This window comes from Cyrtonyx montezumae, unplaced genomic scaffold, assembly GCF_038088225.1.
Source record: "Cyrtonyx montezumae isolate F1298 unplaced genomic scaffold, pur_monq_1.0 scaffold_2, whole genome shotgun sequence".
Taxonomy (NCBI): Eukaryota; Metazoa; Chordata; class Aves; order Galliformes; family Odontophoridae; genus Cyrtonyx; species Cyrtonyx montezumae.
This window is the reverse complement of record NW_027071936.1, coordinates 30,691,121-30,763,209: the sequence shown is the minus strand read 5'-3', so window position 1 is coordinate 30,763,209 and position 72,089 is coordinate 30,691,121.

The window sequence follows — 72,089 nt, the reverse complement described above, 5'->3', positions numbered from 1 at the left end:
CGCTACTCCCCATAAATCCATGTGAGTAATAGCACATGGACTTTTATGAAGTAAAACTCAGCACTACTGAGAATTCAGTTTATTTTTAAAAACTAAGCCATTCTATATCTGATCAAATAAACATTCCAAGACAAGGAATTTCCACAGGAACAGACAGAAGCTTTCTAATCAATAATGGATATGACTGTTGGTGTGAATACTCATGACATTTTTAACATGCTTGCAAAAAATCTTTTTTTACTGTTGGAAAATTGAACAAGTTAAGAGATATCAACATTACAGAACAAATTGGGCAACAAATCTATACCAGAAGACACCATAATGGAACAAAAAGGTGTTAGGATGCCTACATCATTTACATAAAAGCATAACTGAAGGTAACAAGAGGAGTTATTTTACAAATGAGATGTCACTACCAGTACATTGTGCTGGCAACAGTATCTTAGGAAGGGCAGGAACAGAACACAGTTTCTATTCAGTGTACCAAAACTAGCAAAGTTTGTAGCACAGGTTGAGCCTGTGCAACTCACTGGCAAGTTGGGAAGAGCATCTGGTTAAAAGAAGAAAGCAGTTACTCAAAACAAGTAGATAATGATAACAAATGACGACTTTTCATTGATCCCATACTGCTTCAATAATGTAACACCTGAATTTGTGAACATCTCCTATTTACAGAACTGAAAACAGCAGGACTGATGCCTTGGCAGATTTTACCTTATCGACATACACAGGAACGGATCTATTTTCCCAAAGCCTCCCAATAAAACACACACAAACTGCAGAGCAACACACAGCTTTGCCCACCACCTCCTCCCTGTGGGATCTGCAGTGCTTCATCAGCCAGAGCTCACACACCACCACAAAGCCCATTCTGGAAAAGTAGCCCTTAGGCCTTATCTTCTTCAGCCTTTTCTAGTTAGTTTCTTTTTTTTTCTTTCTTTCTTCCTTTTTTCTTCCCTCAAATGAAGAACACTTTTGAGTAACATAAGCCATAAAATGAAAGATGACAGGAAGGGGGCCCTGTTGCTTCTGAAGCATAAAAGTTCATTTCTAAATTAACCTTCAGAACTTCTACTTTCCACAATAACAATTTTTCACCTGATACCACTTGACCAAACCTACATAGATAGGAGTGATGTCTATCGTGTAAATTAAATCTGATTTACTCATCCAAATACCTTTACATCTGCAACTAAAAGGAGAAAAGTGGAACTAAAAGCTCATGTATCTACAGTTATAGCAAGCATTTCGCTTGTGTGCCCAAAGCAGTTCAGACATACTGTGCTGTTAATCCTGCAGTGTTTGTTGTTTTTAACTTAAATAGATAGAAATAAAATGGGAACAGTAATGACAAAACTCTCTGGGTTATTCTTCTTTAGTCCTGAGTAGGTAGTCCTTAGCTATTACCACGATAGGCACTAAACAGGTGCTAAAATCATTCCCTTCCTGTTTCTCCCTGAAACTTCTTTGTTGCTGTCCAATGTAATATGCTACACTTGCATTTATGTGGTTTTATGTCTACAGTTAGCAATGTGATTTTTTTTTCTACAACCTTCTGTAACTGTGCAAGCTACATGGTGAAGAAATATATTTCTGAACACCAATTAAAAAACCCAACAAATTTTAAGTACAAATTCCATTTGCTTGGGAGGAGCAATTATAAAACCAGATGTTGGAGCCAGATGTCAATGAATTATTTTGCATTAAGTCACAGTTTATAGTTACGCAGTCTCCATTTATCATCTCAGATGGGAACACTTAATTTGACAGCAAACCTTTTGGTTAATAGCCAGTTTCAACATTAGCACTTGTACTCAAAATTTAATGTAAAGGGATGTGATAAAACTGTCCAATGAAAATTCTGCTATTTCAGTCCTGTTCCTCCACATTTACAAATCCTTTATATCTGCATGTAAACTGTAAATGCTTTATATACATGCAAACATCTGTATGAATATGTCTCAGACAGACATACATCTTTATATATGCAAGCATATGTAAAATATACATACAGATAGACAGACATGCATCCCTCCTCTTCAAATAAACTTGATTTAGGACAAGTGAAAATAAAAGGTCTGAATTTATTGCACATTCCAAATGTTATTGATTTCAGTTGATACTTCTGGTGAAAGAATCTTGAAGGATCATCTGTGTTATTTTCACTACTCAACCTAAACAGTAACTATCTTAGACCTAGAACTCTCAGGGCAGCTTATATTTAGCAACACAAATCTTTCCCTCACGTACACTTCTTACATTTCTAGGTAAAATCTATTCCAGACCTTCAGCTGCTGTTAAACTGGCACAGATCCAGTGACTTTAACACTGTATTCAAGCTCCTACTACAATTAAGACAGCAAAAATTTAACTGTTTTGCAGCCAGAAATACTGAGGAAGTGGCTGATGCTAGCATACCTTACCAAGTATACTAGTAGATTGTCAACTTTGATTTTAGCCCTGAAGATAAAACACTCCACTGCAAGGCTTCCTTTAAGCAGAACTGGATAATCTTATCATACTATGTGACAAATTTAAGAGAAAATTCATTTTAAGTCTGACTTACATCATTATTTCATTCCCCAAATAGCATTAAGAGGATATTTTGTCTATGATATTAAATGTTGGAATTATTTTATCCAGATAGCAAAACACATTTTTTGGCTGGGGATCACACATTTTCAAATCCAGAGGTCCATTTTAGAATAAAATCCTGAAGATAAAAAAAAAAATCTTGATGCAGCTATATCACAAACACATTTGCACATACTATATTTTGTTTATGTCACTGCTGCATTTGCGAAAAATCTAAATAAGCATTTAGATTACTCCTGTTCTCTAATCAAACTAAACAAGCTACGTATGAAGGAACTGAAATGGAATGTAGTTATCATGTATCAAATAACTCCTACAAATAGGAAATGGAGATGAATCATAACATTCCTGTAATTTTTCTATGGAAGGAATGGACAAATCACAGAGTGCACCTACTAATAAGAAATCTAGAGTCTTTTAACTGCAAATTAAGAAGCAAATAATAGCCAACATCCTTCCTTTCATGCTGACATAGAAGAAATGTATATGCAAGCTGTTTTTTTATTTCTAAAAAGGGGTTCAGAACATTTAAAAAAGAAAAGAGATGCATCACCTGATTTTTATTTTATTTTTTTCCCCAGGATTTAGATCTACAGGTAAGCATGCACAGTTCTTTGTAAGAAAATAAAGAATGTATTGGAGGGACAGATAAAAGTTCTGCTGAGAATGGAAATGAAGTATTTTTTACCCGTGGAGACCAACCCAGATGAAAGAACATGAATACAAGTCTAGTTGCCATGGCAATTTCGTAATTAAAGAAGTTCCTTGTGGAAAAAAAAGAAAAAAATTCTCTTAAAACAAAACAAACAAACAAAAAAGTAATATCCAAAAAAATTAAATGGGGGAACATCAGCTGACTGTCTGGCTTCCTGCTAGTTTGCTTAGAAAGCTCTTAACAGAAATCCCTAGGCTGTTGTCAGGTTCACAGCTCTAAGTCAGCATCACCACCTGTAGGACCCTAGAACCAAAGATCCAAAGGAACGCTTGGGATTCTCAGACTAGGGCAGCTTTGTCATACAGATTGTTCTGATGTTGGTGGCATTGGGTCATGAAAAGACACTGTTCACTGAAGAGAACTTGAAGGCCATAAGGATCCTGACTCACAACAGAGTGATAAATATTTTCATTAATGTTTCCACAGAATTCAAAGGCAGAAACACAGAGGCCCTAGTAATTCAAAGAGCCTTCCAGTTTCTGAGCTAAGGAAGATGAAAATATTGGTGATGACTTCTGATGAAAAATAAATGTTTTCATTGTTTTTATGACAGTTCCAGACTTCTTTTCCATGATTATTTTCCCCTGTCCCAAAGTCTGGAAATTCTACCTTTCAGAAGTGGTGGAATGACAATCTACAAGAATTGGGCAGAAGGCAAGCAAAACAATATCCAGCATACAACTTGAGAGTGTTAGTAGAGCAGAATTTACTTCTGACTTTTCTTTCGAGTTCTGGAATAAAACCAGCACTGAAACATTAGAGTTATTCATACACAGAAAATCCTGATATTTCAATATGCTATACTAATGAGTCAGGGCAAAGCTTTCAGGTGTATCTCAGTTCCTTTTGTGATTTTGATTGCTTATATTAAATGCTAAAAATTGAATTCAGTACTTATTTTTTTATATGTAATGAATGAGGTTCTGACACTGTAAGACATAAGAAAAAGCCTAAAAACACTGGATGTAATTTTTGGCTCCAGCTATTATGGTCTGGCAAAAGGCTTTCAGCACTCTTATATCTGCTAAAGTTATATGAGAAGCACATCAACATTTAATTAACATACTAAAAAATGCATATCAAACATGAGGCAATGAAAAAGTTCTAGTATACCTTTTTGTATACATTTTGCATGTTGAAGAGCTCTAGCATTCAAATCATTAGCCATAAGAAGTTGTTTTTCCAGTTGCCGACATCTATGTTTTTACTTCAGCAGCCATAACAACCCTAATGTCTAAATGAGTTTGCTTTCCCAGAGTGTCTGGGAAATGGTTCTGCTAATCTCAGTCTACAAACTCATTACCAAACTGAATTCCAGCATCTTTTCTAGTGTCTAGCCAGAATATCAAGTTTCAGGCACCTTTCACTGCTTCTTATTTATGTAATTCTTTATTAAACCTGCACTTTACAGCCATTTTTTACAACATGGGTATATTAAGTTACAAGGTTCTGGATAATTGGAAAAGATTCAGCAACAACTCCAGAGGAATCAAAGATCTAGGAGGGAACTGTAAAACAATTTACAGAGCAGTGATATACACAATGCTGGCAGCGGAACAAATTGATGTTGATGCAATTCAAGGGGCTGCTGCTGTGTGCTTTCCATTTTATGCAGGAAGGTATGTTACATTCCTTCCTATCTCATGCTGGTCTAGGAATTTATTTCTAAAGAATAGCTGTTTCAAAAGTAATATCAAATTACTACAGCAAGATGACCTACACAGCAGCTACATAATCTGTATTTATGAAGTACAGCAGATGTTTGAAACACTGTGCAGACATTAAGTAACTAAACCTTCACCATCTTTCCAAAGTAGGCAGAAGGGAATACAGGAGAAACAAAGCGATGTCGTGGCAGCCAACAAGTGTACCAGTACCAGTACAAGAAACAGAGACAGGCTTTTCTCAGAAGCATGTGACAAAAGGACAAGGGGACAGTAGACAAGAGGGAGAAGAGGAAATAACTACTATGCAACCGAAAAATAACCTTAGAGAAAGCCTGGTCATACACTAGAACAAGCTGCCTCACTATGACATCTCCACCCTTGGAGCTGTTCAAGGATAGGCCTGGAAAAGGCCTTAGGCAACCTCAACTGACTTCCAAATTGCATTTAACTACATAATCAGCTCTACTTTAACTGGTCTTGGACCACATGCCTGCCCGTGGTTTCTTCCAGATTAAATTATTCTATGATTCAATCTAATTTTCCATCCCACATTTAGGATTCCACAACAATTTTGAAATTGATAGGGGAAGTCTCAGTTGTGGGAAGTTGAGCCACCTTTTCTATAGCAGACAGCAGGAAGTCTGTCATCAGCCCGAGGAAAGTATAAGTGATTTCCAGCAGTATCCACAAGATTCTCGTTCCTTTTAAATGTTTTCCTTAACTTGTACTAATCTAAAGGAAGACAGCGTACACTAAAATCACAAATATTACTATTCTATTTTGTCCTATCAAACAATGCTTTGCTAGGAAAAACTACAATATGCTAAGGATTTTAATGGACTTCTGAAGGATGATATCTCACTGCAAACACAGAAAGCCAACAGATGGAGACATGCCTGATACAGGAAGCTTTCCATATTCTATGCTAAGTTAATATAAATAGATATACTGTAAAAAAAAAAAAAAAGCACTGCTAATTTTTGAAAATAGATTTTTTGCCAGCTTAATATTTGTCCTATGTTTGAAGCTGTTAAATTCCTTATTTTCTTCTTTGCTTCTTTTGAATCTCATTTTAATCTCAATTTTAACGGCATCAAATTACTTATAGAAAAAGAAAATCTACCTATCTTAAATCATTCCATATACAACAATCCAATTAATTCCAGTTTTACAGTCAAGTTAACAAATCCAATCTAGTATTCTTCTTAGAGCACATAAGAAAGCTAAGTTTACATTTAAACTGAAAAAAACTTTTGAATCTTCTTCACTAATCTTACTGACTATTCCAATAAAGCAGGCAATTAAAGCTTCTGCCATACTAGTATCTACTTAAAGTCTCATGAGGTACTCTCAAACATTTAAAAAATAAACACATATGCTTATCGCAATCTTCCCAGCTTCGGGGGAGGAGGGGGGGTTGCTTTTTTTTTTTTTTTTTTTTTTTTTGTAATTTTTGTAATTTAAATCACTGGGGGATTACAATACTACTTAAACTCTGCTACTTGTAGTTGGTATTCATTAAGTCATTGCTAACAAATTTGCCAAAATAAAAGTTTTATAGTTTCTTGTATGTTTAATTTTTTTATTTTATTTTTTTTTCAGACCTCTACAGATTTGGGAGAAAACCTTCAGCTTTTTCTGTGTTTAACTCCAAAATTCTGTAGGCTCAGTTGGATAAAATCTGCTTTGTGATGTACTTCCAGGTACAATTCATTCCTGCTTTTTGCTGATGTTTTGGAAAAACTATTCCTACCTCTGTCAGCATACTCACATTATAAACCAAATGTGATGGTAAGCTGACATTCACAATGTAAGCCTGATTCAAGATTGGCCTCACAATTTGTCAAAAAACTAGAGAGAAAAGTCTTGTATTTACAGTTGCATTACAATATAAATCTTGATACAGTCTGACAGAGCAGTTTTTACTCTCCATATGTGTATGCGTGAATGTGCGTAAAACCCAACAGGAAAAGTACCAGAAACAAGAGGGGGAGATTTCAGCAAGCCCAGAAGAATAAAAAAACCTTTTTTCTAATTATGTCTTTTATGTTCATAAGTCCTACAAAATTAGAAATTAGCATGTTCAGCTTCTGTATAACATTTATTTCAGATTAATCTTGAAGTTGAGAATCTAGATTAGAATCTAGTCGTTAATCTGGACCACCCAAGAAATAACAAGGCCCCTTCTGACAAACTGCTCTGGCAGATTCCACATCCCTTTGTGGACAAGTAAGGCTGAATATAAAACCTCAAGAGGAACATATCTACACCTGAAGCCAGAAGAGACAGCCAGACCATCTAGCCTAACCTTCTCCATGCCATTGATTCTGAATTTCACACAGGTACATTCAATACTGCATTTAACATCTTGTTATATCAGCAAAATTAATGTGCTGTGTGCAGTGCATGATATTACCAGCAAAATAAGGAAACTGATTAGCTAAACTGGAAATGATAAGCTTCCCATCTTTCAAGAAGGATACAGTCCTGAACAAGTACTTAAAACTGGTTCAGGAGCTTTCATATCGTATCCAAGCAATACAAGTGATTTTTCATGGCATAGATCTTAATTGATTAATTTGTTCTTTAAAAAAAAAAAAAATTAAAAATCAGGTTACCTGGGTCCTTTGGACTACATAAAGACTTTCCAGAATTTCAGAACAACCATAGAAACTCAGACCAATTTCTCTTCCAGCACTGGGTTTTCACCACAGACCTATGCCTCTTTCTTGACTTCTCTACCCATTTCTTTCAGGCCTTTCTCCTTATACCACGAGACACGCACACCTTCTGGCCTGGTTAGAGTTAGAAGAGCAGCCTGGAGAGAGTGCCTGAGCTATCTTGAAAGTAAGCATGGAGACAGCTGTAGGATGAGCTGGGCTCATGCACAACCTATCCATTCATTTTTGTGAAAGTTCTAGGCCAGCTCAGACAATATAGGAACTCTCAAATGAGAAATGATCCATTTTCATTACTGTCACATTTCCATAGCAAACATAAATCATCCTGAGCTTGTTAAAAAGAAAAGCACCTAAAAAATAAACAAGTTGTATAACGATTCAGAATACCTTTTTTTTTTTTTTTTTTTTTTTTTTTTTACAGCTCTATTGTTATTCTCAAAGGAATTAATGTAAAAGGAAGCCAGCATGACATCTATGTTAACATATACATGTAGCACCTCTGGATTTACTTTTTAATTATAGCAAGAACCTTTATGCCATTTGTACAGAATGAGGTAAAGGGCGTTTTTTCCTGCCTGTATAAGCTTTGGTATACCAGTTTCCTCCCTAAAGTGCATATAATAGCTACGTTTAAGTAAATCAGGCCAATGTGTCCTCTTTTATTTTATGTTAAGGTAAACTAGCCTTCCTGTCCCTTTGGAGCCTAATTTTTCTTTATGGCTATTTAAAACCTATTATAGGTTAACATTAACATTCAGGCTGCTTCCTGCACTGTCTGATCCTGCTAGATGATAAACTTAATAGCTTTCAGTGACAGACAGCAACTGAGAAGTTGGGGGAAGGGGGAATTTCATCTCCAGCAGCAGTCTATGACATTTATAGCAGTTTAATAACAACATCAATAAAAACACAGATCTACTGTAAAATGCCTGTGGTGGCAGTTACTCCAGTTTGTTTACTTTGGCTGCAGCCACCAACAAGCAGGATCTATTCTGCTTACTAGGCACCATCTCTTCTTTTTCAGTTATTCATATCCCATGTCTTGACAGGGTCAGGAATATTTTTTTTCAGAAGAGGTGAAGGTGGTGGAAACCAGGAAAGTATAGGGAGCATATACCATACCACACCTGGCAGAGAGCTTATTTCTTCAGCACCCAGACAGTGTGTATTGTGACTGGGTGTACTGGTACTACCATTTAATGATAGGCACACAAAATATAACCTTGAAAAAGACCTTACCCAAAAAGAAAAAAATCTTGCACTGTATTAATTTTATAAGAATGAATTAAGCCTGTTTTCGTTAAATAGGAATAGCAGTAGTTTTGAAACCCAAGTCTGATGCATACGTCACTCTATGTTGCCTCAAAGGTTTAACTGTTGGATGTTCAAAGTCCTCCCAGGAGCTGGTAACAAAAATACCTAAAGAGATTTTAATCAAAAGCTTTCTGTTTTCCAAAAATGGTTGTCCTTGTTGAGAGTAATGTGGCTTCTAGAGATAGCATATCACCACTTGTCTTACTGGGTTGCTTTGGAATATTTTCACTACCCAGAGGCAGTATTTGTATTATAAGGGAACACATAATCTAATTCTACATTTCCAAATACACTCATACTTAAAGGGAAAACTTTCTTGTAACTATGACAACAGAAATAGTGGCTGCCTTCACCTTTGTGGGCTTTCCCCTTTGCATATCTGCTCCTTCAATCTGCACAAAAAGAGTACTGGTGTATGTGGACACAGCCTTGAAGGATCAAGTTGATGCTATGCAATGAATCATTTGTTATTAGGTGCAAAGGAATGTTAAACAATATTTCAGTGAACATCAGCCCAGCCAAAAATCCCATTTAGATGGGTTTGATCTATAGCCAGGCCTCCCATGGTTTCAAGCTTTGGGCCTTAATAATAGCAACAACAAAGTCTTAGTTTGCAAAAACTTGTCACGTATGTGATCATGTTTCATTACTATGCAAGCCCAACTAGCTATGCCAGCAATTTTTTTCATGACATATGCCTACTACATGTGTAAACCCAGTGTCCATGTTTCAGCCTGATGGCATGTTCATGTATAACATATGATGCTTTTTTTATTTCAATAGCTCTGTACAGAACAGATGGTACATTTAAGAAAAAATCATGAAGTTATGTGAAGATAAGTTTTAACTTTTTAATGTGATTTTCTCCTTATTAAAAATATTTTTGGTAACCACGGCCAGAATATTTTACATTCATTAAGTTTTGCTAAAAAAGCAACAAGCCTTCTACATTAGAGATTCACAGCTGGTTAGTTGTTTCTCTTGGAAGGCTAGAAGAAGTTTGAGGATTACTTGTTGGTGACAGACAGTAAGTGAGTAAAATCTAATTATTTTTAAAGAAAAATGGATTTTATTTTATGCTACTTCAAGTTAGAAAGAGCTTTTGGAACATGTGATATAACATGATATAACTGAAAAACATAAATGGTGCTAAGATTATCCTAAGATTGGTGTGGGTGTTCCTGTCTTCAGGTCCATTTAGTAAATGCTAAAATGTTTGGAATAAAGTGAAGATGCTTCAACACTGTAAGAAATTATAGACTCAAGGATTTGCTAAGGCTGATAGCTTCCACATGGACAAGGAAAAAAACATCAGTGTGCCCTTGTGGCTAGGTTTAGCTAATTTGCTTGTGCACATAGGGAAGTGTCACGGAAGACACTTCTACCTCCTTGCAAAAGAAATATGTCAGGTAGATACTAATCTGTTCTCACTAATGGATCAATACAAAGCAGCCCAGTCTTTTCTTATTTGATCTTCATCCTAATTCAATCAGTTAACAAACAGCCAGGAATACAGATTTTCCTGTATCTCCCTGTGAAACTCAGAAAATATCCTGTGCCTGCTTCAAAGTTTCAAAACCAATCTATAGCAAAATATATGCCCATCACAATTCCAGGAACCCGTTCATGTTCACAGCATATCATGAAGATTTTTCCACCCCAAACAATGAGAAAGATACGAAAGGAGGAAGTTGTGCAGCACTGTGAAGAAAGATGCTAGGCTGTACAAGGAAAGACCACTGTCTAGCAGAGCTCTTCTGAATGCACAGCCAGTCACGGAGCTCATTCAAATGCAATACACCTAGCTCACCTCTGCCACATGGTGCTAAAAGCAAATGTACATGTAACAGCAAAAGAGGAGGCAAAAGTCCTTGCACACTTCATTCTCAGCTCGCGAAACTCCAAAGAAATCAGAGAATATCAACAATCTAAGAGCATGAAAATGTATGTAATCAGAAAAACAGTTGCCACATATGACCTTCCTGCCTTCATCGCATATACCTGTTCCAGAATACAGTGACACCACAGAAGATTATAGGTGCTCTGGAGTTGGGCTTCATCTTCTGTCTCTCTGATGAACATTTTGGAAGAAGATAGAGCTCGGCATAAACTACAGAAAATCTTTGAATCTAGTCTAAATCAGGATCTAGGCAGGTTCCAAGCTGGCCCACAACTATGGAGAGGCACAGAAGTGCTTCAAAAGTACTCTTCCACTTTATCTCCACTGAATTCAGCAGGAAGTTAGGAGGTCCCTAACCTCACAGCTAGAGGAAAGTATCATTAGCTGGGAAAGGAAGACTTAAAGTCACTTTGCAAGCCAACCCTTCAATGCTGAGCCACAGCTGAGAGCAATACCTAACACACACATGCAGATGACATGTACAAAAACTACATAAAATGGCCACCAGGGCAGAAGCACTCTACCTGCCAGCTAACATGAGATGACTGAATGTTGGCTGAACATGCAGTCACAGATGGTTTCACTGTAAAGTGGAGCCAGCATCAGCAGAGATAGTCTGGCAGAGAAAATCTGGATGGCAGACAAGGTAAAAAGGGGACAAGCATTCCACTCCTTCTCAAAGTAAGTTGCTGTTTTCGGAGTTTTAAACTCTTTGGGCCTAATTAAATTTGAAGAGGGAAGTGAGGAGTAAGCAAAATTCTTGGACAAAAGAGCTGTTTTTTTGAGCTCTATGGGGACTGCAAGCAATGCAAGAAAGGTAATGCCGGGTATTAAAGCAAAACTGTGCCCTTCAACAGCAATAAGGAAAGCACAAACAAGACAGAGGATTTGTCTATTTTTGTAATGTAATTGTTTTGTAGAAAACACAGCAACCCAGGCATTCCTCTAATCTTGTTCACCAATTCACAGTGCTTGGCAGCATTTCCTATCAGGGAAAATCAACTGTTACATATGATAACATAAATATTTGTTTCATATTTTTTTGTTTTGTTTTGTTTTTTAATTATTAATGCTTGCATAAATATTGCTTACTCCACTGGTTACATGAGGAATTAAGGAGCTGTGCCCTTAATTACCCTGTGCAGGTCAACAGCAATGCAGGAATCCAGAGGAGCATCTGGGAAGCCAGTAGTCAGCTACTGCCTTCAAACCTCAGCAGTAGCCTTCCAGAACCTGCTGCAGATAGAGATCGAAAGAGATCAACTGTTACTGATCAGGAGAGATCAATGAACCTTGGGTAAAATGAGCAAACCACTTTACATCTACAGAATTCATGCCCATCCATGGCTATACTGCACCAGTTCTTCAGGGCAAACCTCTAAACTGATTGGTAGTCTGCAAGTTATTTAATGAATGAAGGCCAAAACAGATTCTTCAGAAATAAATTCACTGAGATCTACAGTGTACATCTTTCATATTCAATTAAACAGCGACAGAACAATGTTTAACTACAGCTTTGTCATTAATTCTGGCAAGGACTAGTGCAAAATGTTAAAGACTTTTTCAAGCTTGTCCCTCAGAATTTGTCTGGATTTAATCCCATTTATCTATAAATTTATTACACTACTTCCCATTGCATTGAAGCACCTTGCTCAGATTCCACTAACATTTTACTGGCAATAATAACAAAGATGCCATGCTATATTTTTCTGTGAGTGGTTCAAAAGACTTTCATCTACACCACTCCAAGTACAAACTGACAAATCCATGTCCAAATAGATGAATTTGGACCTGGGTGTCTACAGTTTAATAGCTGGAATGGAAAGTGGGAAATGAGGAAAAGAGTTAATGACCTCTTGAAGCAGTGAGAAATGTACTTTGCAGCCCATAACATTTGATGCACCATAACATCCAGGACACAGTAGCACAGAGACCAGAAACTATTTTGAACCTTAGCAGCAGGTATAATGCTGAGACTTGTCTTGTCAGAAACAAGACTCTATGTTTGCGTTTCACCACAAAGACCTCTGAGCATTTTGAGGAACACAGTCCATGAAAGAGTCTATTAAAAGCCAACATAACAGTTTTTCCTGCAACACTATCAAACACTGCTTTGTGTATAACTTGCCCAGGTATAAATGTTGAACCAGAGGAAGCAGATGAGATAGATCATCAGATATAACACATCACCTCATTAATGAATAAAATTACAGACAGTTTGACCAAGTCTTTAAAATAACTGGAGTACACATTTCGTGATTCTGATACAGCAACCTTACGTGCAGAAAATGTAAAGATGCAATCTTTTCTTTGTCTCATACTTACCTTCAAGTCTTTCATGACATTCAAGGAGTTATAATTTGCTCTCTGATGTAGGCTGGTGTGGGCCTCCACTGAAAGTTGCTTTGTACCAACTCTGTAAGAGATCACAGTTATGCATACATTTGAGTATCTCAGGTCTGCTGCAGATTTTCATGTATTGGCTATCTCTTGATAAAGAAAGGTTTCATTATCTTCTGATACAGATGTCACTGGAATTCCTCTAAAATCACAGAACATATTAGATATATTATCCCTCTCATACTTTTGGTTTCAACTCTCTATTGGGAAAAATGCACTCGATCAGTTCTTTTTTATGTCAAATCTTTGGGAATGCAACTCTCATGCAAATACAGCATACAGTCTTGGAAATAACCCATACTAGACTAAATACACTGCCATTACAGACAAACACAACAGAGATTTCTAATCAACACACCCTTAAAGTCCAACTTAAAAATGTGAAAATATCATCTGCTCCATTTTCAAGCAAGAAATTCTTATACCTTCACTTACACCACATTTTTGAATTAGGCAGAATCAGTAATAAGGTGTGTATTTGTGTACTCAATCAGAGAAAAAGAATGCACAAACAAAATGAGTAGATGTCTTTATTTTAAAAATAAAGAAAAAATCAAGCTCACAAATACATAATTATTAATTGCACCTTGATAATATATGCAAATCAACTTGAAGGGAACTACCCACTGGCAGAAAACAGAAATATCTAATAATATTCCCTTTATAAAGAATCAAATTTGTATGTTCATAAGACCTGTCATTGTAAATACTTCCCAATAGCTCAGAAGTAAAACCTGAGTATATGAGTAGCTATATTCTGACATGCAAATAGAATTTGCTTCACCTGCTTCAACTCTCTCACAGTAGCCAAGAACAAACACAGAGAAGAGAAAAGAGGAGAAAGGCAGGGAGCAAAACCTTCTGATATTCATTCAGTCCCAGCAGTCTGTAATCCTCAGACTTCCAGAACTTCATGCAATTATTTTTTAATAGCTGAATGAGTGAGATTTTCTTTTGTGATTGTTTTACTGAAGCCATGTGAAGTTCTAGTATCCATATCATGTTTTTAACTATAAGTTGCAGTTTAACTTTTTCACTGTCAGGAGAAACACCTAATTCACTTTGTTTTAAATCTATAGCCTGTTAAAATCATCTTGATCTTGTAAAAGTCTGCCTGGGGAAATGAACATCATTGCAATTTTTGTGGAAACTCCATAAGTAACAAAAGAGATAAGTGAAATAACTGCTCAGAGGGAATGTTATAGTAGCTCTAGCAGATAAAACACAAATTTCTCAGGTTATTTAATTTGTTCAGAGCTCTTCAAGTTTGATAAATTTATCTTCCAATGACACTTAGTGATCCACATAAAAGGAATTTTTCCTGTTCATTTTCAAAAATAAGATGTCAATCCACAGATTAACGTTAAAAATCAAAGGGTAGTTGTCACTATAATTAACTATCTCAAAATGAGAAAACAAGCACCTTTCTGACTTTAGGGAATTGGTTATACTTTCAATATCTTCAACTTGAATCAATATACGGCTTTGAAAAGTGACCAATAGTAACTTCAGTAGTACCTGATAATTAAAGGAAAAATGTCATGTTTCACAGACAAAATTCAGTCAAATGTTCTTTTTAGATCTTTGATTAAAGCAAGGAAAGCATTCAAGAATCAGAGTTGAGGTAGAACCCTGAAATAAGACAAGATGTAGTATATTAACAAATCCCCTTTTTTAAATACAGCTGATTTTATTCACTACATTTCTGTATCTCCAGCTGTTTATATGATCTCCATTACTGTTGTCACTTACAAATTTTACTGAGTCAGTACTGAGAGGTTTTTCTTTACTCATTTTTAAGGGGGAACTCCTGCTTGTTTGCAAACAAAACAAAATGAAACGTTTACATGTGAGCTAAAATTAATGACTGTAGCATAAGTCTTTATTGAGCAGGGTCCTAATGATGGCCACCTTCTCTGCAAGCACAGTCTGGCATAGAACAGGTCCTTCTGAAGGCTACTGCTGGAGGCTGCCCACTGACCCCTGCAGCCCCAGCTGCCGAGTGAAACCCAGCAGCTAATTGGTGATGTGAATGTGATGACAGTTTCTGTGTTTACTTTAATTAGTAATTTCTTTCTCCCTGTTCAGTTTGTGGAAGATTATGAAGAAGAAAAAAAAGGTAAAAAGAAAGTTTCATTTCAGTTCAACGAAAGGCACACTAAATAAATCCTGAATGTTGGCCAGCTTTAATTTTTATTTAACTTATTCAAGTAACTCCCTCCCCTTTTTTTGTGTGTGTGGAATAAAAGAGGATCAGTATCAGATGGCCTTTCAGACACAAAGAGATTTACCCAGGGGCAAACCAAAATGTATGAACACAGAATGGCCTGGGTTGAGCAAGGACTTCAAAGATTGTCTAGTTTCAGCTCACCTGCCATGGGTAGGGTCACCAGCAACTAGACCAGGCTGCCCAGAGCCACATCCAGCCTTGCCCTGAATGCCTTCAGGGATGGGGAATCCACAACTGCTCTGGACAACCAGTTCCAGTGCATCACCACACTCTGAGTGAAAAACTTCCTCTTAACATCTAACCTCCCTGTCTTCGTTTAAAACCATTCCCCCTATATTGTCCTATCACTATCAACCCAAAAAAACAGTCATTTCCCCTCCTGTTTATATGCTCCTTTCAAGTACTGGAAAATGTTCTCCTAGTTTCCTGAGCAGCTCACAGGACCATTTTTCCTGTCTGAACCATTTAGGAATATTGCAGTCTGATATAATTCTGTATTAGAGTAGAGTAGATTTCTAGAACTAAAATGTTTTCCTACAGCGAGCAGACCTTTAAGAGTAATCCAAATCACCATCACCTTGAAGCTGTAAAAGGTCTCATCAGATTTCATCTTTTATATACTCCCATGTTATTTTGGCTTCATTGTTTCCTAGATCTTGGATAAATGTTTAAAGAACAGAAGGGACATATACACCCTTATTACTTCAATGGAACTTTAGTTTAGAAAAATAAATGAGATCTAGGTATATTCTGCTAATAAGTACCTATACTTCTCACACATACCAACTTAAAAACCTAACATTGCAGTAAAGGTATTTTAGTGCAGTTTTTTATATCCATGTGATGAAACAGGTATAGTTAAATGGTAACGTCAGTTGCCATATTATTAACATCAATACCATATTACTAAGGCATTTAATAGTCAAGTACTTCTTAAATAATTTATTTAAAAATCATTATCCTCTGAATCCTGACATGGAATTAAGCGACAAAAACACAAAATGCTAAGGAACCTCAATAAAAATCAGTTACCACTCCGATGAGAGAACAATGGAAACATCTTCAGTTTTTCCATTGCTGTGACCATTTACAAAGAACACATGTAAAATATGTTTGTTTGTTTTTTTTTTTAATAGATAATTTTAAAGGGGACTATTTTATTTACTGTTTCTGACAGTACTACCATTCCATGGAAGCCTCAGAGTGCTTTCTAAAAGTAGTCTACAATTCATCTTACACATTTGCACAAATCTTGATGCAGTGACCACAACAATTAGCATATAAAATATTATTCAGTTTCCAGTAAGCTCAGGCTCTCAGGAAGCAAATCAGACTAATAGAAATCCCTTTAAAATCAAGGTGGCATCACAGCAACTCTGGTTATTGTACATTTGCTCTCCAGCAATTGTCTCAGATTGTAGATAATAATGGATAACATCTGAAGGCCTGCCTGAAGGTAAAAGAAAACAACATGCAACACCATATGTAGCAGTGCCATCTGGTGACCACTACTCAATAAGTGAACTTCTTCATTTTCCAATTAAAGAGTTCAAAAAACTCTTCCCACATCACTTCTGATTTCTCCAGTCCCAGTTGCCCATGCACATTTTTCATTTAGAAGCTGCAAAACCATCTCGAAGTTACCCGCTAAAGAAACAGGAAAAGAGAAACTGCAGTGATGGATGGATCAGTAACTACATCAAGGGTTTATCTCCTCAGCCTTAGATTTCCAGGAAAGAACAAGGACATTCAAAAGTCTCCAGGGAAGAAGCACTCTGTTGAACTGCAGACCTCAGACTTTGCTCAGAGAGTCATATTTGGAAAGTAGCAAAACATCACCTCAGTTATAATTTACTCTTTTTTTAAGAAGTACTGCAGTGAATTAGAGACTATACTTCAAAGCGCTTCTTAGCTGAATAATTATTCTTTTTTGGAGCGTGCTCTTTATTTTAAAATGATGAATTTCTTACCATAGCATTTACTAGTCAAAACAAGATGTCATTATCAAGATTCCTCCACAATTACCTTAGCTTACAAGACTTAAGATGTTTTATGCTTTCATACACTGACACTGACAGCAGTCAGATAATACAAACCACGCTGCAATCCCCCAGTGACTTTTTCATGTGAACAATGAATAGGGAATATTCAATGAAAAGAAAACAACTAGAGATTTTATAAACCTTCAGAGTAACAGGGGAAATGTCTGTTCTTTTTACAGACTAAACTGCACATGGCGTATAAACTGCAAACATAAAAACAGACATAAAGAAAGGGAGAAAGGTAAGTTAGATGTTGGTTTCCCTTTTCAAAAGAAAGTTTCAATTTCAAAAACTGTGTCAGCATCGTGATTTCTCATCCATTTCATTGGGATAACTTTGAGCTTTTCTATTAATTAAATAATTAATTAATTTGCTTTTTGTATGTTTTCTATAACTTTCTCAACAAAAGAAGAGATATTTCCCCAAAACAATGAATTCAAACAAGTTTGCAGTCTCTTAATATTTTTCCATAGACAGTACAGACATGGTTGCAATGTCCAGAACATCAATTTCTTGTTGGATCAAAGAGACCCTGTCAAAATCTGTTCTGAGTCAAAGCATGACTGAGTAGTCATCAAATAGGTGAGATATATAAAAACCAAGTAAGGTATTTTGCAATTCTGTAAAGTTTTCAAAGACTTCATGTGGAATATTTCTCATATATCGATTTGATCTTATTTCATGCAATTTTAAGGCAATCATTTTACATGCAAGATGTATCAAAATTTCAATCCACAGATTGTATGGTGTAAAGTTTAAGACTGAAGCACTTCTAGAAAAAATCTGAAATACTAAGAATTGTATTTAACTTTGAAATAATTCCACCAAAATGTATATTACATCCAAACTGAACTGCTTAGCTAACACAAAAGTCAAAATTTATAGAGAGACAAATAACTTTAAAATCAGCTATGTTAAAGAAAAAAATGGAGGAATGCATCTGGAACAATGACAATCTGAATCTGGGATATTGGTAAACTCATCATAGAAAGTAAAGAAAGATGAAAACCCTGGAGCTAAAACTAGTTCGAATTCTGAACTTTCCTAAAGTCATAGAGAACTGTTTTAAGTTCAACAATCCATAACTATTTTATATTAAGAAAATCCAAACTTCATGACAAAAATGCAAACATTTCACTGTTCAAATCACAAGCATACATTCTTTAGTTATGGCTTCCACCCCATACCTCTTCTAGTGTTTATCGCCACGGACTTCCCTCCCAGAAACAACAGTATGCACACACACACACAGCCCAGTTGTTCCTAAGTACATTTATAGATATACTCAAATAAAACCAGAAGAAAGACCAGTCCACGTGGTCTACTTCCACAATACTGAGACTCATTTCCTGTTTTCTCACTTCCATGTGAAGTTTAATTTGATGATGGTTTCCATTTTTAGGGAGCGATTTTCTGAACTACTATTCAAATCTGAATCATCTGTAAATAAAGATGCCTTTAGCTTGGCATCAGCTATTATACAGCACTAGACTTTGTTCCTGCTCTAATGACTTTTTAGACATAATTTTCCCCAGATTCTGATAATACTAAATTTAGATCACAACAGATATTTTTTATTATATTCTCTGGCATCTTTGCACCACAACCACAGTTTCATACTAGCTGAATGGAATACCACTTATTTATTCCCATGGCAGTTTTAACAAGAGTGGTGCAACATGTCAAAGCATGAAATAATACGTAGAAAAAAATATTTTTTCAGATGTATATCACATGTTTTTATAATCATATTTATAAATAGATTTCACCTCTTTTCATTCACAATTTTAGTCTGAAAATAAATGAAATACAGGGAGGTTGGACTAGATGATCTCCAGAGGTCCCTTCCAACCCCTATGAATCTGTGATATCTAAACCTTTGTTATCATTTTCATATATGATTGAAGACAAATAAATACAGATCTTTATACAGAACAACTGAAATTTCTACATTTCTAGAAGAAAAATCAATTTCCAAGACCTCAGTCAAAATTCTATAAATGTTAAAAACCTTAATAATGTCAGATTTTTTTTTAATTGATGTAAATAGGCAACAAGAAAACTTAGAACTCACCTAATATTTTATCCCCACAGTGAGAAATTAATTTGCCAGAGGTCGGGATCTTGACTCAGGAGATAGAAGACAGCCCCAGGATTGACCCTAGAGGAGAAATGTATTTGAAATAAGTCAATTTTTTTAAACTCAAGAGAGAGGAGGGAATGTTTCCAAGCTGCCTGGAGTAGCAAATCACCATGAGGCTGGTTAGATAGCCTCAACAAAATAAGGTAAACCCAAAACATTTAAATAATTAGCAAAAGAAAATTAACATATTTTTCAACAGCTGTCCTAGTAAGAGGTTTTTTTTGTTAAGACTTATCAGTATAATACCCGGATACCTTTTGGAATATGTTATGCCTAGATCATGGCAAACAGTCACACTTCTGAGTTCCCAGGACTGCAGAATCACCTCAGATCCATGACACAATTCTTTTTTGGTTTGGTTTATTTTGCACAGAATGAATGTTACACAGATAAAGTTTTGATCATGTCCCAAATTAAATGAATGGAGAATCAGTGCTCATACAAACACTACAGAAAGCACCTGTCTCACACATTACACAAAGCTGAAATTGTATCAGCTGCATCTGGCTCTGTTTGCTTCTCAATGATTTATATGTGTGATATTTTTGCAATGCCATTCCTAGATTTTCCACATGCTCTTTTATTAGCAACATCAAAGTTGATTTCCTATATGTTTCCTATAAATGCTTTGTACAGTTCATGTTCTTGGCTTTTTCTCTATGTTTTTCTTGTGTTGTTCTCCCATAGCAAGGCAAAGCAAAAGTTATTTGAAGGAAGGCATATTTTTCATTTAATTTGAATATCTTGAAATAATATTGAAATATGAAAATCTCAGAAGCTAAAAATACTCCATCTGCAAATTCAGAGATTCTAGAACGATTTTGTTCCATGTTTTTGATTACCTGCATTTGATAACTTTTTAAAATAACAATTTAAAACTTGGCCAAAAATTAATTATTTCTATCTTTTACATTTAAGTCAAATGCAAAGACTACCCAAGTCAAGGTGGTGCCTTAAAAAAAAAAAAAAAGTAGTTCAAAGGGTTCTGCATCAGTTTAAGTAATATTTTGCCTTTACACATTTCACGATCTTTTTTTTTTTTTTGTACTTTCAGGCTACTTAGCAATAACAAGTCTTTCCTGTTTTCCTCTTTTAGCAAAGAACAATTTTTATTCTTCCTTCCTAGCACCTTTGTACTATGCACTTGGCCAGTCCATATTCCTTAACTCCTTACTATCAATAACTTAAATAATTTGACATTAGTGAAATCCCTAACTCAGGTTGATTTTATGGCCCATTGACTAATTTGTTTCAAAAAACAGATACAGAAGTATCTTCAGATTATTCATGGATCAATAACCATATTTTCTTATCCTTTACTTCCCAAGACCTTTCATTTTTACTAAAGGTATCACCTCATTAACTGGACAGCTCTTTCAAAACGATCTGTGGCAAAGCTGAACTCTCAAACATTAACATTCAAATATCTTATATCTTTAGATTAGATGGCTCAAACCTCTGAGGAAGTTGTTTTTTGTAACTTAGTCTTTTTCATTTTTAAAATAGGAAGAACAGAATGAAGTAATATAAATGAACTACCTCCGTGGAAAAAGGAGGGGGGGGGGAGGGAGGAAAGCTCTCCCTTGCTTTTATTTTGCAATAATGAAGTGTTGTGTAGCCAGCAGACAGAATTCAGTTCCACTCAACTGACCAAGCTGTTGGCATCTAGAATAAAAACTATCTGTGTGGGCAGACCCTGAACAGAGTACTGAGAGAACAGCACCTTCAGACAGGGAACTGCTCCAACACAGTGTATACCTATAATGGTCTTACAAGGTTGAATTTAGACAAGGTACATCCTCTTCTGATTTATGCAGTTGGCAGTCAACAATGTCGTGTCTGACAGAGTACAGTTATTCTTTGAAATGCAGCCTAAAATAGTAAAAGAAATCAATAATGTATCTCAGTCCAATAACCCATCCTTGCCTGCAAAACATTTCCTTTCCCTTTTCTCTATGACATATCATAATCAGCATAATGGCTACGTTCACTGTTTCTAAGTAAATGTTATTCCAGTAATTCTCAGACTGTGGAAATATAAGTGTTTCAGAATACAACTCAATGCTTGATAGACACAATAAATCTTTCTGTTTTTTACTTTTGCCAGTATCTCATCAGTGTGGTTTTGATCAGACATAACTCAGAGTATTTTTATGATTTTTTCCTGAACTGGTTTATTTCCGCTATAATTAAGATTTTTTCTTCTCTGAGGTTCTAAGACTCCCACCATTCAGTAAAATTGATGGTATTCACACTACTCGAGTTTGATACTGATCTCAAGGATTTCTATTTATTTTCCAGATGGTTTTTACCAAGTTGCTACCTAATTGAGGTATATTTTTACATCCATCTAAATATTTTCTTTAATGGGAGCAATTTCAACAAGAAGCATTGGCAGGTACTTCACAATTTCTATTTTTGTCTGTAATCTATGCTGTGCTAGTCAAAATAATAAAACAATGACTCCCTTATAATAGTGGATCTGAGGTGTCTACAAAGGCAAATGTTTAGAAACATTCTTTTAGGAATTTTCATTCCTTGGCAAAGTCAATACAAGACTTCAAGAAGCTCAGTGAGTTGAAGGAGAAGGTTATCAATTAGTAAGTATCCAAAAAACACCCTGAGTTTTTGCACATTAAAAGCACGTCTTTTCTTGCATTTCTGCATCCCAGACTCTCTTCAAGGTCTGTGCATCCACACAGCAATAGAGACATGGACTACTAGCAAAGAAAATAAATATTTCAGGATACTGGTAGAAGGACTTGGATGACATCCATAAATCTCATTCTTAAAACTTCCACTATTGCAGAAAAGGTTGATTATTCTAGGTATTGTATGCTTTTAACAGACTGATAAATTTTAAGAAATAAATCAGCTGCTTTGCAGCATAGTTGGAAAGATAAAGGCAGACTCATGAAATCAGCAGGAAGTGTATCTTTCTCTTGCTGACCAGTTCAGCTTCCACCCAGGACCACAATCAGTATTTACATGAAATACAATTTTTCCAAGGCAACATTTTCACAGAATCATAAAACGTCTTGTGTTGAAAGAGTACCTCAAGAAATATCAGCTTCCAACCTCCATGTCACAGACAGGGTTGCTAAATGATAGACCAAGTATTAGAACAGGTTACCCAGGGCCCCATCCAGCTTGGCCTTGAACACCTCCAGGGACAGAGCATCTACAACTTCTTTAAAAAAGAGTCTCTTCCAGCACCTCACCATCCTCTCAGAAAAACTTCCTCCTGACATCTAATCTAAATATTCCATCCTTTAGTTTAAAATCATTTCTCCTTGTCCTTCCTCTATCTACCTGTGTAAAAAGTTGATTTCACTCCTCCTTATAATCTCTCTTAATATTTTGGAAGGCAGCAACGAGGTTTCCTCATGGCCTTTCTTTATTCAAACTAACAAGCCCAGCTCCATTAGCCTTTTTTTCAAAGGAGAGGTGCTCCAGTCCTCTGATCACCTTTGTGGTCCTCCTCTGGAACCTCTCCAAAATCTCCACATCTTACCTGAATTGAAAACTGCCAACCTAGATGCAATACTCTAGGTGGGGCCTCATGAGGGCAGAGTAGAGGGGAGTAATCAACTTCCTTGCCCTACTGGCCCCCCTCTTCTTATACAGCCATTATCCTCTTGGGCTGCAAGCACACACTACTGACATGTTAAGTTTTCCTATCTACCAGCACCCCTAAATCCCTCTTAGCAGGGCTACTCTCAAGGAGTTCTCCCATTTTGTATACATATCTGGGATTACCCTGACTCAAGTGAAAAACCTTGTACTTTGCTTTTTTGAAACTCATTGGGTTCACATGGGCCCACCCTTCAAGATTATCAAGGTCTTTCTGGATGACATCTCCTCCTTCTGCCATATTAACTGCACCACTCATCTTGGTGTCAGCAAACTTGCTGAGGGTGCACTCTATCCCATCATTATATCACTGACAAAGATGCTAAAGAGCACTGCTACCAAGATAGAACCCTAAGGAACACTGCTCTTCACCAGCCTCCATTTGGACATACAGCTATTGACCACAGCCTATGGCTATAGTCCTCTAACCAATTCCTTATCCATGGAAGAGGCAACCCTTCAAATCCATCTCTCATCAGTTTGGATATGGAGATGTGGTTCAATAAACCATTTGCCTATAATAGAGATGAATATATAAGAGATATATTTTCCATCTTTCTAAGTTCCTCCTATTAAAAGACCTCAGACAATCAACATGTTTTAAAGCCTTACAACATGATTTATAAGGGCTTTCTTAGATGTGTTCTGTAGCTAAAGTTCTCAATATGTGGCATTTTAGCCAGAAAAAAACAACATCAAACAGAATAGCCACTCCAGACAACTGGTTAACGTTTATTCTTATAATATGCTCACATTATAATGTTTAAAATATGCTATTATCGTCAGTTCCTAGTTACTGAAATCAGGTAGTCATCAGTTATCAGCACTTTAACTTTACTAATTCTGTGACTGTATTGCTTACTGGAACAAGGGATTTGATCTGATTCCTACAGTTAAACATGCTTCAGTACAAGGAATTATCCTTTCAGCTTGGTCTAACGAGACAGTTAAGATTCAGGCTTCAAACAATTAAGTAACACTGAACCAATGTGCAACAATCATTTAAGCTTTGTTTTCACTACAGAAAGATGAAGGATTACAATTCATCAGCTGTAATTGTGTCACTCTCCAGTTCAGCACAAATCCCCAGGGCCAGGACTTCTGCTTCAGAAGCAGCTTCTTCTCAAATGCCTGCATTGGCTGCCCATCCTAATCCTAAGTCTTCCCATTCTTCAGTGACTAGACATGACTGCTATGCTACTCAAATCCTACTATATCATTCTGCCTTCCATGCTCTCATTCGTCCTTCTACTTCAGTATCTTTTGTCACGTTGCCTATTGTTTTGCCCTTTAGGAAGTCCTTCAGTTTAAGAGTTTTTGTTGTTTTTTTTCTCCCCTTCAGTATTTACCAAGGAAAGACTGACCCTAGAATATTTGAACACAAAGGAATTGCTTCACTGCAAGAGGAGCTTCTCTTCAGACTCCAGTAAAAATCAAGATTCACATTACTGTTATCAAATAAGAAATTTTCCAGAATGCAGTATCTTAACCATAAACACACACACAAAAAATGGCTAAATGCAGTATTACCCCAATTTCTTTTTGTCTATTAATTGCAGATCATCAGCTTTTGAATTTCATCCTTGCCAAAGATATTGACAAGTCATCATCTGAATCTGACTGAGCTGCTGAGCATGAAGCTGGACAGTCAAAAGGACTACTAGTTTAATCATCTGCCAATCTGAGAAAGTAATGCAGTTCTCCAATTCTTTCTGGTAAATGTTATATCAGACATTAGAGAAACTCTACTCAAAAGATTCATGTGCTTTCTCTTTCACTACCTTATAAGTGACACAACTTTTTACTACTCTGGTGTGACATTTAAAAAACTATTTTAACAGTAATCTGTCAACGATGTGTTAAAGAAACATTTCCCTATATATTTTATAACTTACATTATAATTCCATTTTTATTAAGAGCTATTCTCAAAACAAAAAAAACTAATTTATCAATGTTTTAGTTACTTCAGCACTTAAATAGCATATCTGAACTGAAAGACAAATGCAATAGTTATGAAATTGAGTTTTTCACACAGTGAAATGTGATCTATGGTGCACTTGAATTAGAAGCAATATTGGAAAGAGATGTATTTTAAATGAAGACTGTTCTTAACAACTTGTATCCATGCAAAGCCAGTTTTATATTGGAAGCTCCTATCTTGCTTGAACCACCTTCAGAGACCTGTAACAGTTTTCCACTTAGAAAACCAAGCTCCTTCAGGTGTTACATAAAAGCAAAAGTCTGACTTTAGCAAGAGTACTCAAGACAACAATCATGAGAGTAGAGGCAGATCTCCCATCCTCAGTCTTACAAGGTTGCAACAGATAGCCCTAATGACAAGCCTATGTGCTTTTATTCCAATTTCTTCTATGACTGCACTTCCATTTTTACATATATAAATCAGAGACTGTGAACTCAGATGTGTATCTACTGAATTCCAAAATTGGACTGTAGCATCATACTTCAGATTTGACCAGAAATTTTACCCTGCAGGTTTCCAAAACATCACATGGATTTTCCTGCTTTATAAACTGCTAACGGCCCAGCAAAAAGGACTAATGTTAAAAATCAAAAACTTGACTAAAATAGCAGAACATTATAGATGATGCTGACATGACAAAACAATTAAACCCAAAAAAGCTGTGAAGACAGAGTTAAGAAAGACTGCATAAAATCACTAGAGATTTCACAGGGACAAGAAAAAAATGGAAAGACAAATATTTCAAATGAGAGAACACCTGAGAATTTTCTAGGTATGCTAACTCCATATGTCCAAAAACCAACCAAACAAAAAAACTACAAATGCCTATTATACTGCTTTTTACTGTTTTTAGATACTTCAAGTGACAGAGATACTGTGACAAAACTGCAGCCTAAAATAAGTTTTCATGGCCTAAAGGCCACAAATGATGGGCAAATAATACATACAAATTGGTAAGATGAAGGAGCTCATTGGCTTTACATTTTGCAAATTAGAAACTCCTTGATCACTACAAAATACATGATGCATATAAAAATGCCCGTGTTATTCTGTATATGTATGTCTAATAGTAGATTCTTAAAGCAATCTTTAGGGACCTCAATAGGGGTCAGTTTTTAAGGATATTTTATATCTCACATTAGTCACTCTGTGAGGTTGGCGTAAGTTCTCAGCTACGGTAAAGCCTTGTTCACGCTCTTACCTTCTGTACTTCCCAGGATCAAAACTTAATCTATGCAGTCCTCAATACTCTCCCCCTAGTATGTCATCAAGAATGTGTTGTATTTTCCTGTGAAACACCTCAGGAGCCAAATACAACTTAAATGACAGTTTGAGGAAACTATGTCTCAGAGGGGATGTTGAATGTGTGCAAACATATGCTCTGTTTTTGTAAGGGCACCAGCCAGATCCCTGCTGATGCATCAAGTGCAGAAAAATATTTGCCACCAATTCCAAGCCCCTACAATTTATCCCGCTGTAGGTTGTGGAAAAATGTGCCTTTTTAGTTATTTGATTCTGTTGGGTCTACACATAAATGAAGCATTCTGTTTTCCCTGCTGTGCACAGACCAGAAAGTCTATCCACTTGGCTGGGCTTCTAAGTATGGTGGGGTCCAACTCTTTCCTATCTGCATTTTAGCCTCTATTCAAACTGGGAGGTATTTGCCAACAAGAAGGAATCACAGGACAGGTGTGAGTATCTGTGTTTCAAGTACAAGCCCTAGCCTTTGCTCTTTATTGAACCCAGGCTGCTCTTAAAAGTTCACCAGTCTCTCACAGTTCCAATGAGTTTCAACTCTGGAGGACTTTTTAACATGAATTCTGTAACTCAGACTAACTTCTTATTTCACCCCAAAAACTGGGACTTTTCAGAGGCAAATTTCCCAGTAGAAGTTTAGTTGACCATTTTAATGAAAGGGAGGCTTTACTACTATACAAATCATTTCCACACATTCAAGTAACTCTGATTGAGAGGTACTGATTGTCTCAAAGAGAAGCCCAGTGACAAAAACAGGTACTCAAACAGCTTTACCTTGGAGATTAAGATCCAAGTTCCCCCACAGATTTCATTTTTAATGCTCACGGTGATGGCTTTTTTGGCAACGTTGTCAGTTTTTTAGTCATGCTTATCCCCTAAAAACTTTCTGTGCTCCTCAAATGTATTTTAGAAATATGCTTATGGTTTATTTGTATTCTAAAGCTTGAATCTAATTAGACCAAACATAATTTATTTCATTCATTTTCAGTAAAAATAAAATAGATGTGTCTTAATAGGCTTGATTTATTTTCTAAGAATTGAGAGTCTTTTAACATTCAGACATCTATATGATCATCTTTGGTAAAAGATGAAAAGGGTAAATCATAAATGCTTGGAATCAATAAAAGCAAAGAAAAGAATTTATGTTTTAAACAAAGAAGCAAAGTGTAAGGCTTTCCAAGTAACAGAATAATGTTTATGGCCTCCCTTCTTATTGCTTAACATCACAATTGTTACAAGAAGCAAAACTTGAGCTCATCACAAGCACATTTCTCTACAGAAATTACTTCATGATCAAATTACTTCATGATGAAGAGTCACATAAACATAGAGGACTTCTGTCACAAAGGCTGAAACATCTGCTGTATTGGAATGCCACAGATACAGAAGATGCTGTGATATAAACAACAACGTAAACAAGAACTAGGAAGCAAAAGTTGATCCTAGCACAGCTTTCTCCTTTCATGCTGAAGGAAAAAACATGTTTTCACTCTCACAGTATGACCTACTCCTGCCAAACAACCCTCAGCAAGTTTCCGCTGAAAACAATGTCGACATAGCGGATACAAAAAACATTGACAGCAGAAGCTTCTCACCTCTCTTCAGGAATCACTGAGATTTATAGCATATAGTGTAGCTGTCAGAGGTTTATAGCTTGAGAAAGGCAGAATGTTTCAGACTGACCAGGAATCTGAAGGAGGAACCTTTCCTTCATTAACTCACTACAGAGTAAAGAGGATCACATAATCAAAATCTAGCTTTCCTCCATCTTCACGACATAAGGAAATTCAACTGTAGCATTTGAAGAAAAACATATTAATTGTGATAAATGAAATCATATCTTATTAAAGCAGGAGCTGAATATACTCTATTATTAATCTTAAATCTTATTAAAATTGAGACACATTAATGAACAGAACATTACTTTGACAAAATTATTCTAAATTACCATTACATGTTTCCTATGAATAATTCTGAGCATAGTTTAGCAACAGATATTGTTTTAAGGCTTGCAGCTCTAAGGGCGAATAGGCTTTACACATCTATGCTATGAAGATTAGAATAACCTCCCTCTCTAAGCTCCCATACCCATTGTAGCGTACCATCTATTGGTTAAATTAACAGTAATCTGTCAACGATGTGTTAAAGAAACATTTCCCTATATATTTTATACCTTACATTAAAATTCCATTTTTATTAATCTATTGGTTAAATGTCCTTTGATTCATTACTGCTCTATGATTTTCACTCCTACTGCCCCATCAGTGCTACACTTGAGATCTGTAGGTTCATTTTTCACTGGTAGAAATTAAGATTATTGATGAGGAAATGAGGACAATATGAGAACATACTGTCAGGAATAAATGCATGGATATATGGAAAAAAAAGTCTTCCTTCACAGGAAAAATGAGCTGTCATCTATGCTGAAGTTTGGATAATCTTTATCTTACTTCATTTAGTACCTTCTGTTTTTCCAGATTGAATTTTGTTCATTGATGTTGAAAAAGATCAGTTGCCACAACACCTCTTTCATCTCTGTGAACAACGTCTAAATCTCACATTCAAAAAGCGTCATTTAGCAGTAGTCTGAGGAACAAACCACAGTGGTGTTTTCCCATTTTCATCTAGTGTAGCTAGAATATTTATTAAGCAATATCTAATTCACCTAATTGAAATATATATATATATATAGCCAACATGAAGTAATGGAAATATTATATGGATAAGATTTGGCCTCTGTGATGTCTTTTAGACTAAAAATCACCATGCGTATGTCTTTAAATATGACTAGTACTCTTTAGATTGGAAATAAATTTCTCTAGGAATGGCCAATGGGAGAGGGGAAAAAAGGAACCCTGGCCAACAAAAAATTGCCTTCCTTAAGAACTATTAATAAAAGATCTGATGAGAAGGGCATTTGTCTGCAGAACTGGGTAAATATGAGGTATTTCCACCATTCATTTTTTCAAACAGTAAATCGCTAAAACATAAGCCAGTATCAGAAAAATAAGCCAGAGCCAACACATCTACAGTCCAAAAGGAGTTGGTTAAAATAGCTTAATAATTATTCCTCTTACAAATATGTTTATGTTCAAGTTAGGAACTATTTTTAAAATGCTGCAGGAAAGGAAAACAGCCATACAAATAGTTTGCTGCATGAGGTGCCAACTGAAACAAGCATGTAATAACATTGTGAAATTACATTATCTGACACATTTCAAAAGCTTATTCAGGTGCTTATTTAAGCCCATAAAACCTGTAGGGAAATAAAGACAGGATGACATTTCAGTCAGCTTACCATAACATTTTTCTAGTAAAATTGCATAGCAACATATTAGATGCTGAAAAAAATGCCAGCAGTAAAAACAAATGCTAAAGGCTTCCATGGAAGGCTAATGCAGCTATTATTAAGGTAACATCAGCATATTAAAAAGGCATGATAGTCTTAAAAGCAGTTTACAGCATCAAATGCATGCAATGAAAATATCGTAAAACATCTTCACTCTAGAATGAGAAAACAAAGCAGTTTATACCACATGCTGTGTGAAATCTGTGTCTCAGATCATTCTGCCAATACATACAATTTAGAGGAAACCACCGAACTTTTCATTAATCTGTGAACAAGCAGACAAGGATATCTCAGTGTCAGAGCTTTTCATAAATAAAATAAATATTCAGCAAAACATCCTAACAAAGATATCAGTTCATTTACTGGAATGAGACACCATTCTAGCTAGTGTGAATTCTGGTCCAAAAAAACAAACCAGAAACAAGAAATGGATGGCATGAAAGGTCTTGTTCATACCTAATTGAAATACTGTCAGTGACAGACATACCATGACAAAATATTCCTTTCCCCGTGATCCAGTTCATCTGCAAGTTAATTCAGATCAGACTACACAAGGAAAGGTATTCTTAAGGCAAGAAATGGAAAAAAAAGTTGCAATTCAGAATATCACATAGGGAATACAAGAGACAAAGTTATTCAGAATCTATAAAGTACCAAATCACAAAGTTTTAGTCATCTGTTTTCCATAACACAGTCACCAGTATATTCTTTTCACACCCAAATAGCCACTGAAGTTGCACCAAAAGAACTGTCAGATCAAGTTCTAGATGCTAAATGATTCAGTTGGAAAAGTACAAGTAGAATAAGCACTTAACCATCTGAAATTTTATTCTTCCATGCTCTCCCAAACACACAACAATCTTTCAAATCTATTTCCCTTTCTTTATCCATTATACTATTTCCCAGGAGAAACATATGTTGCCTTGACAAAGAAAAAAAATGACATGGAAAAGCAAGCAGAGAGAGATGAAAGTTAACTGTCTTTGATGGTTACATCTCTAGATACATATGAAGGCAATATGATCTCCTTGATGCAGTCCACGTTTTTTGTGCTCTTCGCAGACACTTCTGATTCGTTTTTATATCTCACTTGTATTATGTTTCAGCAGTGTCTGCTTCTCAATCTCAGTTCAAGTGGATTAGCGTAACTGAGCTGGAGCTTATAGCAGTACCAATGCCTTAGGTTGAAAGTTGTCCAGCTGTAAAGGAAACTCCTTACCTAAAAAACATTTCTGAATACATAAATTGTTCTCATCTAAAATCTTCCCTCCAAAGCAATATGTGATACAAAAATACTCAAAAAGCTTTTCATATATTCTTATAAGCACCTGCTTGTTCTTAAGAGATTCAAATAGTTTCCATCTAGAGGAAAAGAGTATTTCATTTGTTAAAGATAACAACGCCTGTAAAAAGAATTATATTTTCATTCTATTAATCTATTATTACAAGCCATAGAAGACTTACAACTTAGAACAAGACTTAGAACAGTCTTGGAGGAAGGAAATAAAAGGAACAATTTTTCCTCATTCTATTATACATATAAAAATACAAATGAATGCACATTCCTGCCCAGAGATATTCATCCCCAAACTCGTACTGCGGTAAGTTATGTCAGCTGTGCCAGTTCACACTGATATAAATCCACCTTTAATCCACAAGTGAAATAAAGGGTAGAAGGAACATTTAACCTGGTTAGCAACACAGGCCTAGAGAACAATAGATTAGACCTCTCCAATGAGGCAGCAAACCCCTAATCTGGAATGATCAAGTAGCTTGAAGCCCAATTGGACAGTTTGAAAACTATCTGAACTGAAAGCTGTTCCCACCTTAAGCAATGGAAAAGACTGAGCTGATACAGTTTTCATATAAAAACACCATCTGTGAGTCCTATTCCAACACTGTCAGCTTGCCTTGGCCACTATGCAATGGAGATCATTTGAGATAAGAACAACGAGAACAGAAAGACATAAACAAAGAGAGAAGAAAACAGCCCTTCCTTCTGGAGGGTTACAGAGAAAATTTTGCCTCTGAATATAAACTGTGCTGATCAAATAGATAAGTAGTTTATTAGACAACAACACTCACAAATGCCTCATACAGAATAGTAAAGCTACACTTCTAAAGGTCTGTTCATAACATTTTTAAGGACTGAAAGGTCTTAATTACAGTACATGCAACTGCTAGAGAAAAAGTCACATCTCCTAACGGAAAAAAAATCTCATTTTTCTGCCAGCCTTCATGACATCAGACCTAAAGGGAACAAGTACCAGCCAGTGCCACCTTTCCTTGGCATTCATCTGTATTCTCACACTCCCATAGACAGAAGTGATGACAAAAACTAAACCTGAGTTATGGGGCAATTCAGAAAGAATATGAAGTTTTTCAAAAGAAGTATGGAGTGTGTCCATTAGATTCCAAGCTGTTATTTTTAAACCCCACCTCATGTTCGCTAGTTTGGGTTGAACTTAATTCCAGTAAAGAAAAACCTCTGAAAACAGAGAAAGCAGTTTCTGGGTAAATAGCTTTAAATCGGGATTGCCATTTAATATTTGATTTTCTACTAAAGTGACTGTTGAACATGTTTTCCAGAGGGAAGACAGAATTTAAAAGTGATACAAAAAAATTCTGAATATTTTAAATGCTCATTGTTACTTACTCTTGTGCCATTAAGGAGACAGCAATAATGAAAACCTGCCCTGACTACTAATAAATCTGTAAATAGCCATTCCAAATTCTCTATTCAAGTTCTACTCTAGTGAAAAAAAATCAGTACTCTATAAAAATTGAAACAGAATACTAATTCTAAATTTAGAAGGATCTTTATTCAGAGAGAACAGATAAATAGCTAAATGGAATTACTGCAAAAATAAACTAACAAAACAAAATAAAAAACACACTTCTCATCAATGCTTCTACCCACAAGGTGTATATAACCTCTGCAGAAAAAAAAAAAAAAGAATTCTAAATATTATTAGAACTTTTTTCCCCTGGAAGGAAGAAGTGCAAGCCTGCATTTATACTGTTGTTTTGACCTGCAGCAATACTGTGGTCTGTAAGTGAATTCTTTTATCGGACACAATTAGGTTCAGTCTCCTGAGCAATTTCGGTAAGCCTGATTTCTGTTCTCTTAGGATTAAACTAAACTGGAAGCACAGCTCTGGAAGCAGGGCTACATACATCCTGAGTGCAACTAGGAACATGAGGGAACAAAAGTTTGTCCTTTGGGAAGTTTCAGATTACATGAGATTTTAAGGAAATGTTTTCTGCCAGGCAAAGGTAAACTCTCAAAATCACAAACCAGATATCCACAGAAGTCCCAGCTCCTGCTGATTTAACATACTTATCTATTCTTCTACCAACTTACTTGTTAATGTAGATATGGCTGGTCCCACCCATATCTGAGGAAAGCCAGCTAAGTTTTCCTGTGTTCCAACAGTAGATCCCACGAGCAATGTTATGAGTTATCACATCTGCTTTCCATTTATCAGTGCTATTAAAGAAAGATAGGCAGGAGCCAGCAAAAGGAGGGAGAATTAAAAACGAAACAAAAACTCACAAAATCAACAAAGTAAATGTAATTTTTAACTGAATGCATCATCAGATGTCACAAATAAACATTCTATTTCAGGAAAGTATGTACAGGATGGTTTCTTTACACCAAAAGTTTTGCACAGCTTCTTTGGAAAATGATTCAGCATTGTTTATAGATTGACTAAATCCCACCTCAGAGCAGGAAGACTGTTTCAAGGTGCAAACAAGGCCTCCTTCACAGCAAAGTGAAAATAAAATATGTACACCTGTATTTGAATATACTATTTGGCTGTCCTACAGTATCAGAATAGTTGCAGACCACATGAACCACATCCAGTGAAGGTTCTTTGTGGGATACATTGTAATGAAAGCTGAATCGTTCTCTTTCCTTCTGATCATATAGCTAACATCTGACTTCTTAAAAAAAGCAAACTTTCTGAATTGCTAAATACCATTTTCAAGAGTCATTTCAATACTTTAGGGTTTATATAATAGCATTAATGAATTCAGTCAGAATTTCCCATGAGTGATTGAAAGACTGCTTACCATCAGGAAACCAAAAGGGGAAAAAGAGTAATTAAATGTCAAGCACCGGAAATAAATATTTGCTGAAGTCAGAGAGAAGCAATTCCTAGTTAACAAAATTACATAAAAAGCCACTGAAAACTTCTGAAACCCCATGTGGAAAAAAAAAAAAGAAATTAACATAAAGCCACCAGATAAAGCTGAATTCTCTTCCCATTACTGAAACTATACCAAGATGAATATCTGATAGAAATGTATCATGGAGAATTACAGTAAGCCTTGGTTTTACACCTTTGGCACACAAAGCAGATGGATAATCAAATAACTTTCTCTGTGAATTCAGTTCTACTTCTTGGTCGCAAGGATGACAACTCCATCCAGAACATGCATCTGAATAAGATTACTAGACAGTAAAAGCTACAAAACTCACTTCAAGTATCTTTCAAAGATTTTCTGAGAGTAGCCATCCAGTATTTTCACTGTAAGAAACAAAGGTAACAACTGATTCTCCACTATCCTCTTATTCCCATAGCCTTGTCAAACCATCTGAGCAGAACATGTTCAGGATTAAGAAAAGCTTTAAGCATTGATAAAACTGCTATTGTTTTGTAAAGTGTGTGAATATCTCCTTCATGGATATCATTTAGTCATTCAACAAATTCATTTCTGTTCCACAGTTATCAAGACTACTGAATTAACTTAGTAGAACTACTTATATTAACTTCCAGAAGAAGAAATATTAAAACCCTCAAACCCCAAAGCAAACAGGCAAAGAAATTTCAAAGGAAAGCATTTACTCCATATCATACTTTGAATAAATTAATACAGTGCACTTTTTCAAGAATGATTTTAGATCACATCTGTGGTAAACTAGAATTTACAGAGATTTGTTCTTTGTGCACATAGGTATACTGTCCTAATTTATTTATTCCAGAACACAGAATTTATAGCAACATCAATTTTTCCAGTTATGTTTCCCATGAGTTTCTCTTGAATATTCTTGCTGCTGGGTATCTTTTTCCTTTTACCTTTTAGAGAGATTCACATTTATAACAACTTAAGGATTATTCTCTCACATCTTTCTTCACCATTCACAACAACCTCACATTAAAATCTTCACTGTTTCACTTGTTTCCCATTGAGCTACAGACTCAGCTCCTTTAAAAATAACTCAACCTTTTGTGCATTCATTTAAAAATATACTTAACCAGGGACAGTTCTCATGCTCTTTGAAATGTATATTCTAAAACTCACTGTTTTTAATAACAAACTCTTATCACTTAAAAAAAAAGAAATAGAAAAGAAAAAGAAAGAAAGAAAGAAAGAAAAAAAAGAAGGAAGGAAAACAAGCAAACTAACAAAAACAACCAACCCAATCTACCATTGACCAGTATCACTTTTAGATTCCAATGTTGCTACATAGGAGAATTTTTCAGTATTTTCTTATTACATTTTCAGTTCTAGAAAGCCTACATTTAAATTCCAAACTCACTTAGGAACCCAAAACAAACTTAGACCGGTAATAAGCCTTTTTCTCTTAGCCAACAATATCTTAACCAAACTTTCCACTTCCTTTGTTTATAAAGTTTCTTCTAATTCCCATGCTGCTTTCAGTACAGACTCTGAGAGCACCATTCATTTAGGAAATTACTGCTAAATGAGGTAGAAAACATTATGATGTGCAACAAAACTGCCACTGATCACAGGTCCCCTTGCTTTCTTGTGTGCTCTGGTTTGACTGTAACCAACAGTAAAAACAGAATCTGAAGAGATACAGATCTGCAAACGCATCTCATTTTCACTTTTAACTCATTGCTTTTCTCTAAAACCTAGCTTTTGTTATTCTCTGGACATACTGGAAAATAAGCTTTAAAGCACAATACAAAAGAAAACAAAACCTGTTTGTGAAAAGTATCAGAACCATTACAATGTCAAAAGAAAAAGATCTTATACCCAGCAAGGGTTCCCCAATCCTCAACTGACAGCAAATCTTAATCCTTATCTGCAGGCACTGCCTTGGAGGCAAAAGTGGATAGTTGTCTCTACGTCCATTTATTACTTGTGAAAGTTGCCAATTTTGCCATTTTGCCTCTTTCTACAAAGAAACACAAATCAAGTATTTTCTAGTTTTTCTAATTCACTTATACAGCTCAGCTATGCAAAGCAGCAGAAAAATTCAATACACATTCCAGCTAAAACCGAAAAAACACAAAACCAAAAACTAAACCCAAAACAGTCCCTTTTCATACAGTGCAAGATATGTATGGATTATTTTTCTTCCTTCTGCTGCAAACAATACACACCTCGAGGTATCTACCAAGCAATGTCAGGCAAGCTGGGGAGCTTTCTGCTGTCCCCCAGCCTGAAGAACTGCTTCCTGGGAAGGGCAATAGCCACTGTTAAAGCCATCTGTACTAAGACTTAAGACAATCACTAAAGCAATTCAAGCAGCCTATATCTGCTAACAGTGGCTTTTACCCAGCTGTCAAATCTGCTCATTTGTAACAGGCACAAGCCATTAAAAAGTGAAGCAAATGACATGGAACCATTTGGTTTCTTGCAAATTATGACAGAACTCACAGGTTTTAAGTAGAAATCTCTTGCTTTTCAGAATTTCTTTTAATTACCAAAATGTTACTGCCATCTGTTTACCAAAAAAAGGCATGATGGGCTGTTACAGACTGGAATACCAGTTTATTTGAGAATTCAGTGGGAAATTTGAATTGTTTATTTGAGACACTTTCCTAATTTTGGTCCCATGTTCCACATGCCTGAAAACGGGTGCCATAGCCAAATTAAATACTTAAAATACTCTGGCCAGCACTATGAAAAACTGAATTGAAACTAATCAACTTAAAGTGACTGAGAAACAGGAAAAGACATGGGTGTCCCAGGGACACAGTGCCTCTTCATGCTTAGAAACACCTCTTTGACACTTGGGTTGCTATATGCTATTTTAGAGCTATGGCAGAACGTACAATCCAACTCTGAGTGGGAGAAGGGTAAATGATGCCATAAAAATCAGGCAGGATGGTACCTAAGAGAGGATTAATTAAGCCACAGCTAAATAACAATGAATTCTTGCACTTTTCTTTGAATAGTTCAGGCTGGTGGCTGTCAAAATGAGATACAGAAGTGGATGGAATTAGTCAGCCACAGAGGAAGTTAGGATTCCCTTATAGTCCTAGAAGGAAAACATGTTGCATTTCCTTCCATAAATCCTTAAAGCTATTTCAAGTATTAGTTCTTTCTCTGTAGATAAGAGTGTGAGTGCTAAAAACTGTAGCTGTCTCTAAATAAAAAGATAAAAATTGACGAAATATCTTTGCCAAAACATAATAGCAACCTCTGAACTCTTTCTTTAATTTCATATCTGGCTTCTGTTTAATCAAAACAATCTCCCCTGCCCCATTAAAAGCCACTTTGGCTAAGCTCTCTAAAAAACACAAAGCACAGTTTCTGACCTGGAGCTGTCACTTGAAAAAAGTGACATTTCATGAATATAGAGGTTGTGTTGTCACCACAGTATGGCATTCGTCATATTGAATTTCATTAATCTGTGAGGTAATAAAACAGTATATGCTGCCTTTTGCTCAGGAATTAAGAGTCTTGAAGCCAAACCATAGAGTTTCTTTCTGTCTTTCAAGAAGTAGTAACCCAGCAGCATGATCACCTCCTTGCTACAGGGAACAAACTAGTATGATTGAAGGCTTTAATTACAGTTGGTTTTCAAAGAACACACAGACTTTTACAATTTTCGGACAATCATCCTTCAGGAAGAAGACAAATCATTCGATTACCACTAGTAGGATGTAAGCTGTTAATTCTTTCCTCATGTGCATGTACTTGCACTCAAAGGAAGACGAAGTTTCTGACAATGGGATCAGTTTCATACTATTTCTAACAAGTTATTTGGGGATTTTGGAGTCCAAGGAGAAATTTTGAAATGATAACAGAAAGAAAGAGGAACGCACATACATACTAGAGGTATAGTCACGGACAAAATCCAGAAAACATTTAAGATTCAATTCACAGTTCACCTGTTTCAGGGCTCAGGAAAGTAGAATGACATAGAGCTTTCCAATTAAAACCTAGAAAAAAAGCCACAGGGAAAAAAACATCTAACACAGTATAAAGACATTTTACCTTCCGATAAACGTCAGATTTCTTGTGTCTTTTCATACCAAATTTTCTTCTATTCAGGATAGTGGCAAATAAAAGAATCTAACTTCAGAGACATTTAACTTAAATCAAAGTTCCCCATATTTTTGAAGGAAATCATTAAGAAATGCATCCTGGGGTATTTTCTGAAGCAGAGAGCTTCAGAGAGTTCTGTGAAGTTCCCTGAAGCAGCTGCAGTACGCTCTGTCTTCATAAGGTGAAGTACCTATAATTTATGCTTGACAAATTTCACTCCTTATGGGCACACTCACTCTAGAATGTCAAAATATATCTTTATAATGAAAATTCCAACTGTGGAGCACTGAGATAAGTTATACTGTGGCTTAAGGCTACACTAATCTTCTGTCTTGGTAGGATCAGAAATCAAAAGTTAATATTAAACACTGCGTGTGAAAAATAAATGTCCATTTCAGGAACAATTTTTGAAGCCCAAGGCATTATTTCAACGTATTTGTATTCTGCTATAGAATTTCTTATTCTGTTTTAGTTTTGTATTTTTATTTTCCCATTACTGGAACAAAATACAATGTGGGCGTACTCTGCTCTTTCCTGAGGAAAACAAATATTTTTATTATTAATGTAGCAAATTATTCACATTGCTGATGAAGAAATAAACTCCATACTAATACCAAGTACAGTAGCCCTGTCATGGCAGCTGTTAACACCTCTTTCCATGGTCAGAATCTTTCAGATGTTGACTTGGAAAGGGTCTTTCCATTTCACAGCAAGATAAGCAATTGTAATTCTTTTTCTGTTGAAGCAAGAGGACAGCATTTTAGACTAGGGTGGGAGGAGTCAAGTAACAACAGTATACAGTGAAAAACTAACTACTTTAACTGCAAACCAACAAATTCCTTTTCTAAAACCAAGGAAGAAAAACAGACTGAAAACAGAAAGAATGGAAAAACAACAACAACAACAACAACAACAACAAAGCACAGAGTGAAAGGAAACACACAGGACCAAGGGAGAAAATCGGAGTAGAGAAAAAACAAACTAAATAAGCATGGGAGCTTGGGGAAATCAATCTGGTTATTGCTTGGGTGAAGAACTACAAATCATATTCCATAACATAACTGCAGGCCCAAATGGGAAGAAATGAAAGACAGGAAGATATCAAAGTAAAAGGAGGAGAACAGGGTGGAGAACCCCAGAGACTATTTTGCTTTAAACATCATATAGTTTATTAGAAAAAACTAAATAATATTCTACAGTTAAGGAAATGACAGCTGCAATGTTCATCTGCTGTGGTTCAGTTTTGCCCTTGGGTAATTTAGCTATTTTAACTAAAATGTTAGACAATTGTAAGTAATTTTTTTTAAAATACATTTCTGCAACAATTTCAGGCAATGAAACACGGAGTACTTCTTATTCAGGTCTCTAAAACAAATCAGTAAGTTCTATAAAGTGTATACTGTCAAAAGGCCAAAGCCATAAAATGCATGAATCTCTTATACAATGTGAACAGAGCATTAGAAAATATACTGCAGGGAATAATCCTTTGCTGGCAAGAAGACAGACTAGATGACTTTATGGGTCTTTTCTGTAAATTTCTATGATGTTATCCATGCAGTACATAACCTTTTCTCATTAATCATATGACTGCTAGCACATGCATAGTTTGAAGAGCTATCAATGTTTTCAAATATTTACAGATTTAAGAGATGGCATCTGGCCTTATCCCTTGTTGCAGGGCAGTTCTTCTATGCTTACCAAAGTAATAATAAAAATAATTATAATTCAGGGATCATCTATGTGCTTGATTATACAGAAACTGACTTATCTCTAAAGAATACTGGAAAAAATCTCTCATCTTCAATGTACTGGACTTGTGTTGCACATTTATGCAAGCCATAACAATGCTTTCCTGTACAGTTCTAACACCTACAAGAAATTTCTAATTTTTTGTACTTGCCATATTCTGACTTTTATGTGGATGTATACTGCTGTTGTTGCCTGAACATCTACAGAGTTTAAAATGAACAGTTGAACAAATAGTTAGAGGGCTCATGCAGTTGTCTTGACTTCTCATTTGCTTTAGTGATTCTGAACCTGCCGAGATCACAACTACTGATGGGTATGATCCAAAGACCAGAAATACCAAACAGTGAACAGCTGAACTGATTTATTACTGACTGAGTTTGTTCAGGTGGAAATAATTCACTGTTGAGATCATATTCACCTGTCCATCACTGTTAGCCAGGCTAAACCCAACAGAATGAAACATGTGAAGTCCATTCACTGGGATCATCCACATGTAACAAAGAACAAAATTTGTTGGATTATTGTCTTTGATAATTCATAGACCCATAGACACTTCTCCATCCTGTTCAGAATTATCTCCTTCCATTGGGATACATTTTCCCTAATAGCCTTTAACGTGGAATTATTTTGCTCTCACACTCCATGACTCAACTCCCCCACATCCTGAAAGGAAAACAGCTGTCTTCACCCAAACTGCTCTACTGATCCAACAGAACTACTGTGAGCAAGTCTGAAATTCTTGTTGTTGTTTTATTTGGAGACCTAGGGAAGGTTATGGAGTAAAGCATCCTCAACTTGAGCCTCCAGGGGCACAATATTGATTCCTTCTAACCACAGTGAGTTCTTGGTGGATTTACTGCCTTGCCAAGTAAGTGAAGAGGAGATTAAATTAAATTGTAGAACTCAAAGTATGAAATATCCTCCACTGTTCCAGGATCCTTTTCCTCACTGCTTGCAAGCAAAAGCAGAAAGATGATTCCCTCACAGATTACTATTTGAGGGCTGGGTATGCAGCTGGCAGGTACTCAAGCCTACATTTGAAAGCACAGTGAGGACCAGGGAAAACTGGGAAGAAGGGAAAAGGGGGGTTGCTGAGAAGGAAGGGCTATTTTGAGCAACAATATAACTTTGTAATCTAGAAAAAGTGCTTTTTCTAGGGAAATGGCAGAGGGGAGAGAAGGGAAAGTCTTTACCATTCCTTTTAAGCAATAAAAAACTTAAATAATGAAGAATTTGATGAATGAGAAAACTTTGAAAAACAAATTCCAATATTTTCTCCCTCAGCAGTGGATGAACAAACAGTCACTAAAAACACAAACACTAGGTTAATAGAAAGGATAGTAATAAAATGGTTTGCTCCCTTGGAAAATAGGTCTCCTTTTAGAATGATAATTATTCTTCATTAAAAAGCATCTCAATCTTTCAAGAACTAGCAAATATTTTAATTAAGGAAAAGGCCATCTGAAAGCAAGAAAAGAATTTCATTTTCCAATATACTGATAGAGAAGGGTTTTTTTTCTATGTAACTTTGCCATGGATGCCATCCTTCTTATGTGACATATTAAAAAACATGTTTTATTTCCTGACCAGCAAATCATACTACATTTGTTAAAGATTATTCATCTGACAATACAATTTTTTTCACTTGTTCAACCTTTTTGGACCGTTACTTAATGTTTGTAACTATTATCTAAAATGTGCTAGAATAGGTATCTCTCTTGTAATAGTTACTGTGTTTCCCCAAAACATAGCTGTAAAATGTTATAGTTAATGCAATACACTGCACAGCAAAATGAGAAGTACAATAATTAAAGTCCTTGCATTGTAAGAGAATCTCGAAGTGGTCTCAAAAAGACTGGGAAAATGCCAGAAACCCTTCTAGGGAACTATTCTGTCTTTAAGAGAAATTTGCTTAAAATTTGGCAAATTATTTATAAGCCCATTCATGCTACTTCTTTTAAACCAAATGAGAACTAAAAAGTGAGAGGGGAAAAATTACATTAAGGAGCAAACGATCAGAATAGCTTTTAAATAGGAGATATACGTTCTAATTATCTGATTGCCAGGCAGATTTACATTTACATGTAAATCTGTTATCAGTGTTCTTTATTTTCAACTCTGCTGTCTTTCTGAACCATTTGCTCCACTTCCCTTGTTTTTGTTTCCCATCTGTAAAAAAAAATATCACAATTATTCTACCCTCCTTGACAGGGTGGTGTTATGATTAATTAGGTACTGTCTGGATAGCGTTATAAAGATAAAAAGTAACATAAAAGCACAAGTGAGTATCTGAGAGCTACAAAGTGGCAAGAGACCCCTGTTATCCTTGATCCAAGATACAGAACAGAAATGCTGTAAGAAACAACATGTAGGAATTTCAAGGAAAACAATGAGCAAGAATAAAGGAGGGAAACCCTGAAAAAGAATTAATACTTAGTTTACAGAAACTCTAGACTTTGGCTTGTATTCTCATTAAAGTTTGAAAAATCAGACATTGTACCAAATGTATAATGTAATATAAAAAGTATTTTAAAATAGAATTCTTCCTTCCCACAAAATGCTTTTTCCAAATCCCTTATTGTGCTCTGCTCACTTATTCATTACAGTTTTCTGTCCTGCTTGCTTATAAATATGTACTTTCATAGGTTTTCTTTCTACCTTCTATCTTAGTTTAGCCATCACAATTCATTCCTGTCAATCTCTTGTATTACAGTGTTCCATATCAAGATTAAATCCAGATGAGAGCTCCTGCCAAAAATGAAATAAACTCCTTCATGGATTAGACCAGTCTGCTCAGAGATGTAATGGGTTTGAAAACAAAAATACTACAATTCTACTATTGCTCTAGAAAATATGTTCCTTGCCTTCAAAATTTTTTCTACGTCTTCAAATTGGAGTTCAAAGGATGGAAATTTCACACCTTAGGTTTTTTGGTTTTTTGTTGTTTTTTTTTTCACCAAAAACACAGCACTTAAAAGGGAAATGATTTCAAAGATGAAACAGACTGAGGGATAGTTTCCCTAACAGTACGTGGGAGGTCAAGCTACAGTTGTAGGACAGGCACATATAAAAACTATAAGAACATGACAGTATAACTGATGCTCCAGGAGCACTCTCCTTCCAATGACAAACATACCAGTACCTGAACACAGCACTGCAAATTTTCCAATTTCACTGCCAGCCTAAATGGTTTTGATATTTTTCTTAACTCTCCAAACTATTCTAAGCTACATGACCACCATTTCAGATTGGCACAGATTTCTTCTCAGGAAAAGCAGCAAGGCATTGGAACAAGCTGTCCAGGGAGTTGGTGGTGTCACCATCTCTGGAAGCATTCAAGGAAAGTATAGACGTACTGAGGGGCACAGTCTGGAGTGGTCACAGACATGGGTTGATGGTTGGACTAGATTATCATGGCCATCTTTCCAACCTTAATGATTCCATGACTCTATATTCTGACAATACAGCATTAAAACAAAATATCTGTAGAAAATGTGTTCTCACTTGCAGATGGATATACTCAGTGTAGCTACAAGATGTCCTGTTGTCTTCCTACTACTGTATCTATGGTATAAGTACAGAAGCAACTGTGATGTTCAGGGAGAAAGCAACTAACACAACCAAGAGACAATCTTCCAGCATCAGCTCTAGAGGCATAATCACTCCAGAGAAAAATCTGGAATTCATAAAAAGCATTAGTTACCAAATACGTGACCACAGAATTTGCCATCACCAACCATTTGACCACAGGACCAAGTTTACTTTAGCCACAGCTGTTCTCAATTTAAAGCTAGAAACATTAATGTAATAGATCTAAAATTGCCAAATATATCACATGACAAGTCCCAGCAGTGAAAGGATTCCTTTGCTGGGCAAAGCGCTGGCTGCCAGTGAGGCTCTGGGAAATGACAGCACAAGCTGTCTCCCTCGGCTGAGTTCCAGCCAGCTGGCAGCAACTACTGCCTGCTTTCTGCTTCCCTCTTCAGAGGGCCTTTAACTTTTTAGGAAATGATTCCTGTTGCCTTCCCTTCAACCAGACTAGTCCTTGGCAGTAAGGAAAAAGTAAATGAAATATACCAGAACTATCCCAAACTCTGTACTCCACAGGTTTTAGGGTTCCTGATGGGGTAACACATTCCCAATTATGCTGCTGAGAAAGCAGAAAAAAATGTGGTAAGCATCATCATTACAATGCAGTCTTATCCTCAGGTCAAAGTGAATTAATTCTAATGTGTACATATTTACACATTGGTACAGGTTTTTTTTTTGTTGTTTTTTGGTTTTTTTTACAGTAAATCAAGCCTTCCTGCATGGCAGCTGTAGATAAATCATTACAGCAGAGAGCGTCCATTAAAGTGGTGGAACAAACTTTAATGATCAAAGTCCAATACCTGCAACTAACAACACCCTTGTCTCCATCACCTCATGGCAATGTCATTTCCCCAAAATATCTATCTGCCCATGTAGTTTAACCATGTGTGTAAGAATATCTACAAAAGCAACACTCACTGACTCCTAGTGCATTTGCAGGAATCACTTTTGACATTCTGCTCTTTTCTAGCTATGTGGTGAATTAGTTTCTTTCATATCCCTAACTTGACTGGCAAAACAAATTCCTTTGTGAGATGTTTTAGCTCAATATATTTTTATAAAATATCTATAAAGCACTGTTAGGATGCAGGCTAACACATTAAAATCTTCACTGGCTGCCACCACTGAAATGAGTGAACAAATATCTCTGAGTTTGTTGCTCTCTTCTAAATGCTAACTAAAAAAGCAGAAACACTTCTACAGTCTTTTCTGTGTTGATTGCAGGGATGAAATACATACTAATTCTCTAGGTCCATATCAGTTGTGAATAAGTAGTTTATTCACGCAATGTACCTTTTCCTTTTTCTCTTTAAGGATTGATTATCACCTGGGAATAACGACAGCGTTATGCGGGACTGTCAGAAGGTGCCCAACAGAAAGTGTATGGTGAAGCATTTGTGATATGTCAGAGTTATAAGGGAGTCAACTGTGAAACACCAATAGGAAAAATGTGATCCATGGGAAGAAAGAAAAAAAAAGAAAAAAAAAGAAGCAAAAGATGTACATTTTTCAGCAGAATATAATAATAAAGAGTTAATGCTGAACAGTGAGTGGGCTACCAGTACAGACAGTCACTAATATACAGCAGTCAGCTCAGGCACTACAGCCAGGATCAAAACACCCTAGGAGACACCACTAAATGACCGAGAAATAACTCTTGGTTATTTGCCATGCAAAATCAGCTGTTTTCCGGAAGAGGGATGGCCATCTGTCATTAGACATCTATTAAAAATCTGAAAGAATTATTAGAAAATCTGACAGAAAAAAAATCAGATAAGGTAAAAAGGCACATTTGGAAAAAAGGGTTCCAAAAATTTGGAAACATGAAACTGAAAAGATGATAATAGCCATCTCAAAGAGAAGTAGCAACTGCTGCAATGTAATGTGAAGTAGTTCTCATCAGCAGGGCAAACTTACTGGAAGGGAAGAATAGTGAAGCAAATTGAGGAAAAGTTGGTATATTTTGCAAGTATTGGGGAGATCCTTGGAAGGACTTTCTGAACCTAATTTGGTATACCTATTGGTATAAGATGGGAAAAGTAAATAATAATAATAATAATAATAATAATAATAATAACAACAATAATAACAACAACAACAACAACAACAACAACAACAATAATAATAATAATAATAATAATAATAATAATAATAATAATAATAATAATAATAATAATGATGATGATGCAGGGTTAGCCACATTATTCTGAGAATCCCATACCAAGCAGAGCTCTCAAGAAAATGGGTATATCTTCAGGTCACCATCACAGAAAAACAAGCACTCTGATTCTAAAGACACAGGAGAATTAAATGAAAATATACAAAAATATACAAGATAAAAGTATATTTCATAACATAGAGGGATTTTAAAGACAAAGCTGATGTAGAATGATTTTTACAAAATGTGTGAATCTGCAAGATTTTATGGGGGAAAAGAAAATCAAACCTCGCCCTTGTGTCCTTGGGAAAATCTCTTGCCTAGACCACTTCAAATCTATACAGCTTCCACAACACTTCACTGGGAAATACAGCAGTTGCAAAGTTGCAGATTTCTACACAGAGCATATTTATGATTTGAGAGAAAATAATGAGAGCGTATAAGTTAAAGTAGTATCAATACTCAGAGTTGCTATTTTTTCCAGCATCACCTTCCTTATGAGTGCAGAACTTCTCCTTTACAGTTACAAACACATTTGAACAAAAGAGAAAAGTCCCCATCACCAGGATCATTCCACAGTGAGAAACAAAAGGAAACGCAGCAAAGGGATATGGGCTGCCAATAGCAAACCTGTTGGGATCGCTCATATACCTGCTCCAGACAACCAAGGAAAAGGTACAAAGGTTTTTTGAAGCAGTAAACTGCACAGGGACGTCTTTTGTTGATCCAGATCTCAATCTAGAAAAAGTATCAAATTCCCACAGTTTGGGAAGGGTCAGGTGCTGGTAGATGTACTAGCACTAGTTAAACAGTCACATTTTATACAGCATGAATAAAGGCATCATAGTTAGTCTTGAAATTCTGCTCTTTGTTAAATTCTTGCAGCCAGAGCTATGTTTTCACTTATACAAGAAAAAATATATAGATCAGCTGCTACAACAGCAGAGTTGGAAGAGGTGAAATTCTCTACTACCTCTGAAACTTTGCAGTTGTTCTAACCAACAAAGGTTAATAAAAGCAAAATGTTTGAAATATAAAAGCTTTAGATTTATTGCCTTCAGACTGCATTCCAGCTAACTTTATCATTCAGTCACGTAAGTATAAAATAATGATTTGCAGTTGCACCTTCTCAAACAATGAGGCAAAGGATTATGGCAAAGAGCACAAGCAACTTCTGCCGAGAACAGAGACTCTACCTAATTGGCTAAGGACAAACAAAACCTTTTAAATGGAGTCATCCAGACAAAAACTCTCAGCTTTTAAAACAATATGACAATACAATAGCTTTTCCTCTCAAAATGTTCCTATCAAAAAAATACTTCATTACTCAATTATAATTAATCCCAGGGCTCCCCCTGGGAGTGCCAAAATTGCTTGAGCTTATCCTATCCAAAATTAATTGCAGATCAAGCAGCACTGAAGTCCAGTTGTCCAGGATTTATTTATTGTTGAAACATACTGTAAGCATTGTTTAATTCTCCCACTTTCTGAATAGCTGGCTATAGAAATGGAAATACCCATCATGTTTATCTGTTCCTGGATCCCTGTTATTAGCCCTTGTAAATGCAAACCAGCATTATCACATTCTAAACACCTAAGCAAACTATCAGCGTTGGAAAACAACACAAATGCAACTCTACTGTGGAAAATAAAAAAGGCATGAGTTTTGGTTTGTTTGGTTTTTTTTCTCCCCGCTATTAACTTTTAACAAGGGGTTCTATGGAAAACTTATCTTGAAATATCAATTAAAAAAAAGTTGCTGAGTTGACATTTGGTTTCTAGACAGCTGGAGTGAAATACACTCACCTGCGAGTCGTCAAAAAAAAAAAAAGAGCATATGTGCTTTTTTTTTTATGCTTAGAGAGAGTTCAAGGAGAGGTAGGCTTACAAAGAGCGTATTTAAATAACAATAGCAAGGAAGAGCAGTGGGTTTTGGAAAGAAAAATTTATCTTTTCTTGAAAGAAAGAAAATACCCATGACTGCATATTACACATATTCAGCCTAGGAGTTGGATTCTGCAAGGTGTTAAGTGTTCTGGCTTGGTTCCAATAAACCACTTAATCACGTACTTAACTTTAACTGCATCCACAGTCCTGTAGGGACATGAATTAGGCTGACCTTAAAAAGACTACTTCAAAATGCTTGAAATCACATGCTTGTAACTCCTATTGGGATGAAGTAAACCAGCAACTTTTAAAAACTGTTATTTGAAAGGCAAAGACAAAAATTATTACAGCTGAAGCTGAGGGAAATTTCATTTTAAAATGGTGTGTGTCTGAAGTCAGGTTTCATGGAAGTTTTGCATTTCATATTGAAAAGAAGAATTCCAAAAGATTGGTCCTCCCTGTTCTTCTGCTAAGCACAACAGGAGAAATAGCAGCTCACACTTCTTTTTCTTACTGCATTCACCAATTTCCTTTTCATTTTTTTTTTCATTCTAAAATCTGGGGAGTTTTATTCTAGGATTTTGAGGAATTATAAAGCAGCAAGAAGAAAAGGTGATGGGACAAGACGTGTTAGTTCTATGGTAGGAAAGAAAGAGTGAGGAAGGCATAAAAATATCTATACGAGTCTGAAATAAAAGAATATTTGTAGCCTCAATAAATTATTTAATTTTGTTTAATGTGCAAGTGTGAGATTGCATTTTTAAGTTGCCCATTAAGATGCCCATTTCTCCTAAAACTGCAGTCCATTTTCTTGCAAGACAGCTGGCACTGAACCATCCTGAGAATCAGGGTGCCAGCCTTTAACTGACATTGGTACAATTTAATGGAGGTGCCCGCATAACATGAAACATTTCTCATCCAGTGGTGCTGGCGCACACATCCCACTATCCACTACTCCAGCAATAGTCCTCAGAACCCTGTAATGTGTTCCCCACCTCAAACAAGAGGTTACTGGGTCCATAGCAGAATTTTTAACTACTTATTACTGACAATTCTGAATTGTCAGTAAGAAAACATTTAGGGTATGTAGAGTTGGAGGTCAATAGTTTAAGGGCTTACCTTCAAAACGTGGAACAGGAGAAAAAAAACAACTTATCAATTCACTCTATTACTCAGTTCCCACTTCAAGGTATCTTTCTTCCTCATCCAATATGTCTGCTACCAACAGTTTAAATACAGTGACATGCTATTATGCCATTGACAACATCCCTGGGAAATCTGTCAGCACGATTCAAAAAGTGAGAACACTGACAATTTCTTAAATCATTATGAAAAGAGAAAAAAAGTTACAGTGCTTTTGAAGTAACATTTTTCTAGATGGACAGGTCTAGCAGAAGCAGAAAACATATGACACAGAAGATACAGGAGGCTTTTCCCAAAATATCGAGCTGTTCTATTCCTAACTCCTCCTAGTATTTCTGTCAATATCAATAATGCTTTGAAAATTTAGAAAGCCTCTGCCCACCTGTGTGGTAAATGCAAACACTTATTTAATTTCCTGCACACACACACAAAAAAAAAATCACTCTGAAGAATGACACATGATGATGGGTGATAGTGGATTGTCTAACCCTTAATCCATCCCTATCATACCCACTAAAGCCATGTCCCCGAGTGTCACATCTCCATGGCTCTTGAACCCCTCTAGGGACAGTGACTGCCTCCCTGGGCAGCTTGTTCCAATGTATCACCACTCCTTCTGAGAAGAAATGTTTCCTAACGTAAAACCTGAACCTCCCTTGGCTCAACTTGAGGCTATTACCTCTCATACTATCACTGTTATCTGGGAGGACAACTGCCACCTCACCATAACCTCCTTTCAGGCAGTTGTAGAAAGCAGCAACATCTCCCCTGAAAATCCTCTTCTCCAGACTGAGTAATACCAGTTCCCTTTAGCTTTACACTTTGTGAATAGTTGAACCTTCTTCACCTAGTCAAGGTTTCCTGACATAATCAGAAAATGTCACATAAGATTCCCTAAAAAAAGGAAGAAACTTCCTATGTTACTTCTTCCTAATTTGCTTGCCCAAGCCACTTACTTTCAGGATGACTTCTGTTGGAGATGTACAAGGAACAATGGTTTTACCAAAAGTATATTACTACTACAGTCAGTACATTATCTGCATATGTCTTCCAGCTAAAGCATTCTTTGTCAATACATGTTTTGAGAAGACAAACCCAACCATATAATGTGGCAGAAAATGTTAGAAAACTGAAGTTTATACAGTTTAATTAAGTTTACATACTTTCCACTGTTTTGGTATCATTTTGAAACCTATTTTTAAATAAAGCTGTACCATTTCCAGGAGTTAGAATCAAGTTTCAAGATGACAGCCTCAAATTACCACAAATCTCTGCTAAATTTTTTGCTTATCATTTAAAAAAAATAAACAAACAACCTTCCTAATTGCAAATGAAAACTTAAAAATATGATGTGCTTGCCAATGAAAGTGCTAAATCATATTTGGGAAGATGAGGGAGAGAAATAGTATAAGAGCTTTTCTTGATTCTTGGAATCAAGACTTCCTGACTGCATAGGACTGATGATTCTAAGCTGTATCAGTAGGAGAATTAAAAAAGGATCCATTACAAAATTCAAGCTTTACATTTACTGCTGTACCAGCTCTTTTTGAATTGATGGTTACATAAAGCCATTTTTACTGTCATGGTACATCAAAGTTTATTTTCATCACATATAACATACTAACCCCATTCCTTGTATTGGTTTTGTTTCCTAAAATGTTCTCAATGCTAATTTCAGCACAGGGAGTTTATAAAGAACAAAGTAAAAAACAAACAAACAAAAAAGGCAATTAATACCCTTCAGTGACTATATTTACACAATAACTCCTGCACTTACACCAGACCATCTTATCTTCTGTTTGTCTCAGTTATTAAAACTAAGGCTAAATATCAGTGCAAAGAGTCAGATCATCATGTCACTTCATTTCTGACACTCGTTCAGAAATTTCATACCTTTTCTAAACCAGGGAAGATTTAGATTAGACCTGAGGAAACATTTTTTCTCTGAAAGAATGGTCAGGCACTGGAATGGCCTGCCTAGGGAGGTGGTTGAGGCACCATCCCTAGCGCTGTTCAAGAAGCGTTTAGATGAGGTGCTAAGGGATTTGATTTAGTAGTTGGGTAGGGGTAGTGATAGGAGGATGGTTGGACTAGATGATCTTGTAGGTCCTTTCCAACCTTATGAACCTATGAACCCATAAATGTTGGGTTGGTAATCATTCAGAAAAGCAAAAGGAAGGCTAGAAAAGCAAAGAAAACTGGAAGCTAGAATACCTTAAGGAATATTGTATTTTTTTTCAGAATTAGGTTAACTTACTGACATATTTAATCTTTTCTTATCTGGAAAAGAGTGTTTACAGCTCACCTTAAAACTACTGATATGTAGAAAATATGTACACTGCTACAAGACCTACTCCTTCATTCACTCAAACTAGGACCCTCAGTCTGGGAGGGTTCACAGCAATAGACTGTAGGGTTTGCAAAGAGAAGGCCTCTCCATTCCCCCATCTATGCATTCGCAGTAATGCATCCAGCCCATCACTCACACAAGACTGGGCCACAGCACACCCCTGTGGTGCAAAAGACCCATAATGCAAACATTGCAAGGGATCTGCTAGCACAGCCCTGTCTACTTCTCGATGACACCTTCCCTGGCCCCTGGGCTGTCCTGAACAATCTCACAAAGCTGAACACTGTAAAGAGAGATACTGGTGCATGCTGAGAAATAATGAACTTGTGTGCAGGTCAGAGGTAGCTCCTACGTAATGCCATATACAACAAGCCACAGTTGGAAGTCCTTCAAACCTGAGTACATTCGTACAAACCTGAAAAAGGAAAAAATGTGAAAGGATGTATCCAGTAACAGAAAAGTACAGAACTGTTTCTCACGCACTCCTACCCACAAAAATCACCTAAATGCAATAAAATGTCCACTGTCTACTTTCAAATGCTGTATGCCACTGTAAGAAACGCACAATTTTTTCTCCTCTTCCACAAAGACCATGTAGTGCGTTTCTTAAATGATCAGATTCTGGTAACTCCACTGCTTCTACAGTTCATTCCCTGTATGCATTTTTTGTTCTGTCAGATGCTTCCACCAGGTGACTACGTCATTAAGTGATCTGTGCTTATTTAAGATGAAAAGAGACCACTCTTCTATCATAAACTGAAATGGCTGGCAAGATTATTTCTGACACTATCAGTTCTCCATCAGAAACTAAAAATGGTCCCATTTAATTTCTTCCATTCTGACAGAATGGCAGTTCTGATAATGGTATGTTGAGCAGTGAAATCCCCATCTGAATGATCTGAATCAAACACATGCCCATTTGCCTACATTTGCACAGGGAATTAAGTCACTGCACTTAAAGAAACCTCATTATCTAGGCTCAAGAGGCAAATGTCAGTTCCAAATCCTGGGCAATGTACTAATAAAATTTGACCTATACTGTGATAGCTTCCAAGGACTCTTAAATCCATCCTTCTCCCTGTAGTGGACTGAGAAAGGGTAGTTCATAGCACAAATAAACATTGCTTGGCTCTGGAATTACTGCTACAGAGAGGAGCTCTGCATGGCTGGCATGTTTTCTGTGTTGCTCGCAAAGCAGCAGGCATCTCCCTTTGTTGCTGATGCAGATTGTTTCCAATCTCTCAGCATGCCTTTCTTAGCTGCTTGCTCCTGAAACTTAAAAGGAAAACACTGCACACTTAATTTGAAAAATGCTTTGCAGATTTCAGAGCAGAAGGGGTTGGGTAAGTTGGAGGAGGTAAAAGAAACAGTTTCACAGTGTTATTGAGGCCATGTGTGACAGGCTAAATGAAACCTTCAGGCCACTCTGTCACAAGTTATTTTCACTTCTTACAATTTGCACAGGCAAGTGGGTGGCCTTACGTCTAGCTGTTCTTTTTATTCAGCAAATAGAACTAGGAGGGTTTTAATTTTTTTAATAGTTTGGCTCATAGCAGCTATGCCTTCATTGTTTTCAGATTGACGATGTGCAACTGAACAAGTTTCCTCATTAAGCACCAACACAAAAGCAGATGATGATCACACTGATGATACTGCTTGTTGCTGTAAATTACTTCTATTTATCAGGCTATCTTTCATTCTGCTAACAGAATGGTCATTGTTGTGCTTCACCTTAGCAGGTAGCTCAGTACCACACAGCGGTTCACTCACCCCTGCCTCCTTTGGGATGGGGAAAGAACGAGAAACAAACAATGAAGTAGAATTTGTGGGTTGAGATAAACACTATTTACAAAGATAAGAATGGAAGAGGAAATAATGTAGAAACGATTGTATATATAATCATTTTTTCATACACTTTTTCTAGTTTTTTTTTTCTACATGATGTTATGCAGTATGGAATATCCCTTCAGACAGCTTATGTCAGCTGTTCTGATTCTGTTCCCTCCCAGCTCTTAATACCCACCAGTCAACCTCCTGGCAAGACAGCAGGACAAACTGAGGAAACTAAAGTGCCCTTGGCTCTGTATGGCACTGCTCAGTAATAATGAAAACATCATTGTGTTATCAACATTCGTTTTCTCCTAGAGTCATAACATAGCATCATATGCTATGAAGAAAATGAGCCCTATCCCATCGGAAACCAGAACAGTCATGCACTGTCATATACACATCAGAGAATCAGAGTGTAAGTGCAGGTCCAAAACACCAGCCTTTGTCTAAGCTATTTAAGGGAAAATAAACAGAATTTGAATAAGGTTGACATTAAAAACAATAAGCAAGATTCCTTCCTTCTCACCTTCAATAAAAGGCCTGTACTGAGGTAAATACAAATACATTTTTTCCCTGTACTTAAAAGTACAGTACGGGGCAAGGCTAGGGCTGGTTTCATAGTCTATCAGACTAAGAAAGGACACCTAACTAAAGTATCAGTTGCAGTGACATAAACAGTAATGGGACTGCATCCTAAATAGTAAATTTGGAGAAAGGAGTCCCAGGGAGACATAAAAGAGTTTCACATCTCCAGTTTGTCCAACCATTTAATCTGTTAAAATGGGTTTCTCCTTCTGCCTTTTTGATTAACTATATTATTTTTTCAGTTTCTGGGCGCACTGAAGCTGCAGAAGTATGTATTATACTCAGTGATCAAGTTCCCCTGAGAAGCAAGAGTGGACATCCATAACCTTAGGATTTAACTGCTTTGCTTCTATTCTCCAATTAGAGCTACTTAAAATTTCTGAATGAGTAGAAAACATTATTTTTCCCTCATTCTAAGCAGCTAGCCTATACAGAAAGGCAACTGTTTGGGAATAAAAGCACTGAATTTGTATACATTTCTAATATCCACCATAAAATAAATTTCAACAATGGAAAGTGGAAAAACAGTTCATCTATGAGGTACTGAATTTCAGTTCTGGTACAACAATCATTTCAACTACTCCTCGTTTAACTAGAAGGTAGTCAAGATGCACTCTGGGCTAAGTATTGAGAATACCACTCTTCATAAAGGGGTCAATTCATGTAAAACAGCTCAGTCCCAGTATAATATAAAGTTTTTACATTGTAATGTTACTCCCAGGGAGATGGCCTTCTGGAAATTGATATTCCAAACTGGAAATTCTGCTACCACAAAAGTTCAAAGTCTTTACAGAGCAAACAACATATATGAATACGTCAGGGGACAAAATAAGGAAGTTAAGTCAATCTGTTTCTCCTTCTCTATCCTGGTCCTATACTTCTCACCTCTTTATCCAAATTTCAATCTCTTCATGCTAGTCAGTCTCTATCTCTTTTTAAGATCTTTACCAAGTCATTCCAATTTCATCTCCCCTTCAGAATATAAACTGCCATTCCAAGCACCTATTCTGTACAGGCTTCCTTTTTCTGTCCTAGTCTTGCTTCTTACCCTGACATGTCTTCCACTCCCTACACAACTTATATGTAATCATTATTTTCCAAATTCTAACCAATATTTCATCTCTACCTGTAACTGAATGCACTAAATTATTCCAATATTCTTCTTCTAAAATGCTGCAATCAAACTCTAAATGAACTACTTTTTCCAGTGCAGACTAAGTCTTAGTTTTCAGAAATTTCCTGATATTTAAAATAGGCTATATTATTTGAAATCAATGTATGACATCAAAAATATACAGCCCTTCTCTAAAAATTGTTTCCAGTTTAATTGGTTTAAGACTTCAACGCAAAATCAGCAGTCACGTAGTTTTACCTGCTTTTGACTGCTCACACATAACCTCAATTTACCATCAGTGTCTCCAATACATTTTTGGTTTAATATTGCTGCATCTCTAGGAGAAAATGTTTATATACATATTTATGCATATTACTTGTATGTTCAAATATACAACATAAAGAATAAATAACTCAGTGTTGTCAGTAATTCTTTCCAAAATTAAAGGCTTCAAAATCAGTTTGTCACTCACTTACATGTAAAATTCTTGATCTGCTACTTTGGTTTGAGAGGTAACTAAATTTGAAAAGGTGGTTTTACTATGCAATTTACTATGGTTGACTATGCAATGTTTTAGAGAGCAGAACTGAATATACTTTCATAATCAATTGTAGAGAGACAAATATAACATCCCCACCTTTTTATTTGTAAACTTTAATTTTTGGGTAATCAAGTAGTCCCATGTCTGATTGCATTCTAATTCTTATCAATGTTAAAAAATAAAAATAAAAAAAGCAACCTGGTACCATCTTCACTACACTCAAGAAAACTCAGGTCTGATTGTCCAGGACTACCAGCACTTTCAGGAGAAGGGAGAACGTATTCTCATCACTGAGATTAAAATAATTTAGTTTAGCCTTTTCCAAAGAAGGGTGAGATAGCATCAGTGAATACAGTATTGAGTGAATACCAGCAAGGGCAAAGTACTACCAAAGCCAAAGATCAACACTGGCACACAAGCAAAAGGAAGAAAGGATACGTGGCAAATTTTTCAATATGTGAAGGAAAACAGTTTCCTCTTCAGATTCTGTTTGCTATATCATAATTTATATCTAATTTATTTTGTACAGGACTACTCAAAACATACCTTAGAAATCACAATTTGACCTGTAATCTACTTCTTTCTTCTGTGGACAGCAAATTAATAGAACAATGATGTAACATCCGAAATGGCAACTTTTACTTAAATACATACCCAGAATGAAAGAATTCAGGATACACAAGAAGCACAACAGCACATAAATATGCACATGTAAACCCTTTTCATCTGTAAGACTCAAGCACCACAGTATGCATACAAGCCTACAGGAAACAAGCTGCATAGCATCACGGCTGTTCTTTGGTCCAAAATCTGTATGGTTCATTCTGTACTTTATGCAGAAGTTATTCTCTCATTTGCTTTCTATTCTCTATGTGCAACAATCTCCTGCCCCTTCTTTTCATTAATAACCCCACACCAATGCAACACAAGAGAAAGAAAATCCCTAAGTCCATATATCACAGACCTTAGCATCTCTCAGGAAATGAACAAGAGATAAAGACCTGGATAACATCTCATCCTTGAGTAGGAGTTCATTAAGCAACTTCATGCTGCATTGCTCAGCATCTCCAATTTGCTTTGATTTAATAAACCAGCTATTCCTGGACTTTTCTGTTAAGGAGTAGGGACAGAATTTAACTTACATTCTACCACTCTTTTATATTTTACTTTCTTATCATGACATCAGAGCAAGCATTTTACTTTCATTTCACGTAATCCCAGTGGACGACAGTACAGGGAAAAATTATGTCAAATGAGAAACAAAGAACATCAATTTATATACCAAGAAATTATGCTACGTTTCAACTAATGTATGACGGATTTGGGAGTTTCCTTCACCCTCAGCAGCTGTAACAATAAAAGAGCAGTGATGTAATGTTCATCAATAAAACTTCCTAAAGAATCTGTTCTTATGGAGAGATGTAGCACCTGCAAGAGACACTCATGACAAACACACATTTTGCTATGCTTGCCTTTTTTCATTGTGTATTTGATACATAATGAATATATGTTTTTCAATAGGTATGAACAGACTACGCCTCCAAACTCCTGTTCTTAAACAAAACATGAATAGAGATACAGTATAAACAACTAAATATAATACAATAAGGTATAGCATAGATATCACAGCAGAGGAAATCCATTACATCAACATCTCCCCCGGAGAACTCGGATAAAAAGTAGCTTGGGAAGCAATGAGTAATTGGCTAGGACTCTAAACAGACGTGATGGAATTTCTCATTGCCCCATTTACAGCATCTGTAGCAAAAAAGTATACTTGAGTTGTGTTTAAGGTCCCAGTGCTTTGATGGGTATTCGGCATAGAATATAAACAAACTGAACAATTTACAATGGCCAACAATTCATTGGCCCTGCTTGTACTTCAGATTCATATCTGTAAAAAGAAGAGCAACAGAGCATGCCAAGGGGCAGTGAGATAGCCAAAAACCCACAAGTTAAAGAAAATGAGGAAAGGACACTGTGTTCCTCAGCCTGGCAAAGCTAAGTAACATCTTCCAGGCATGAACATGAAATTAAACAGAAAAGCTGAATTGTTTCCAATGTACAGATACTGCCCTCATGAAATGGGACAAATGACCCACAACATAAAAAATGCACTTAACTGTAAACACTAGAAAGTGATGCTAAAAACATGAAAAATAAAAGCTGTTCTCAGATATGCAGTGAAAGACACATTGGCATAATCAAAGAGAGAAGAAAAACACCTACGTCATCCAAAGGCTGCTCCATTAAGTTGCAACGATTTATTTTACTTTTTTAAGACAAAAAAAAATATCACATACTCACCAACATTCAGAATGATAGTATTTATTAGAAAATCATGGGCCATTGTGCCTGAAAAAAGAAAGCTTTCCAGTTTATTCTACTACTCCTCCACACTCAGGGAGGCCAGTGAAGTTTTTAAAAAAGACTTCCTTGTCTTACATTGCTTCATCTCCACCAGTGTTAAACAGAGCTTGCTATCGCAGCCACTACTTGAAGCACTGTGGTATTAACCTCTTTCCTGTGTTGAGTGTAGAACTTGAGATCATGCAGATTGATGTGACACTTGTTAAAACTGGGGAATAAAAACTGCCTTAGTTCAAATAGGAAGGAAGAGGAAAAGTGGCAGAAACACTCATTCTGTCCAACACACAGTCCATCTAAGCAGCAGCATCTATAGGCACTGTGGTACAAAACATAAGTTTACTGTTCAATTAAGAGTATGTACTGCATTTACAGCTCTCAGTGAATTCTGTGTCCAGAAAGAGATGTGTTGGACAGTAAAAATTTAGCTCATTTTTCCCACTGGCAAGCAAAGGAAACAAAGAACCTGTGGAACCTGAAGCCAAGTGTTTTTATTGTTACATGCAATCATGCAACCTCAGGGACATTGCAGAGAATGGCAATCACACAGCTCAAACAGCTCAAACTGAATGGGAGTTGTGTGATAAATAGCTGCCCAACAGCTAGCTGCTATAACCAATTACGATCATACTCTTAGGTCAAAATATGCTATAATTTCAACTGAATGGCACTGTAAACCAGAATAGCACTGACTTTTTTCTCCTTTCGGAAAGTTAACATTCCTCAGACATAAGAACTTATGTACCTCTTTTAATTATTGTTTTAGCTATTTTCATGACTATCCATAACAATCACCATAGTACCTCCCCAAGAATTCAGAATCACTACCATATTAACAACACAGACTCCTATGGGGCATTGTATTAGACTCTATGGGGCACTGTACTAGAACAAGTAGCAACAGAAAACAGAAGGTGATCTCTCCCCCTTCATGAAAAGTAAAAATGTGGAGATTGATAGCAGAGAATAAACAAATTCAGTTCATGTAATGACAAAAAGCTATGAAAATACTTGTTTTATTCCAAATTGATTATATATTTATGTCTTCAGTGATATCTTTCCAAAATGAATATATCCATTTGCAACCAGAAGAAAGTCTACATGGCATTTTACTTATAAGAGCCAAAAGCAAAAATCTGCTTTCATGCCAACACTAAAGCCATCACTTAAAATCCACACTAGAAACATTGAAGACAGTATAGATTGCTTGTAAGATTGGCTTATCCTTAGAAACTTACACAATATCTGTGAGAAGTACCTTTTTTTTTTTTAAGCCTACTCTCTGGGCTACTAACATCTCTAACATCTTAAATAAAATTCCTGTCTTGATACCACCCTCCTGAGAAAATTAAAAGGGAAATAAAGTCATACAAAAAAAACCTGTTTGGCTGTTAATCTGTTTACTCAGACATTTTACAAATGTCTGATTTATTCTCTTGATTTATTGCCTTAAGGAGAAGGGATTGATTACTCTTCCACTAAAGATGATGGCATTAATCCTGTTGACTTCAATTAGGGAAAATTCAAGTTATTCATAATTGCAACTCCATTTGCTTTTCTTTTAGCATAACATTGCAGTGACAAGTAAAAAGAGAAGTGTCAGACATACAAGCTTCTCTGTATGTTTTTAATTTGACAGAAAATGGTGTATTGTATCATTACAAAGTCTCACTGCTACCAATATGAATTTAATACTCTTTCTTCACTTGGTTACAATCAAAGTCATTGATTCTAACCACTGTTAAATGGGCTGGAATAGAGATACAGAGACCTTAGTGGAATGAAGTATAAAACATTTAGTGCTCTCCTCCACTTGGAAAGCTACAATCTCTTTAGAAGAAGGTCTAAGGAAGCCTAACACCTGAGGTCTGTTTATTTAAACTGCAGACTGTTCTGAATCACTTTTGAATTTATAGCAGAATTTTCTCTAAGGTTTCAGAGACACTCAGAATACAAGAACTACAGAACACACAGGAAATACTTATTTTTTAAAGATATGAAGAAATAAGGCAAACCAGGCAATGGCACTTGAAGCTAAAGCAACTAGTATTCTCACACTTTAGAATCTGAATAAGGAACTATCACAAGACTATTTTCCTCAACTCTGTGGAAAAAAAAAAAAAGGAGGAAATACCATAAGTAACACCACTAGTCAAAATGAGTTCCTGGATAATGTAATTTTGTCAAAAGTACTCTCAGTGTCAGTGTCTCACAACTTTACACCAGAGCTACAAAAACATCTTTGAGATTCAGCACAAATGTATTTCTTTAGAAACCTGTGACAATTGCACATCCCACAAGCAAAGTTCCACCATGGTTCTCTAAAAGAAGCTGGAAAATGACCTTTTTTTTTCCCTCACTAAACAGAGGGTGACCATTCTCATTTTCATATTCCCATGAAACTATTCAGTATTACACAATATTCAAAGCTTTCAGCAGATTTACCCAGGTTGAAAACATAGAATGTGACAGATAGAAAACATACAGATGTGAGAGTTTATCTCAATATACTTTGAGAAATCGATTTTTTAGATGTGAGCACTACTGCAGACAGTTATTTACAAAGAGAACACGTGCAACCCTGAACATCTACAAGCAAAAAAAAAAACTGTCTCATCCACTGTGTCTGAAAAGCAACAGTGGCCTACAGTTGAAAAAAAAAGGTTGTATTCTTTTTAAAAATATGTTTTTGAAAATATACTACACACATCTGTCAGTAACTGCAAAAAAACAGTACATAGAAAGTGCTCCTGCACAGATCTTTCACAGAAGGAGACCTCTGGAAAACAGCTGGGGAAGACATATAGCACTAATATGAAAGTATATTTCATTTACTTTATTTTTTCCAGATGAGCCAGTAGCAGAACCTCAGCATGTACCAGTCTGAGAATTTTGGAATGGTTTAGACGGTAACAGATCAGTGAATATTTTTGACAGTAAATGTTGATGTGCAGCAGTGTTTTTGATGCTATGCCTGGAAGAGGAAGGACTTCTCACTGTAATGAAAGAAGAATGGGAATCTTAAGTAATCAAAGGTACAAAGGAAGTTGACTTTTTGCATATGTTATAGCAGCCAACTTCTAAATTATTGAGCAAGCAGATCTAAGAGGTTATTTCACTGACATTCTTGAAAACTTATTATGTCATTCAGCTGTTATCTCTTAGCACAACTATATTAAACCATTGATTTGATGGCAATAAATTTACAGTCATAGGGATATCAATGAGACATCCTTGGAAATTCCTCCTTCCTTACAATTGTTCTGTTCTTCTGCCTCCCCAAGCAACAATATGCACATTCCTCAATCAAAATCTGTGTCCACTGCATCCATATGGAACCATTTATGCAGGGTGGAGTCAAGAGTTTCAGTATGATCTGATGCTGTTGATACACAATAGCACATCTGTCAAAGCATGTAAAATGATTTACTAAATTGTTCCTAATCGACACAAGTAAATGTATAAACAGGATCAGACAAAAATGAAAATACATTCTTAGATTAATCATGGTTTTGAAATTCTAAATGAAAACATCAAATTAAAAGTTACCTCACTTAGAATTAAGGTAACATGGACACAAACACTTTCAAATAAATAGGAGAAACATTCACCTTTATTCTACCTATATTAACTCCAAAATGTTTGCAATGACACTGGTGAACAGTAGTTCAACAATATAGCATCTGCTCTCTTCATGATCCTTTGTGTGGAGAAGTGAAAATAATCACAGTTTAGGCTATTCTTAAGCTTTTGATAAAGTATTGCGATTATACCATTTCATTTATTAAATTCCTTCCCTCTCAAAAGAAAAAGATACAATGATGCATTCAAGTGAAAACTTGGTGTAGCATTTTCAGAAAGTTGAACACTTGAAGGAAGATATGGAATTAGTTATCCAATAATTGGATATATTAGCATCTTAAGAAGTTGCTAAAATGTAAGATTTTGGATCCTGTCTTTGCATGCTAAGAGTCTGAAAATTTGTGCGTAATGTATATGTCACTAGCAGCAAATGTAAAATGAATTAATAAATAAACTAGAACTACCCCCAAGATGTTAAAGAGAAAATGCAAACAGCACACTTTTCTAGTGCTGCAGTAGCAAAAGATCTCAAGGTTATAATTACCCACAGCACATTTTTTCTCGAACAACTATGCTGATATTTCAAACCTTTGTGACTAAGATTCTGTATTTCCATAAATACACTGAAATGTTACACTCCGAAGTTATCCATATATATTAAGTAGTATAATATTGCTATTTTAAAATATATTTGTATATTTAGGGCTACAGGAAATCCCCAAGCAAGTCAACTGTGACTTTGCCACAGCTGAATGAAGCAGAAGGCAGTATATGGTTGGCATCCTAAAATGTGATTCCCAAATCCACCTCATTTTCAATAACTGCAGACCACCAGCAGGAGCTCAACACTTCCTGAGGTCAGCTTTCTCAGACAGTTGCCTTAAATGACAATGACTTTTTGCTAGTTTATTCATATGGATTCTGAAAAAAAAAAAGCTCACCATAGAGTTGTAGATGAGGCATTTATGTCCTGAAGAAAAAAAGGAAAGACTAAAGAACATGTTTCTTCCTTTCCCACTCAGATAGATCTTTTCATAAGAATACCAGAAACAGATTAAAATATATGATATGTAGCTTAAAATCAAGGCTTCTGAAAGTTGTGCATGCTTTACCCACAAAAGAAAATTGCAATGCCTTAAACTAGACATGTAAAAGCACAAATACGTCTTTTGGTTTAATTTTGGCTTCATCTGTGAACAGGTTTTAGATCAATCCAAATAAGACAAATGTACATATAACGGTGGTCATAGCTTCGTAAATTCACTATTTTCAATACCTCATTACTGCCCTCAGTTCCACACTATCCTGGGTATGGTTGTGGACAGTTTGTTTCAGAGGAAAAGCAGACTAGTTTAAACTGACAGGTGTTCAAGCTGATAAATTACTCCATTTTACTTTGCAATGAAGCAAATTGGACCTGCTTACACATGCAATTCCAAGATACCAAATGAGGTGACCGTAAGTCCTGGGTGAGGGGTAAGAATAAAAGGCAGGATAGCATTTATAAGTTAGACTGTCATCACCCCACACGTTTACAGTGTTCATAGTTCATCTTTGATACACTAAATCACTTCAAAAATCAGTTTCAGTTGTATCCAATGGTTCGGTGATTTGTTTTATTTTTATTATTTACGTAAACCACATCAAGCATTACATGCTTGATGGCTGAAACTGATACCCATCTTGTGCTGTCTGGAAAGGAAAGAAAGAAAATTAGACTTCTTACAAGTATCTGAACATATTTTTCACAACGACAGTGGTCTGAATGGCTTTCTTCTACTGATCTTTTCAATGTACCTTCCAATACCTAACATAAACTTCGAAATCTGTAACTAAACACATATTCATCTGAAAGTTAATGACATGGCACGCTCTCCAGAAAACAAAAAATAAAAATAAAACAAAAATAAAACCACCTAATTCTATACAGAAGAATTACTCGCTTGAAATACTAAAACTGATCCAATTGTTTTTGTGTAACCAAAAGGCAGTGAGCTATCAAGAGTCCCATGCACCCTGCAAAAGTCCCCTGCAAACATACCATGAAAAAAAGAACTGTGGGATTCACTGCTCAGAAGACATTCTGAGTGCAAAAATCAATCATCTGCAAAGCACACGTTTAGATGTTCTCTAGGTTTATTACTCTGACTTTGGCTGGAAGGTTGATAAAGATTCTGGAAACTAGAAAAGCCAATCTATTTTTTATTAGAAGTTTTGGCAGCAGACAGGGTGCGTGCTTTACAGTCGGAGAAGGGTGGGGGGAACGGAGCACTGAAAATGCTCCAGTCACAGCACTGAGTTCCAGCACATCTGCTGGAGCAGTGAGAGCTGTGTTTTCTGAGAGGCTTGTGGTTAACCTCATGGCACGGAATGAATTATTCCCCAATTCCATCCTTCATTAAACCACCCATTCTCTGAAGTGTGTCAACAAAGTCAACACATGGCCAGCTACTAATCAGCAGTATGATGGTCCATCCCCAAGATGCTCTGGTTTTGGCCAGAACAAATCAGAGCCGTTTGTCCTATACGATTTTAAGTTGTTTATATTGTACCCAGCCTAGCAGTATGAACAACTTATCATGATTTAATTAAAACAGACTGTATATACACAGTTTAATACTGGATGTCATGCAACATGCCATCTAAGTGCAGTTTTCAAGTCCTCACAACTGAAATTACAAAATCTATATCAGATAAAATATTACACTGTTTAAAATGTCCTAATTTTGAAGGGGAAGGACTGCTCACAGCAGAAAATGCAAAACAAAACAACAGGGCATCACTCAGAAAATTCCTACAAGAAAGCCATAGGACAGAAATGACTGTAAGGCTGAAATATTCTGGTACACAGACTTCTATCCCTCTTGTGGATTTTGTAAACTCATGACATCAACCATCAGAAATGATTGCAATTATTTGACACTTGAGTGACAGAGACTGGGAAGGAGAGAGAATAAACACAACAGGATTTTTTTACTGAACTAAAAACAAATCAAAAAAGGTATGCTATCTTGGGATATCATTAAAATTAAGCTTTTCCCAGATCTTCACTTATTATATTCCTCTTCCTTTTTAAGCATTCAAATTGAGACATCTTATTTACAGGAGCACCACGTTAGTAACTGCAGTAGGTATTACAGGGAGCTGGGATCTGAACAAATGAAGTGCTGTAAAATACTAAGCTCTGTGAGAAATCAGTCTCTGGGCAACTTCACTTGGGCACCTGAGGCCAGCCATTACAGGCACTGGAGTCTTCATGCCTCCTTCCCCCATCTTTGTAACAGAGATGATATCAACATGTTACTGTGCAGGGAGGTGAAGAATCGCAAGGCTTTTGTAATGAGCAAGCTGGGAAAGCTCACTGAGCAGTATAAATGGTATAAAATAAATAAGGCTTGTGAATTACAAGGAATTAAAAAAAAACAAGTATAACTTTGGTTAGCAACTCATTCACTGAGCATAGACTATCCTCTCAGTATATTTGGAAAATGAACTAGCTATGGGGTTGTCCTATCACCAGTAGGTTTGGCTTGGGGCTCCAGGGAGTCACCAGATCCAGAACTGTACTTAACCATTTTAGGAATTCAGTTAAATGCTCTTCTACTGGGTCTTAATTTTTAGTCTGAATAAAGAGGTGCTCTGTTGCTTTGACTTGAGGAAAAGAATTACCGCTGTTTGAAGGTGGGGAGCAAACTTCTCCAATCATGGCAAAAGCAAGAAAAAAATTGGCAATAGAGACGAGATTTTTAAAGGAAAAAAAAAAGCAAAGATAAAATAGCTATGTGGCAGCAATTTCCAATTGAACAGGAGAGGAAGATTTTTGCAAAATACATTAAGACATAGTTAATACTTTTACGCAAGAGGCTGTTTCCCTCATATTGATGGCAAGGGGGGGCGGGAACTGAACACATTTGCAGAATTTAAAGATTTATGCTTTGTACAACAAGTGGGTGAGATGAAATACAAAGGTATAATAGACTCTGAACTTTTTTTTTTTAAGGAAATAACAGAAGTTTCATTCATCTCAGAAGCCCACTAATAATTATCTCTGCTTTTTTGGCAAGATCCACAAGCCATTACTTGCTTACTTTGGACTGGGGTTAGTGATGTGTTCTTAAGTAAGATTGCCACTTTTTTCTTTTCCTATTTTCCTTAAATAGAACATTCAAAGGCCAAGAAAAAAGCCCATCAGTGTCATATGCTAAGAACGTGTGACACTAGAGGAAGCAAATATGAGCTGGTAAAATTAAAATCTGAAACCAGTTTATTACAGTAGGAAGTTATAAGCAACCTCAAATTGCACATAGCAATACTCAGGTCATCTGTCATCAGGAAGAGGGTGTTACCTCATACAGCTCAGCTTGGCTGAGCTCTCCTTTGAACATTCCTCCAGCCTCTTCCTCTGTGCCTTCGTCCCAGGCATTTTATGAACAAGTAAGCTTAAATTGCTGTAACTGGCTAATGGCCTTGGTTTCCTCACTTTTTCCAGTCTTTACCCCAATGCATTATAAATAGATTGAAGAGATGTTTCAAAGGGACTACACTCCATTTTGAAATTCAGGTTTCATCAGCCTTTTCAAATTTTGCATGCAAATTCCAAGTTGCCAAAAAGAAGATGTTTCTTCCATCAGTTTCACAAAAACTAATTTTTGATAGAAAAATCTTCCCCATTCACTCGCTTTACATTTATTAAACAAGTAGCTAGGGTGAAGAAGAGGATATTCATGGCAAAGCAGTGTCTCCATTACATTTAAATAGAGCAAACAAAATCAAGACATGCCCAAACTGAATGCCATTATTATTATTGCAAAAACCTGATTTTTCTACCTCTTTCCTACCCCATACATATATGCATGTTCATTTTTGCTCTCCTGCACTGAGTACTATCTGAAATAACATCTTTTGCTCCAGAAATTTGTCATCTTTTTCATGTGTGCTATAAAATTCTTAGCACAAGTACCACAAAAGTAAAGATCAAGTTTAACAGCTGTTCAGACACCAGTAGGAAATTAACATAATTCCCAGTAGATGTGTAAGCACCATAATTAATATCTCAGTGGACATGGTCAAAAGCAACAGAACTTACTTTAAGAGACATTATTTCACATAGAAGTTGAGATTGAGAAGAGTTTGATGAAGTCTGAATAAAACTGTAATCTTGCTTCTCTTCTTTACACATCCATTTTATAAAATATATAATGCCTTATTATATTATAAATTATGGTTTGTAAGTTAAAGCTATCAACTTTCATAAGTCATGTAAAACACACGAAGAAAAACACTTCCTTACTTATTATATCCTAAAATACATCAAAATCATTGTTATTTTTAAGACAATAAAAACACTACATTGGTAAATAAATGTTATTTTTTGCTGTTATTTATAAGGTAGTAAGAGCCAACTTCTTATTTACACAAAATAATTAAATAATTACTCAATATAGTTTAAAAACTCAATAAATTAAAAACTCCAAATAAGAAAACAAAACCAAAAGCCACACATCCAAACCAGACGCATACATCATGAAGTACATCATTCTTATACTCATGTTGTTCCTCAGAACATTTTAAATGGTAATTCTCATTTTTATTACTGAAAATATTTGTTTAACTTATGTAAGAAAAACTGTTTGGATTTTGAATTCAGTAATACTTATTCAGGAAAAAAAAATCTGATTCAAACATACATCACAATATCTACAAAGGTAATAATGCATATATTATTATATGTGATAATAATATGCATATAAAGATATATATAATTTAGGCTAATTAAGACTTTTGGGACTATCCTTACCAAAGTTCTTTGCATTGCCAAATAAGGAAGAAAACTGCACTCATATTCCTCAGTCTGCAATTTCCTCTGTGATCTTAATTCAAGTTAACATTAAAGTAACCAAAAAAATTTCCAAGAATTGCCAGAAATAAAATCACTGCAATCAAAAATCGTAGTATTATTTTTCCTGAAGCATACTTTAAATGATTTTATGATAATATTACTAGTGGACATGAAATATCTCAATAGATAAGCTTAAATATTACTACTCAAAAATAAACCTAGCCTATAACAAGCATTCAACATAGTCTTGTCCCTAAAACCTAACTAACATGAGGACTCAAACTTTGATCTCAGCCCTACTTTGATTAAAGTGATTTTGCTTCTGTTTTACTGCTGATTCCATATCCAAAGTAATTTGTTTGCCTGATGAACATAGGTTTGAGCACTTCAGATTTATCAAAGTTGGAGAAGCAAAAAAAAAAAAAAAAAAACACTTCTTGTACATGTGTCCTGAGTACACTTCTAGACCTTACTATTATTTCCCAGCATTCTCATTCCCCAGAAGTTTCCAAATACAATACAAATACCACAGATTACACATATATATTTGTTAAGAGCAAAAGGAACATCTTTTACACAATAAAAGACTATTTCCTACATTTTTGGGAACAGCAGCAAACACAGCAGGGAGGTGAAGGACAACAAGGCATCTTTAGGTATGTCAATAGCAAAAGCAGGACTGGGGAAAATGTGGGTCCACTGCTGAATGAAGTGAGTGCCTTGGTAAGAATGGACACCAAGGATGTGATGTTACTGAAGGCCTTCTTAACTTCTGTCTTTACAGTTAAGACTTCCCCACTCTAGCAGAGAAGGCTACAAGGAAGTAATATCAATAAATTGTTTTCATTAATAGAAAATACCCATTCATAAATTGAGAAGATGAAACATATAATAGGTTCAGAATTACTTGCTAGGTTACAGATTTTGTAAAGTTATCTCTATGTTAATTTCTTCACATTTAGCAAAAAGTGACCTTTTTTATTCAGTTCCAGAAGGTCACCAAAACCTGAGGAGTGCATTTCTAGATCCCATACTCAACACACTGTTATCTACATGAAAGATGAAGAGTTAATTGCTTATGGAAGTTACTGAAACCTACTTACATACTCAGTATCCACAAGCACAAACTTATCTGCCATTTGTTTTGAGGAGAAAAATAGTCAAGTTTTCTGCAAAATAAACTTTACCTCTTGGCTAAAGATGCAATTGCTCATGGACCTTCACTCAAGTAATTATGTCGGAATGAGTCCATTACAGTGCTTTATTTTATGAAATGTACCAAAAACAAATGGATTACATGGTTAGAGGTTTTTGAGATGCATCAAATACTATTCCAGTAAATAGTGTATCAACACAATGTTCCCATAAAAATATAAACAAAGGGGGAAATTTATCATTTAGGTGCATTTCATAATTAGTGCTGAACATTATGATGGAAAGGAAGATTGATAAAATTCCTTCTCAACAGTTTAATTCTTTCACAGTTAGTCTATTGAGGATGTGTGGGGGAATTAAGGTTGCCACCATCTAATCCAGTTTTATCTTACAGGTTATTTTACATTAAACACATGTTTTCATACGTTTGTGTGCACACGAGTGCACACAGACTCATCAAGTCCTTGCTAGCAGTAGTTTTTAAATGATTATATCTTTGCAATATTTGACAGTGACAACTTCTGACCTTTTTATCAACACTGAAAATAATATTTTTGAAATGTTATTTTCCTTTTTCTTTCCTAATTTGAAGTGCTGTAATATATATATATATATATATATATATATATATATATATATATATATATATAAACATTTTTATTTCTTTAGGTCTAATTTTCTCCTCTGCTTCAACTCTGTTTCCAGGCTGTATCTTTAAATACCATGCTCACATGTACTGTCACTATCTTTATATATCTGAAAGAAATAAGTTAATTAAATTATATCCTAAAGGATCCACCTGGGGCTAGGCTTCTCCTCCATCTTTAAGGCAAAACAGCTTCAACAGTGACTTTAAACTTCAACAAGCAGCTATACTCCTCTGTGAACAAGGAAACCAGATCTGGTTACACACAGATTAAGCTCAAGGCCCTCTGATCCACAGAACTACAAAACAATTTAAGAGGCCATGGACGTCATCTAGTCCAACCCCCATCTCAAGGCATCACCACATTCAGCATTGCATCAGGAAGTTGCTTATGATCAACTACGTATTTCATAAAGCTAAAATTGAGGACTTTGCTTTAAAGATGCTACTGCTTGGAGTGGTGCAGAGGAGAAAACAACACATGTCCATAGAGTCTCAATGGCAAATGACAACTGAGCATGAGTGAATGGCACTGCTGAGATTCAGTTACTTACACTAACAATTTTGCACGCACCACCAACTAGCATGTCATGATAAACAATTATTATTCTCTGTGAAATTAAGTAAAATTCATTTCAGAAGCTGCAGCGTCAATGCTTAGTAATAATTCATACAATTTAATTTACAGCACAGCAACCTATTTTAACTGTTCAGTGAGCTGTAAAGTTGAGCACAAACCCACCAAATTAAATGTTAGGATGTCTATAACACAGCAGTAGTCAAATATAAATAGTTTGTATTTCGTTCTTAGCTAAAGTAACCAACTCTGATACTAGAAATCAGGAGGTCAAAATCACCCAGTAATGCATTTATTGATAACATCATGTCTATGTATCATGCTGTTGTTGAACTGGGCTTCCTCTGGGATTTGCCATGAGAATTTGTTAGTTGACTCAACTCAGATAATTAAAAACAAAACAAAGCACACTAGTCTGTTCAGTTGACTATAACAAGTTTTTGAATCCATAGTTCTGATTACCATCATATAAAATAAATGAACAGTTGTTGTAAAACTAATTTAAAATTCTGAATCTAAAAACCAGATCAGGGAGGTAAAGAAGAAGGCAAAAAAGGATTCCCCTTCATCTTTTTTTTTCATTTCAATCTCACTGTCATCAGTACACTTGTGAACAATATCGCTGCTTCTAGATAAAGACAATTGAAAAATGAAATCAATGGTCACACTTCCTCTACACTTTCTGATCCATAATTTACACTCAGCATTTCATCTTCACAACAAAATATAAACAAAAATAGAAATCATCAACTGGTAACAAGAAAAAGATTTAAATCATTGAAAAAGAAGTAACAGAGTAACTATTACAAGTAACAAGTAATCTATTTGGAAATAAAATGTATTTCATGCCTATAAAGAATCATACTGACTTTTACATGATATCAGACACAACAAAATTGAACAGCTGTTTCTACAGGAAACATCCATGAGATCAGCTTGATGTCTCCAGATAATTTTTTTTTCCTTTGGTGCTTTAGTTATCTACGTGTTTTGTTTACGAAGCCAGGAGGGAGATCAAGGAGAAAGTTTAAGAGAGATTTAAAATTTTCTTGATCTAACTTTTTGCAATGCGAACTCCTTCTCTCTCAAATGCTACTTCTGATGTTTAGAAACAAGCAAGGTGTAACAAAAATCACAGTCTTCTTAACTGGCATTTCTCTCTGAATTAAGATGTTTGCTGACAAAACTAATAGAATAAACAACACATTTGAAATTCTAAATCAGGTTATAAAGACAAGAAAATATTAAGTCAACTTACTTAAACTAATCCAAATAAGACAGTCTTATTTAGATAAAACTCAAACTGAATCTGTATCAGAATTCCTTAGAAAGAAGCTATTGATATTTAACAAAATACTCGCTGTTATTTACAGCCATCATTACAATGTATTTGTTTGCTTTCTACTTCATCATTGAGATTTATTTCTTATTACGAGCAAGGAACTGGAGTTACAACACTTTACCATGCATGTGAAGCCTTCACAAAAATAAAAGAATGTTGAAAAGGATTTCAGGAAGGCACGAGGTTAGCTGTTGAGTTTGCATCTCTTTTTTCCTCCTATAAATATTTCTAAAATATACAGTAAGTATTACAGAGAAATCCTCTTGTATATCATGGACTTTAGCATAAGCAGTAATATTATACATTAATGACCAAAAAATAAAAAATAAAAATCGAAAATCTGAAGGACCCCAAGAGAAATATTTCAAAAATTGAGATAATAACCTTTATTATTCTGACCTAATCTCTAATAAAATTCTAATTCCCTTAGCAGATTCAATCACAATTAAACTACACTTTCAGTCTTAAACTGCATGTGTAGATATAGCTACCATATTTCACTCAACAAAATGCTGCACCATTGTCATATGCAAAATGATCCCTATATTCACCAAATGTGAGCTGCATAGTACTGTGCCACGATAGCATGTTGATGCATTTGTTTTAAATGCACAAAAATATCTGTATTTTCAGGAGGGCCAGTTGTAGTATCATGTATGAATGCTACACAAAATTCAGTTGCTACTCACACTGTCAGTGCAGTATGATGCACACGGTTTCCATTTTGTCCTTTTCAGTGCTTTTGGAATCAATTGAAGTCAAAACATCCTGGAAGAAAAGTTAAGGTTTTGCCCCCCTGGTTTCAATTATTTTTAAATCTGACGCACAAACACAGCTTTTTAAGATATGTGAGTGAAGTGCCAAATAAGGAACTTAGGATTTTTTTTTCAGATACATGTGGTTGAAATCTGAGACCTGTCTGCTGCCAAGCCACAGTATTTGGAACAGAGCACTGGCACAAGAAAATAAGCCATTGTTCAAAGAATAATTTTAAGAGGAACTGTCCTGCAAAAAGAAAAATGTAAAATCCCAAACTTCAGCTCATGGCTAAGAGACAATCCCATAATCCTTTGCTAAACACTAGAAAGTTGAAATAGAGATTTTAGCAATGTTTATCTATGCTCTCAGAAGTAATCTTCTGATATAAACTATACTACAGCATTCTCAATTCTTCTACATTACAAAACGAATAAAAATTACTCCATTCCATCAGTGTTACTACTTGTTCTGTGTTATATATGCTCATGCTGTCTCATTTTACTTACAGTCAGTATTTTTGCCATTGATTAGCAGCAAAAATAATAATGATGATGGGCTCCTACTAAGATAAAAAAAAAATACCTTGAGATAAACGCTGTATCTTTAAAATAAGGTTCATTTCACATCATTGATTTCACTTTAATGATAAAAACATGTGTATTTATATACATTTTAACCAAATTGATTTTTGGTTTATATTTATATATCAATAT